General features: G+C 38.7%; 6 protein-coding genes across 6 annotated transcripts in view; all 6 read right to left on the bottom strand.

Annotated features, from left to right (window-relative positions):
* LOC138225462 (trace amine-associated receptor 13c-like) overlaps window positions 1-4,571 on the bottom strand; it is a 6,681-nt gene extending 2,110 nt beyond the window's left edge. The window contains exons 1-2 of the mRNA XM_069185620.1: window positions 3,550-4,571; window positions 2,614-2,641 (exon numbers count right to left, since the gene is read on the bottom strand). Of these exons, the coding sequence (XP_069041721.1) occupies window positions 2,614-2,641; window positions 3,550-4,571 (1,050 nt within the window). The remainder of the gene's footprint in view (window positions 1-2,613; window positions 2,642-3,549) is intronic.
* Window positions 4,572-9,364: 4,793 nt separating this feature from the next.
* LOC138225460 (trace amine-associated receptor 4-like) lies at window positions 9,365-10,345 on the bottom strand. The gene has a single exon (XM_069185610.1). It carries the CDS (start codon window positions 10,343-10,345, stop codon window positions 9,365-9,367), a length of 981 nt encoding a protein of 326 aa, XP_069041711.1.
* A 12,805-nt stretch (window positions 10,346-23,150) lies between these two features.
* Window positions 23,151-36,490, bottom strand: LOC102691062 (trace amine-associated receptor 4-like). The gene is made up of 3 exons (XM_069185604.1): window positions 36,239-36,490; window positions 33,201-34,137; window positions 23,151-23,326 (listed from the first exon to the last, which is right to left on the bottom strand). The coding sequence occupies exons 1-3, from the start codon at window positions 36,488-36,490 to the stop codon at window positions 23,151-23,153; spliced, it is 1,365 nt and encodes a 454-aa protein (XP_069041705.1).
* Window positions 36,491-44,482: 7,992 nt separating this feature from the next.
* Window positions 44,483-45,481, bottom strand: LOC138225457 (trace amine-associated receptor 4-like). Its single transcript, XM_069185596.1, has one exon. The coding sequence runs from the start codon at window positions 45,479-45,481 to the stop codon at window positions 44,483-44,485; it is 999 nt and encodes a 332-aa protein (XP_069041697.1).
* Window positions 45,482-54,319: 8,838 nt separating this feature from the next.
* On the bottom strand, window positions 54,320-55,420 carry LOC138225456 (trace amine-associated receptor 4-like). The gene has a single exon (XM_069185594.1). The coding sequence runs from the start codon at window positions 55,349-55,351 to the stop codon at window positions 54,320-54,322; it is 1,032 nt and encodes a 343-aa protein (XP_069041695.1). The 5' UTR covers window positions 55,352-55,420.
* Window positions 55,421-66,919: 11,499 nt separating this feature from the next.
* LOC138225455 (trace amine-associated receptor 4-like) lies at window positions 66,920-67,969 on the bottom strand. The gene has a single exon (XM_069185588.1). The coding sequence runs from the start codon at window positions 67,949-67,951 to the stop codon at window positions 66,920-66,922; it is 1,032 nt and encodes a 343-aa protein (XP_069041689.1). The 5' UTR covers window positions 67,952-67,969.
* Between the last annotated feature and the right edge of the window lie 4,120 nt (window positions 67,970-72,089).

Here is a 72,089-nt window from a genome sequence, read left to right as displayed (position 1 = left end):
GGGCACTCAGGTGTTCATACTATGAGCTAGTGCTTCTTTTAATTTATTGTTTTATTTCCCCCATTTTCTATTTCAAAATAAACATTATTAAATTGACTGTTTACAGATGCAGCCATTCAAAATGCGCGGGCGATACCGCATTATTTTCCGGTACACTGTACGCAGTCTACCGCAAGTTACCGGAAAATACCGCTAGCAAAATAAGAGTATCCGGAATTTCTGCAATGTGGAGCTAATAAAGCTCAACCTCTCATGTTTGAGCTGTCGCCATCCAAGTCTTTACGAAGATATTTCTAATAGTATTAATAATGAATGACCTTGGACGAGCTGTAAGTGTAAACTCAAAGTATTGCCCTGATCCACATTCTTTTTTTCATTGACCATCTTTGTAAAAGTAACACCACAGCATTTCGCAATCACGCATTTGTTTCCAATCATGCAAAGTACAGTAATTTTTGAGAATCGATTCACCATGTCTTTCACATGCTCATAAAAGAGATTGATTTAGGAACATAAACATATTACCGTATGCAAACTGTACTGCATACAGTATGTATATGTATATTTAATGTCTTAAGTGTGCCCATTTAAGTATTGAATATTTATATGGAATTTTACCACTGAAGGGAAATCTTAGTGTCTGAGCATAAAAAGAATAGGAGCATACAGCAATGTGTGTGAAGGCCATAAACGATATTAATTTTGGAACATAAACATACAGTATATGGCTGGTCTCGGTACTTTAAATAAAACATACATGAAACATGGTTTCATTATGACCAGAATCGGTCTTGAATAATTTTCATAGTAGGGCTTGTACAGATTCTAAGTGCATTTTTGCAATTGACGTTGCATTGTCCAATGTGCTGCTGTAATACAGTTTAGAATACAGTCTAAACTGCATCAGCTTTATACATGGGTTGCAATTTAGAAAAAGTCAAAAACCGCACTCAAAATGCAATTTAGAGCTTTCTGGCAAGAGGAGACACCCAAATTATAATGTAACATGCCACTGTTTGTGCATGAACAAAGTTACACTGCAATTTTCCTTAGATACGCGATTAAAATCCCCGGCGGAACACATTCCATGAGAATCAGCGCTTTTATACAGTATATCGCCTTTAAACACATATTTAAACACGCGTTTACGATTTAAATCAAAACGCGATTCAAATCAGTATAAATGTTTATTTTGTAACGCATAGGTGACTATTCATTGTTATTAAAAAGACTTAAATTCGATCCTGTTGTGATATTTAGAAATATAAATTTGTTTGGTGCGAGTGAGGTTTTATTTAATCTCTGACCAAGGGAAACATTTCATTTTTTCAAAGAAATGTTTGTTAAAAAAAAGTCACGGCTCCAGCGGGATTCCATCACAGACCATGTGATATGGGAGTCAGGAACCTCACCCACAGCACCACCGGCGCGGTCACATGCTGAGGGCTGAAAAAGCACTACAGAAACATTATCAACAGACAATGTACAGATTTGATAAAGCTATAAAATAATGTAATTAGGCACAGAACAAGTTTACAGCACAGTACAATAATAAATGCTGACCATGACTTTAGAAGCATAAATTACCTTACACTCAATTTAAACACAAGCTGTCTTTAGCCCTCTAAGCTGGTTCATACAGAAATGTAGAGAACCAGGCTCAGAACACACAGCTTCATTAGCGAATACATATGCAGGACAACTGGAGAAGACGTTTTACAGAGGATGGATTTTTAGAAACATCCCATCAGTGACATCACTGATCAACTCCTAGGTAACTGTCGTGTGGATAGTTTCACAAGAATCAGACAAAGGTTTAAGCATCGCTTGTTCTAGATAAAACTGCAAAAAAAAAACAACAACCCATAATGTCCTTCTTTGCGGCTCTGTTTGCCCAAATCATATATTCACATTTTTACAAGACGAACTACAACATTTAAAAAATGACTTGTATGTACTTGATATCTCTAATCAATCCACTGCACTGCATTAAAACAAAAAGAAAACTAAAACACCCTGGGTATACCGTTTCGCGCTTCTTATCAGTTGCTCAAAAGTAATTTGACCATATGAAATGCATAATATAAACCTAGAAACATATACGTGAGCAGTATTTACGTAGTATCGGTGTCAAGACATACCTCTCAAATACTGTAAATCAAGTTAAAAATATCTCAAGACCGATTCTGGTCATAATGAAATCATGTTTCGTGTATGTTTTCTTTAATGTACCGAGACCAGCCATATACTGTATGTTTATGTTCCAAAATTAATATCGTTTATGGCCTTCACACGCGTTGCAGTATGCTCCTATTCTTTTTATGCTCAGCTACTAAGATTTCCCTTCAGTGGTAAAATTCCATATGAATATTCAATACTACAACGGGCACAGTAAAGATGTTTACTGTAAATCTTTCTACGACAGACCAACGGACCACGAGTGCCCCTGTCGGTCAACCAATCACGTACCGCGGTACCCCGTATGTGTCTGTACCGCGCACTTTGAATGGCTGCATCTGTATCTCCAGGTGTGTCTGTGTGCCAGACCTCTATATCAGTGCCCATCTCATGTCCTTGATGTCCATCTTTTCAATAGAAATGTAAGATTTATACATATTTTAAATGACTTGTACTTTGAATGCTCAAAGTTTATACTTTTATGGGTAAGAAAGGAATGACATGCTGTGCATCTACAGAAAGCTGTTCTGAAGAGGCATTAAAAAGAGTAGAAGGTGTGAGAAACTAAAGATTGTTTATACTCATATTGTTCTATTTTATGTTGCCAACCATATGGATATGTTTACATTAGATATCTATGATACAATATTTGTGAACACAGCACTCTGCATCAATAATTTATTTTCTATAAAAATATTACTCTGTGAACCCTCTCCCATTTAGTTTAAATATTTTATACTGCTCTGAACATAAACTCAGATCCGGACAAACGCAAACCCTTTTCTTTGATTTTCACCACATATTAATTTTTTTCCACCTGTTTTGAAGGGAATTGCACAAGACACTGGCAGTGAAGACTTTTATTCTCGTCAATGTGTAAGACATCAGAAATAAAGTTTTTTTCAATTAATATTGATCATAGTTTTCATATAATATTGACATTTTCTCACAGTATAATAAATGTACCTGTACTCTAGAGGTCAATGTGGACTTGCCTGATTTTTGTTTACCGATTGTAGCTTCACAATGAATTATTCCTTTCTTACAACCAACCGCAAGTTACTGTATTTCTCTCTTTTATTCAAATACTGTTCATCTTGTCAAATTATATTTGAGTATCTCAATAAATTTTTAATCAGACATTTCTGTTTTCAGATTTTTAGTGTTTGAAATTTACCAGTTCTTCCATGGACAGTAAAGGCTTATAAAGATTTAACATCACAATAAAAAAACACATACTGTAAATAATGAAAGCAGATGCAGATGTTTTAAACATTTTATTTAAATAAACAAAAACACATTTATAATGATGAATTGAAATTGTTCAATGTGTATTATCCCAGCTATACATTTTGACAACTTCATTCAGACAAAAGTTTAATTCTAGATGAATTACGGTGAAATATTTTACATGTAACAATAAGTTTCAGTGCTTTTCGAAACCATGGATAGAACAAAGCATATATTAATGGATTAAAAGTCGAATTTAAATAGCCCAACCATATTAAGCTATCAAACACGACCGAAGGAGTTGCAAAATTGAGATAGACGTCTATCGTTTCATCAGTGAAGTAAGGGACCCAGCAGATTAGAAAGACACCCATAACTATACCTAGTGTCTTAGCAGCTTTATGTTCCCTGTTCTGTTGAGTTCTTTTTTTACTGTTGTCCACTGAAAATATTCTATTTTCCATAATTTGTATCATTCTTGCTTGGTTTCTAGCTACACTGAAAATGTGCGCATATATTCCAATCATGGCAAAACAGGGAACAAAAAAAGTAACTGCATCCAGTAATGCCCATAACTTATTAAAAACAAGTAAACAACCACCCTCACATGACAGTATGGCAACCATATCTTCTAGGCCTTGGTCGTTAGATTTGGTGTAAATCATTCCAAAACTGTATATCACTGGCAATATCCAACCGATAATAATAAACACACAAGACACTCTGATGCTGATTTTGTTTGCATAGTGAAGAGGCTCACATACTGCATAATACCGATCAATAGCGATAAAACATAAATGGAAAATGGAGGCAGTGCACAGTAAATTATCAAAAGATGTATGAAGTCTGCAAAAGAATGATCCCAAATACCAACAAGTTTCAACCATTCTGACCATGCTAAATGGGAGAACAATTAAACCTAAGAGAAAATCAATGGTTGCCAGTGAAAGAACAAGAAAGTTATTTGGTGAGTGAAGCTGCTTGAAGTGAGAGATGGAAATAATCACAACAAGATTTCCACCAATTGTAATAAGGACTGTAAGACCAAACACAAAATACATAGCTACCTTCATACCAACAGTTCTGTGCTCTTTTATACAGGATTTGTTCATGTCCTCAAAGCAGTATTCTACTGTGTCAATCTCCGATAATGTTGAATTCATAATGCTGAGATTCACAAAATGAGGCTGATAGAAACAGAAGCCACGTGTTTCAATGAAACCTATTTTAAATTACTTCTGTAAGGAAGAAAGAGAATCATATTAAACATTTGCCATATATTTGGATGTTTACTTGAAATCATATGGGATTATTAAAAATATATTTCCTTTTGCTTGCATGTATTGTTGAAACAAAACAAATCTTAATATAGTGAAAAATGCTCTATTGGGTGTCTTAAATTCCCTAAACAATGTGAAATACGAGAGTGCCGGAGAAGTTTTATTGGGATAAATGATAAATCTTATTGTACACACTTTTTAAAACGTTTCAAAGGAATATATTGTGTTTCACATCTTTTAGTGATGTTAAAATTCAAAATTCTGAAGTATAATCTACATTATTACGTAACGTTGTCTTTCATGAAATGTTTAAAATGTGTTTGTTTAAATGATTTAAGCTAGGAATCTATAACTCTCATTCATCATACTCTAAATACTATAAACTATAAATCATTTGTTTGAAACAGAATCCCATTTGAAGTACAATATCAATAAATTGCTTTTGAAATGCACTGCATGTTTACAGAGGGAACTCAAATGACCATTTCAATACTGCCTTCATCAGAAATCAGGTTAACATTCAGGATTTCACATTTATTGACTGAAAGCTTTATATGAATAACAAAATACTCCTCTTGCCTGATAGGCTAACAGTACAGAAGATTCAGAGTAAAAACAGCCCATTGATATTTACCTATTAACCTATGTTTATTATTGAATGTGTATATATAATTAATTGAGGTAACAATTACACATTAATATATTATAAAATCAAACACAATGATTTGTGAAATCATAAAACAATACTTACTATTTAACAGGCTCCTCATAAAGACATCTTGCAGAAAATTTGTTTTCTCTTTCTTTGTTGATTCTTGTTAGAAAACAGGCTTTTATATAGCACTGGGACTTTGTTATGTTTAACACTGTGTGGATGTCAAGGGGAATATCAAAAAGCTATTGGTCAAAGACAATACACAATTATAATCCAGCATTGTAATCAGACAATGAGACAAAGAGATACAGTCCCTGTTTAGCAGCTGTTTGCTGTTCCATCTGTAAACAATGGATTAGACCTGTAGTTTAAAAAGACAATTAACCTTCAATTAAAAATTTTTGTTTAATTAAAATGAATCCAGACAAGTTAGAATAAAGGCTTGGGTAATACATCCGTCTCTCTGCTAATTGCAAAGTGTGGGTACAGCACAGCATATTGGGTACATCTCTAAACTAATGACTGGTGGTTTCAAGTCCTAACAGATGATATTTGAGTGAGTTATTTTACCCAGAGTATTGCAGTCCACTCAGCTACATGAATGCAATCAGAAATATAATCTCCAATGACACTTAAGATGTCAGTTTAATGATTTTCACACAATACACAATCTTTCACAAGATACTCTATGCTTCTGCATAAAATAATTAATAAAGATGTTTTAAAAAAAGACAGAAGTAGGACAGGAACACCAAAGCACAGATGCAAATGTTCTGTACACAAAGGACTAAAATGCAAAGATTTTGAAGCGCACTTTCCTGAGCTATGGAATTTTTTTTAACTGTTTAGTTGAATATCAAACTCTGGATGAGTAGTTTTTTTTCATTGTAGGACACTGGAACTTCAGTACATTCTGCTATTGAAATTCTAACCATTTATCTTTTAACACGTAATATTATAGGTAATACATCCCCCATGCAGAGGTTAAATGCTGATGTATAGATCAGCATTTGTAGAGAGGTCTTCCTTATCAACAACACCTCTTGCTTACAAGTACCCTGAAGTGACTTCTTTGCGTCATTGATGTCGAAAAGACATGCTGTGGGATGGCAGGAGAGCAAAAAAAGACCCTGTGCTTAGCGGCGGAAGAGGGGTAAGCACGGGCTCAGGGGGTCAGATGATGTCGGGTAGAAACCTATGCCCTCAGGCCGCAGCAGAGACGACCTGGTGCTAGGCAGGCCTCAAGACATCCGAACCCTCAATGCTGAGCGAGGAGGTAAGGGTGACCCAAAAATATTCAGCCCCACACAAAGACACACTGGAAGGACAAGCACAGCACAGGAAACAAGGGACAGAACAGAATAGAATAGGGCATAACACTGTGTCTACTAATTAGAGAATCCCAGTCAGGGTTGTAGTGGAATAGTGACATGACCCAGGTTCAAACTCTCGAAGCACATTGATTAGCATTGCTGCCTCAAAAATGCTAAATGGGTGTCAGAAGCGGGCAGGATGCTAGCGGACTCTATCAAGCGCCGGCTGACCCTGAAAGAGACCGAACCCAGGGGAAGCGAACACCCAGGGCCTGAGCAACTCTTGGGTGCAACAGGTGGCCACAGCCCTTACAAGGGCTATCCAGTAGTGGTCTCGCCAGTGGAACTGGGGTGACTGTCCCCTACTCCCTTCCAGCGGATGCTCCAGAGAGGAGATGCCCTCCCTGCCGGAGCCGGCCAGCTGTTCCCACGCCCGCCGGTGCTGGTACGACCCGGTCACTATGACGGGGAAGCACCTTGGGAGACATACAGTATGATTACTTAGCTTTAATCTAAGCCATAAACCAGGCTTCTACTGTATAAACTTCCAGAGATATTATTAACAGTTTGAGTGGACATAAAACCAGAGGGAAATTGACTCTTTATTCTAGAGTTAATTTTTTAAGCCCCTATTTGTAACAATACAAATTCCACATAGATCCCTGGGTTCCAAACGTGTAGCAGCTTCATTTCCAAGCCGGCATTCAGCCTCACCGGCGCAGCAGAATCAGCTCCAACATCACCCGACATGCCAGCTTTAGCTCTTTAACTGCTCTCTGCATCGCCTGACGCTGCAGTTTCATATTCTAGTCCCCTCTTATTCGTTTCACTGCTCACCGCGTCGACCCTTGTGTTTGCCAACCCACACTCCTGGCACTCCTGAGGAAATGGGCCTTCCCAAAGTTCTCTCTCAATTCTGAGAGTCCCTTTGTCATCACAGCAGCAGGGGGCAGTCCCTGTCAGAGCCTGACAACTAGGAATCCTTAAGGGGCTCTGGCTAACAGAGAGATGCTCTCAGGCATCGAAGTGGAAACAGGATGCTTGACTCCCTAAGAAAGAAACAGAAGGTTCTGCTGGAACCCTGAAAGGAGACTGGGAAAAATGATAGCAAAGAAAAGTTACCCAGACAGCTCAAAAGAAAAAGGTGAGGATAAAGAGCCCTGAGTCAGGAGAAGAAGTCACTTCAAGAATAGCTGAGAAGGCAGCAGGAACGATAACAGAAAAAAACTAAACTACTATGGCAGGACCCAAAAGAGCAAGAATGGGGCTAGGCTAGGGAGAGGACAAACAGCTGCATGGGGAGAACCCTGGGGTCCTGGACAACAGAAGTTTCCTCTTGTGGGCAGGACAGAACTGAAGGTGACCAGCGGGGAAGAGTCAAGGATTCTAGGGTGTTGTCCAGAAGCTGCTAAGCAGTCAGACAGGAGTACAGAATAAAGTTCCAGAGAAAAGGCAACCTAGAAAAGATCTGCAGTGCAGAGAGGTTTGAAGTCACAGACTACACTCAGAGCAGTTTCAGCGGCGATAAGTGAGGGTGGTTGGTATAGAGCTCAAAGATCACAACCCTTGTAAATCATCCCTTTGACGGGAACTGGGCAGCCTCAGCTTTGGAGTGGAATCCTGTGCTGAGTGTCATGGATGTCAGAAAGTACAAGCCATGGAGAGGGAGGAGAGCAGAAAAAGACCCATATGCACAGCGGAGGAATGGGGAAAAAGCCCGGGCTCAGCAGTTCAGGAGTCGAATAGAAACCAATGCCCTCAGGCAGCGGACGTGCGGCGACCTGGATGCTTAGGCGGATTTCAGGACATCTGAACACCAATGCTGAGCGAAGCAGAATAAGTGACCCGGAAATATATAGCCCCAGAGAGAGAGCCCCGGAAGGAGACCAAAGCACAAGAAACTAGGGACAGGACAGAGTAGGAGCGCCCACTGGCTGCAGAGGGTGTGACACGGAGCTCCCAAGGAAAATGAGGACGCGTATCACAGTCTTGGAGTGGAAATCCTGTTGATGAGCCCCCAGGCTGAAGAGCTATTTGACTTTGGAGCGGAATGGTGTTGAGAACCAAAGAAAGGGGTGCGAATGGGCTTAGCATTCCAGAAAAGCAGCTGAGGCATCTGCCTGACAAACAGGAGACCAGAAAGAAGTAGTACAAACTGGATGGGGTAAAAAAAACAATGATGAACCATCATTAAAGGAAAACAGGAAATTAATAATAAATTGAGTAATCTTGAAGATTTTTATTCTCATCTATGTGTAAGACATCAGAAATAAAGAGATTTTTTATTAATATTGAACACAGTTTTCATATAATAATGAAATGTTCTCGCAGTATAATAAATGCACATGTACCCTAGATTACTTGCCTGTTTATTTGATTACTGACTGTTGTGTCACAATTCTTCCTTTTTCTTACAGCCAACCACAAGTTATATCTCTGTTGTATTCAAATACTGCACATCTTTTTCCAAATATTTTGGAGTATCTCATTAAATTTCTTAATCAGACATTTCTGAAGTTTTTAGTGTTTGAAATGTACCAGTTCAGTAAAGACTTATAAAGATTTAATATCACAATAAAAAGTGACATACAGTAAATAATGAAAGCATATGCTGGTTTTCAACATTTTATTGAAATAAATAAAAACACATCTATAATGATGAATTGAAATTTTTCAGTGTACTATCCCAGCTATACATTTCGACAACTTTATTCAGACAAAAGTTTAATTCTAGATGAATTACGGTGAAATATTTTACATGTAATAATAAGTTTCAGTGCTTTTCGAAACCATGGATAGAACAAAGCATATATTAATGGATTAAAAGTCGAATTTACATAGCCCAACCATATTAGGCCATCAAAAACAACTGAAGGAGTTGCAAAATTGAGATAGACGTCTATCATTGTATCTGTGAAGTAAGGGACCCAGCAGATTAGAAAGACACCCATAACTATACCTAGTGTCTTAGCAGCTTTATGTTCCCTGTTCTGTTGAGTTTTCTTTTTACTGTCGTCCACCGAAAATATTCTATTTTCCATAATTTGTATCATTCTTGCTTGGTTTCTAGCTACACTGAAAATGTGCGCATATATTCCAATCATGGCAAAACAGGGAACAAAAAAAGTAACTGCATCCAGTAATGCCCATAACTTATTGAAAATAAGTAAACAACCACCCTCACATGATAGTATGGCAGCAACATCCTCTAGGCCTTTGTCGTTAGATTTGGTGTAAATTATTCCAAAACTGTATAACGCTGGCAATATCCAACCAATAGTAATAAACACACAGGACACTCTGATGCTGATTTTGTTTGCATAATGAAGAGGCTCACATACTGCATAATACCGATCAAGAGCGATAAAACATAAATGGAAAATGGAGGCAGTGCAAAGCAAAATGTCAATAGATGTATGAAGTCTGCAAAAGAATGATCCCAAATACCAACAAGTTTCAACTATTCTAACCATGCTAAATGGGAGAACAATTAAACCTAAGAGAAAATCAATGGTTGCCAGTGAAAGAACAAGAAAGTTATTTGGTGAGTGAAGCTGCTTGAAGTGAGAGATGGAAATAATCACTACAAGATTTCCACCAATTGTGAAAATGACTGTAAGACCAAACACAAAATACATAGCTACCTTCATACCAACAGTTCTGTGCTCTTTTATACAGGATTTGTTCATGTCCTCAAAGCAGTATTCTATTGTGTCGATCTCCAATAATGTTGAATTCATAATGCTGAGATTCACAAAATGAGGCTGATAGAAACAGAAGCCACGTGTTTCAATGAAACCTATTTTTAATTACTTCTGCAAAGAAGAAAGAGAACCAAATTAAACATTTGTCAAAGATATTTGGATTTTTACTTGAAATCATATGGGATTATTACAAATATCATATTTCCTGTTGCCTGCAAGTATGGTTGAAAGAAAAAAAAACTTAATATAGTGAAATGTTTTATTGGGATAAATGATAAATCATATTGTACACACTTTTTAAAACATTTTAAGAGAATATATTGTGTTTCGTATCTTTTAGTAAAGTTAAAATTCAAACTTATGAAGTATAACCTTAAAATGCCAGTAGAATACTGTGCTTTAATACATTGTATTAGACTGTTGATCTCTGGTTCGAAATTTAATTGCAGTTCCTCAGAGGAAGGGAAGATGATTGATTTTTTAATGTAGTCTTTCACAAAATATTTAAAATGTTTGTTTAAATTAATTAAACTAGGAAACTATAACTCTAATTCATCATACTGTAAATACTATAAACTATAAATCATTTGTTTGAAATAGAATCCTGTTTGAAGTAATGTACAATATCAATAAATTGCTTTTGAATTGCACTGCGTGTTTACAGAGGGGATACAACTTGTTATATTTATATAACAAACTCAAATTACCACTTCAATACTGCCTTTGTCAGAGATCAGGTTAACATTTGGGATACTCACAATTACTAAATTGACTCTATCCATAAAGTTTTTTTGTTCCACATTTATTGACTGAAAGCTTTAAATGAATAACAAAATACTCCTCTTTTGTACAGAAGATTCAGAGTAAAAACAGCCCATTGATATTTACCTATTAACCTATGTTTATATTGAATGTGTATATATAATTAATTGAGGTAACTCTTACACACTAATATATCATGAACTCAAACACAATGAATTGTGAAATCATAAAACAATACTTACTATTTAACAGGCTCCTCATAAAGACATCTTGCAGAAAATGTGTTTTCTCTTTCTTTGTTGATTCTTGTTAGAAAACAGGCTTTTATATAGCACTGGGACTTTGTTATGTTTAACACTGTGTTGATGTCAAGGGGAATATCAAAAAGCTATTGGTCAAGACAATTCACATAATTATGAATAACCCAGCATTGTAATCAGACAATGAGACAAAGAGATACAGTGCCTGTCTAGCAGCTGTTTGCTGTTCCATCTGTAAACAATGGATTAGACCTGTAGTTTAAAAACGAAACTTCAATTAAATATTTATTTAACTTTTTATTTATAATATTATAAACGTCAATAACCTTCAATTAAATATTTTATTTAATTAAAATGAATCCAGACAAATTAGAATAAAGGCTTGGGTAATACATCCGTCACTCTGCTAATTGCAAAGTGTAGGTACAGCACAGCATATTGGGTACATCTCTAAACTAATGACTGGTGGGTTCAGGTCCTAACAGCTGATATTTGAATGAGTTATTTCACCCAGAGTATTGCAGTCCACTCAGCTACATGAATGCAATCAGAAATATAATCCTTATATCCAGAAATATAACACTTACATACACATATAATAAATATCATAATAAACTTTATTTGATATAGCACCTTTAAAGAGGCTTCTCAAAGCGCTTTACAGAAAAAAAAAACAGGAACAACAACAATTAAAAATAAACAATAAAAAATCACCATTTCGGTGAGAGGGGTGAGCCTGTTTAGTTGAGCAAAGCAGATGTAAATTCATTTTTTGAGCCTTGACACAATTCACAACACAGTCTAACAGATTTAAAATCGTCAGGCATTTTCTTGAAGGCAAAGTCTTGTGGTGGATGTTGCAATGCGTCCATTCATTTTAGAGAGCAACCTCTCTAATTCGTGCAACTACACCGCTGTGTCGGCTTGTCATTGCTCTAGCACCGTTTGTACAAACTCCAACTCATATTTTGCCATTGATGCCATTCTCTTCATTGAATTCATCCAGAAGCTAAAATATGGGCTCTCCTGTAGTATCTGTTGGTAGCGGCTTACAGAACAGAAAGTCCTTATGGGACATACGATCAAACTCGTATCTAGCGTAAACAAACAAATTGGCCAAATCAAAGACATCTACAGACTCGTCTAATTGCAGTGAAAAGCAGCTGCTCATCTTGACGCTCTCTTTCAGCGTACTTTTGATATCATCCGCCATATCAATAATTCTATGAGTGACTGTGTCTTTCAGAGGGGGCAGCAGGTTGAGCTGTTTAGCAGCTTTTTCTCCACAGACAATAAGTATCAGCTCTTTTGCCAACGGTAATTAAGGTTCTTTAGCAATCCACAAGCTTGTATTTTCCCCCGTTTCCATTTCAGGAGTCCCGTCTCAGAATTTAAAAAAAGTTTTTATTTAATGCGCATGGGACCAAAACACAGAGATGCTCTGTGTATTTTTCTCAAATTAACCAAGAATAGTTCTTAAATATTTTTCTGTTATCAATCACGCGTTCCTGAGCTCACACAATTGCCAGCGTTCGTAGCACACATTTCTTGAACTTGAACTTTATTGCCATATGTAACCGGTACTGGTACAATGGAATTCTTACTTACAGAAAGTCTCTCGATTGTAAAACAAGTGTAAAAAACAAAACAAAGTGCAAACAGTGCATCAAGAAAATGTACAAACAAACAATAGACAATGTGCAAGTAAACATGTAGACAGTTTGAATGTAAACAATACAGACGTGTAAACAATGACTGGAGATGTGCAATAGATAAGAAATCATAAAGAGGTAGATGGTGATGGTGTAGGTGTGGTCCGAGGGGGATGGCTAAATGTGTTCGCCAGTCTCACTGCTTGTGGATAGAAGCTATTGAAGAATCTAGTGGTAAGTGTCCGTATGCTCTTATATCTCTTGTCTGAGGGCAGTGGGGTGAAGAGCTCATGCCCGGGGTGGTGACTGTCCTCTGTGATGGCCAGAATTCTACCACGGCAGCGGTCCTCATAGAGCTGTTTAATCTTGGTGAGACCGCAGCCGATGATGTTCTGGGCCATATTGACCATTCTCTGCAGTGCCTTTCTTTCTCGCGAAGAGGTGTTGCCATACCACACGGTGATCCCGTTGGTGAGGACGCTCTCGATGGTGCAGCGGTAGAAGTTCACCAACACATGTATTGGCATCCCCCATCGCTTGAGGCACCTCAAGAAATAAAGGCACTGTTGAGCCTTCTTCATGATAGAGTCAGTGTTCACAGTCCAGGTTAGATCTTTAGAGATGTGAATTCCCAAAAACCTAAAGCTGGTGACTGTTACCAGTTCCGTTCCATCAATACTGAGTGGGCTGTGAGTGTATGGCCTGTGTCTCTGAAAGTCCACTATTATCTCTTTCGTTTTCTTTATGTTCAAGTCCAGGTTATTGCTATGACACCACCTAAGCAGCTGTACAACTTCATCCCTGTAAGTGGACTCGTCATCATCACTGATTAGTCCTATTATAGTGGTGTCATCGGCAAACTTAATGATGCGGTTGTTGCTGTGTCTTGCTGTGCAGTCGTGAGTAAATAGGGAGTACAACCTTGGACTCAGACAGCAGCCTTGTGGGGTTCCAGTGCTCAGGGTGAGTGGTGTTGATGTTTTATTGCCTATCCGCACCACCTGTGGTCTCTCAATAAGAAAGTCCAACAGCCAGTTGCAGACAGAGTTGCACAGACCTAATCCCCTGAGCTTTGTCACCAGTTGACTGGGTATGATGGAATTGAATGCTGAACTGTAGTCCACAAACAGCATTCTCACATATGAGTTCTTAGTGTCCAGGTGTTCCAAGGCTGTATGCAGAGCCAGGGAGACAGCATCATTCACTGATCTGTTGTTCTGGAAGGCGAACTGCAAGGGGTCCAGGGACTCTGTGATGGAGGAGTTGATGTGTGACAACACCAGCTTCTCCAGGCATTGCATCACCACAGATGTTAATGCTACTGTGCGGTAATCATTCAGGCATGTCACTTTTGTCTTTTTGGGGGTTGGAACAATAGTGTTTTTTTTAAAGCAGGTGGGGACCATGGACTGTGAGAGGGAGGAGTTAAAGATGTCCGTAAACACTGTGGTGAGCTGGGCTGCACATGTCCTCAGGACGCGAGCTGGTATCCCATCAGGCCCTGCAGCCTTACGGATTTTCACCCTGCTCAGAGTCTTCTGCACGTCCTGCTCTGAGAGTTTCAGAACAAACTCGCCCTGCACACTTGGGGTCTTCTCAGCATTGCCCGTGTTCAGAGCATCAAGCCGGGCATAGAAGTGGTTCAGCTCGTCAGGCAGGGATGCGTTGTTCGTGTCAATCTCCTGGCTGCAGCCCTTGTAGCCTGTGATTGACTGTAATTCCTGCCACAGCCTCCAGGTGTCAGCGCACTGCCACACTCTGCCACACTCTGTAGCTCCGTTTGGCGCGTTTTATGGCTTCCTTTAATGCATACCGTGATTTCTTGTACAGCTCTTTGTCCCCCGATTTGAACGCGGTGGATCTATCTTTTATTTTATTGCAAATGTCGTTGTTGAACCACGGTTTCTGATTGGGAAATGACCTAATTTTCATTCCTGGTACACAAATGTCGGTGCAGTATTTAATATAGCTGGTGACCGTGTCCGTATACTCATTTAAATCTGTGTCGGGAGCTCTGAATGCATCCCAGTCTGTACTATCAAAGCAGTCTATTAACTTGCTTTCCGCCTCCTCAGACCAACAACGCACTGACCTGTTCGCAATGGGTGAGGTCTTCAGCTACTGTTTGTACTCAGGAAGCAACAGGAGAGCGATGTGGTCCGACTTACCGAAACTCGGTTTGGGAAGCGCTTTGTATGCTCCTTTTATTGTTGTGTAGCAGTGGTCCAAAATATTGCCTCCTCTTGTCGGTACAGTGACATACTGAATGTATTTTTGCAGTACTTTCCTCAGATTGCAGTGGTTGAAGTCCCCAACTACAATTGAGACTACAATTGAGACGGCTTCTGGGTGGGAGTTTTCGTGCTTGTTGATAATGTCATGGAGTTCGCTATGTGCTGCTTCCACGCAAGAACGGTTGTGATAATAGTGGCGGAAAACTCCCTCCCGTTGACCAGGAAGCAAACGCCTCCGCCTTTGTGTTTGCCAGTTGCTTGGTGGTTTCTGTCCATGCGGTAAACGGTGAACCCCTTTGGCTGGATGGCGGTGTCCGGGACGCATGCATTCAGCCAGGTTTCAGTGAAGGCATAAACACAGCATTCCCTCAGGTCCCTTTCCGCGTTGATCCGACAATGTAGCTCATCTATCTTATTGTCCAGTGACTGAACATTAGCTAACAAAATAGACGGCAGCGGTGGTCTGTGCGGACGCCTTCGTAGTCGCGCTAGTACGCCGCCTCGTCTCCCCCGGCGTCTGCCCACCTGTTTTTGTTGTTCGCCGCATCTTTGTCCAATCCAGCAGGTGGGGTCCGGTATGTGAAAAAAGTTGTTTGATGACATTAAGGAGTCTGTCCTCAGGTTTAAAAGTGTTTGTATATCATAAGTAATGACAGACATTGAGCGTCCAACACAAAACAAGAGTATTAACATATAAATAAACATTAAAACAGACACACAACGAGAGAGCTTTCTGTAAACCGTCGCCATCTTTCCGGCGCCGGAAGTGATTAAAATCAATTTCTATGCATTACTGTGCTTATAACACTGGCATTGTTCCAAAATAACGCACATTCTCCTACCTTCCTATTTGCAAGAGATAAGTGTTTTTAGATACAATTGGCCGCTTTCATTTATAGCACGCACTCCTATAGAATGGTATAGAATTACATTGTAGCTCTGTGTCCACTCAGGTATTACCGCACGCTGTATCATAGTACGTAGGCTGTGTATTCGACACATATTAAAATAGAAAATATGAAAACCTGTCCCGATTTTTCAGTGCACACAACAATGATCCAGGGTTATATGGCGTACCACCTGGCAGTGCTCCATAGTACCATAGTTTGAGAACCACTAAATTAGAGAATCCCAGTCAGAGTTGTAGTGGAATAGTGACATGACCAAAACTCAAGCCCTTGAAGCACATTGATTAGCATTGCTACCCTGCAGCACAGGAACCCTGGGTTCAATTCCTCAGGTGCTATCTATGTGAAATTTGTTGTGTTACAAATAGAGGGTTATAAAAAAAAAGAGAATATCAGAAATAGCTGAGAAAATTACTCACTTTCCCCCTGGTATGATGTTCACTGAAACTGTTAATAATATCTCTGGAACTTTATACAGTAGAAGCCTGGTTTATGGCTTAGATTAAAGCTAAGTAATCATAACCCCCCAACTTGCAAATATTTTGTCAAGAATGCATCCAAGTGTTTGGTATAATAGGAGGCACCTCCATTTTTTTATTGATGCAACTTTGATGAAAAGAGTAATAACTCAGGTAAGACAAACATTTATTAATAATGACAATGACACACTAAATAACACACACAACATAAACATACAATATATGAGTTATACTATTAGCAAACACTCTAGCAAGGCATTTCAGGAGCCTATATCCTAACCACCCAGGAAAGCCCCAGACTGCTACCTGTCACTACCACCAGGCAGTCAAGACCAAATCGTAAGCAAGCTAATCAGCCCCAGCAGCGGGTGATTATTAACAAACGCCGCCGCACGAGTTAAACCACCTGCGCACACTCACTGTGCGGTGCGCACTGCTATTTAAACCATCTTCACCTGCTTCCTGCTGCTCGGTATTGAGTCTACTCCTTGAGAGCTCTACCTGGCGTTTTTCCCCGTACCTCTTTTATTCTGGATTTTGCATTCCCCTTCTGCCTTTTCGACTTTGCACCACGCCTCTCGCCTCGGACTGTCTGCTACCGGAGAACTTCCTGGATTACGACTTGCCTTTCGCCTTTTGACTACGACCTTGCCTCTTGTTTTGGTTTGTTCGCCTGCCTCATCTATCACCCGTGCCTGTGTCTGCACAGGATCCGTGTATCTTCCCTCCAGGGATTCCTAACACTACCAAGTATTCAACTCCCCTATCAGCTTGCAAAGGCCAACAGAAGAGATAAAGCTGACTTCTAAATCTGACACAATACAACCTACGATTAAAAATCTCTCTGTAATCCAGGATGCTACAAAATGAAAGGAAACCTATCTACCTCTTCTAAAAAAGCACCCACTAAGCAGGGGAGGCCATTTTTAACTGAGTCAAAGCAAATCAAAGTCAGAGAATAGCTCATTTAACAAAGTTTCAAAGTTTTAAATATTTAAGTTTCAAATAGTTAACTTGAATCTGGTTTTTATGGATGATCTTGATGAGGGAGGGGAGGTCTTGCCTTCTCCCATTCGGTCTCTTCCCCTGTCTTCCTGTATCCTCTTTTTTTCTCTCCTACCTCTTTTTCTTTCTAACTGCCTGTTTCATGCTGTCTACCTGAACTGTTGATTGACAATTAATCATTTACCCCAAATGTATTAACTCCTTTGCAATCACTTTAATCACTGTATCTTGCACCCCTAGATCTCAGCAAACATCTCATTGCAGTAATAATAACATGCTCTACATTGACCTTTTCATTAAGTGCTAGATAAAAAAGCAGGGCAATGACTTTCTCTACATGCTAGCACTCACCAGAGCAGATCTGGCTGATGCACTGTGCCAGTCTGCAGCCCAGACCCGAAGGCTTGGCTGGGCATGCCCATGTGTTAATGGCTCTGACAGCCTGACTCCGGCTGCAGCCCCCGGCTACTTGAGGGCCACGAAGACAGCCTGGTCACCCTGTGGATTTCTCCACACGGAGGCTGTAGAGCCGCCTGTCTGCCTTTGCACAGCTGGTCATGTGCCTTGACTTTAACCAGGGCTGAGAGGTGTTGCGCGCTCTGCGGAGACCATCATCTGTGCCTGGTCACCTGATGGAGAGCAAAAACTCCAGCTGCGGGTCTGAGTAGAGATTTCCCATCTGTCTATCCTGGAGCATCAGAGGAACTTCGGCGCGATCAGCAGAGGCTAGCCTGAGGCTGCTGGTCACTGGATCCAAAGACCAGCGCAATATATACCTAGAACTACTGCCTCTAGAGAGCAGTAGTAATGCCTTGCAGGGCCGGGTACCGCTGCAGAGCTCAGACATGTAGGTCACCCCAGTCTTTGCTCACGGAGCGGACTGGGGTCACGGGCTCGGAGTGTTTTCAGTACTGCATTCTGAAACATCACTGCATAGCAAGGTGGCAAAGGAAATCCGCACTGCCTTATAAGCAACTTTGTTCTTTCTTTGGATTTGAGGTTGGTAGAAAGCTGGTTATGATTCGCTATGATGCGTTTTGATTCAGAAACCCACTGTCCTCTCCCAGGACCTGACAGCAATCAGGTGGGACTGAGTAAAAATGTTATTTCTGTTAACAGAGTGATGTTATTTTAAACAAGAGGGATTTTTCTATATACGATTATCTGTGCTTATGAGGTAAAAATGGAAGAATCTCTGATGCTTTTTTATTTATTTTTTCCCTTGGCTTCATTTATAAGCCTTCTAAGGGTATTTAAATATTATTTGAGTTCTCTTTTTTCTTTCTCTTCTGCATCAGTGAATGTCTTTTTTCCTCTATTTATATGTATATTTGTGTCTTTGTTATTTTCTTGTCATTAAAACAAATAAATACAAAATAATTATTAATTTCTTTAGTTATGTGATTCCATGTTATTATTTCCTATTAAGTGGATTCTAAAAAGTACACGTTTTTTACCACAATATTGACAGCAAGTCAATACAGTCAATAAGACATTCATAAAAAAGATGAAAGCATTATAGTTTTTTTATAAAGTATACAAACTTTATATAGTTAGAATGAGCATGTCAAAACATTTCCATATAACCACAGTAAGTAAGTTAAAGACATTGATGTATAAAATGTTTATGAAATAAGTGGAGTACGTTTTTTAGCTTCCACTACCAGTCATATACAGTACAGTATGTATGATATACTGTATTTATATTCCTAAATTAAAATTTTAAATGATGTTCAGAGACATTATAGCCCTTATATTGTTATGTTCAGCTACCAAAATTACACGTTAGTTATAAAATTCCATAGTAATATGCCATATGAAGCAGACACACCACAAGTTCCACCTATCGATCATCTTTGGCCAGTGAAATACATACTGATACGCAGCACACGACTTTCCGACGTTGGAAGAAATACTGCATGTTCTGAGTGGATACATCTGTACTTTGGTAAATGACAGAAGCTCAGTTCAGTATTTTTTTCTGTGAATCAGGGACAGAGCAGCTCTAATTTGTTCAATCAGACTTGTTTCAGCACTTTGGCTATGTCATTATGTCAGAGTAATTTCAGTAATAACCAGTAATACAGTAATTAGTTCAAGTAAAATGCTGATTCAAATGAAAATATCCTTTGAACATACAGTATACACTGTATAAATCATACTACCTAACTCTACTTCCATGGCTGACTTAAACTTATTCTTTTAAATTTGAGCACTGCATTATATAGCTCCCAAGTGGCATCACACCTCTAGCCAGTTCCATGTGAATAGTCTTCACTCACAAGCCTACACTCTTACTTTCTTTCAGTGCTGCCTGGGCATTGTGCTCCTCTGGGAGGTACTGTTAATGTCATTACTTTCTGGTCACTACTGGAACTCCATGGGTCCAGCCTTTACAAAATGAAGCATTAAATCCCTAATCTCCAATAAGTGTTAAAGCTACACTGAGTGCTTCCTTAATGTCTCCCAAAAGACTTTTCTAATTTCTGTTTTAAAGAAAATGAGGCAGAAAAGATCTGTGCCTCTGTGCTGTGCTGAAAGGTGTGGCAGGCTGTATTTGTTTAGATTCTAACACGTAATTATTACTAACAGCGGAATCTTTACTGATACATCTTTTAAAATTAAAATGTAGCTTAAGCCTTTTTTCCTGTCTGGAAAAAATAGTTTAGGAGCTTAAATTGCTTTTGCCAAGTTTCTTGGAAGAAACAAGAGATTCAATAATATATTTTTTTATATTTTTCACATACATTTTAATAGAGCTATAAGTTTGCAAGAAATCCAAAACTACACTGAATATTCACACTTCCTGAAGGTTGAATTGATGATGTAAAGAAATGTGTAGATTTTAAAAAACTATGCATACAGTATGTTTTGTAGTGTGCAGGAACCATGGTATAACTGATACATTTTGAAGAGATTCATCATGCGATGGATGATTAAAAAGTTATGGATATAATTAGAGCAATTTATAATAGTTTAAGAATAATACATTACATAACTAATAAAATATATCAGTTAATTAGAAAAAAATAAAAAGACAGTGGGCATCTGTCACTGGAAAAGGTGCCTTTCTTCTCTTTTCAGCATGGAATAAACCTATGACTTGTTCCTTTGCGCCTATGCATGCTGACGCAGCTACCCACCTGAACTACTGACAGCTTAGTCATGTTTAGTTCAAGCTAACAGAGAACCCTCAACAGATAGGAAGTTTATAGTACAGATTGTACCCAATTGGTAAGATGTACATGAGTAGCTGATATGATGTTTTTAATAATTAATCCATTAGATCTATTACATTAATCCATTTACTGCAATTTCCCTCACGGGATCAATAAAGTATCTATCTATCTACGTTTTTCGCTCAAATATCAAACAGTCTTGATCAGATCTTCCTCCTCATTAACATAATCGGTTCTTATATTTACATCTATAGTTCTATAAGGCCACCATTTGTTCTGCAAAATCTTTCCAGTTGATGATTTTTGTCCTCCATAATGAAAGAAAGACATGAGTGAAAAGAGTAGAAACATTTCTGCACAACTGTGTATATACTGTACATCCAGCCATTTTATATCCCCTTCATCCCAATAAGGGGCTTAGAGGAAGCCAGAGCCTATCTAAGCAAGTAATGGGTACACCCTCGATAGGATTCCAGTCGTACACAGACCAGCACTCACATTAGAACCAGTTTTCCCAGAAATCAATTCACCTACCAGTATGTTTTGGGACTTTTTGATGAAACCAAAATTTTGAGGAAACTCACATGAGCACAGGGAGAACATACAAGCTCCATGCAGATAACACGCAGGCCCATAATAAAACTCTGGCCCCAGTAGTGTGAAGCAGCCATACAAACCACTACCCCACTGTGCCACCGAATTATATATGATACCAATAACTAGTTACAATTAAATGCAGCATTTTTTCCTATATAACATGTATGGCTTTTGAGACTCAATATAGGATTTTGCTAATTATTTGTGTTAAATTCATTAAGATAATCTTAAAAATATGTTTTCATTGCATTAAAAATACTTAATTTTTAGCAGTTTTAAATAAACAAACATACAATATTAATACTTTACACATTTATTGTATGCGGTCATTCATAACAAAGGTTAGCTAATACAATTTCTGTGACTGTCAAACATAAAAATATATCATACACCACATATTACCAATTTTGATAATCTGCAATAAAACATATTATTATCTTACAGATCATGTAAATAGTGAAATGATCAGAAAGATACTCTGCTGAGAAAATATTATAGAGAAACTGCTTAACAAAAACTTGAAAGTGTCTTTCTGGTCCTTTCAACATGACTAAAACTATTAATGAGTTTCTGGTGATTCATTTCCATTTTCTTTTTTCTTGTAAGAGTACTAAGACAAAGCTCATTTGTCATATATAAATATAAATGCATGAAATTATGTTCACATATTGCAAAATTTGTTGTAATAAAACAATTCATACCTAAAAAGCGTATAATCCCTAATTATAAAGGCAAATATAAAACAAAATGTAGATATATGTATAATATCTCTTGGATGCTTAATGTTTCTGCAGACTTTGTCTGTAACCTATATTCTTTAAAAATCTCCTCATAATTATTGTGGAGGTAATCAAGGCAGATCTAACCCTAGTTACCAGCACTACAAAACAGTGAGCTGTTCTTGTAAGACTTAAATGCTTGCTTTTGTCTTCTTGAACCACTTAGCTGCAACTCTTTTTTTTTCTTGGAGTAATCACGGCGTTCTGCCAGACCAGTCAAATAATGAATGGCTCGCACAAGCTGTCATGTTGCTATTTGATACTCGCTAGAAGAACGTGGTTTGTGTGACATTAAGAAAGCAAAGAAGAAACAATAAATTGACTGGGATTTAATATTTTTTAATAGCTTTTCCTGTCATGATTGTGGGACTATAGAGAAACACTGGGAACTCACATGTTGCATTAATGTTTGTCTGTGAAGAGATTTAGTGATGAAGAACCAACATGGAAAATCTTCCCTATTATGATTATTTTAAAGGATTTCTGAAACCAGGGATAAAAAAGCCATAACTCATGGGATTGCAGGCAGAATTAAAGTAGCCTAACCACATGAGGGTATCCAGTACAATAAAAGGTGTAGAAAAATTAGTGAAAGGATCAATAATAACAGTGACAAAAAACGGCAAACAACAGAGCAGGAAAACTGCCATTACGATACCTAATGTCTTTGCAGCCTTTTTTTCCCTTTTATCAGCTACAGTATGACATGTGGAATCATATTGATTAATTTGTTGTGAAAAAAAATAGCTCTCAACAAATTATTTCTAAAATAAACCTATGAAACCTATGTTCCTATGAAAGGGTATTCTTAAGTGTTTGTTAAGGTTAAAAAGTAGTGTTGAATAATGAAACAATTTGTAGTTCATGGAAAGTTTGAAACTGTGCCTACGTTTTCTAGAATTATGGGATCATGTTAGCAACTTTAGAATTATCTATTAATATTTATCTGAAAAGAGATTTATGGATGAAGAACCAAAATGAAAGACATTCCCTGTTATAATTATTTTGAATGCCTTCTGAAACCAAGGGTAAAAAAATGCATAAATTATGGGATTGCATGTAGAATTGAAGTAGCCCAACCATATAAGGATATCAAATATAACCACAGGTGGAGAAAAAATCAAGAACAAATCAGTAACAGTAGTAACAGAAAATGGCACATAACAGAGCAGATATATTCCCATTACGATACTCAGAGTTTTTACAGCTTTCCTCTCCCTGTTTGCTTTTATTTTGTTTTTATTGCCATTCTGAGAAACAACTGTCCCTGATATTTCTTTTATTACTTTTGCCTGCCTACTGGCAACAATTAAAATCTTCACATAAAGAGAAATCATCACTACTGCTGGAAGAAAAAAAACTAGTAATGGTACCAGAACTGCCCAATGTTTATCAAACTGTATAAAACATGAGCCCACACAAGAGTTGGAAATGATCAGCTCATCAGTGCTTGCTAACCTTCCTTTAAAGAATACCAATCCGAAACCAAACAGCAGGGAATAAAGCCAAACAATGCCAATAAAAATGGCTACAACCAATGTAGTGATTATGTTTTGGTACCGTAAAGGATTACATATAGCAAAGTATCTATCAACAGCAATGCAATTTAGGTGTAAAATAGATGCTACTGAAATGGTCATGTCAAGACTTGAATGTATTTTACAAAACAAGTCCCCAAAGTACCAGCAGGTTTCCACAGATCTTACCATGCTGTATGGCATTACAAGAATGCCTAAAAGACAGTCAACACATCCTAAAGACAGGATGAGGAAATTAGTTGGAGAATGAAGCTGTTTGAAGTGAGCAATTGAAATAATGACCATTAAATTTCCACACACTGTAACTAAGATTGTTCCCAATACAAATGTGTATATAGCGCCTTTAATAGCTGCCAGCCGGCGTGCTTTGAGGCAGGATCCTTTGACATGCTGGAAACAGTACTCCATCTCCTCATTTGTAGAATTCATGATGAATCTCTTCAGTCCGTGATCTAATAGAAATTCCATAAACACAAAAGACAAAGATTTGATTTACCCTTGCATTTTTAAATAATGTTTACCATAGTAAATTGTATATTTAAACAACATATCTTTGTGTTTGTACAGTACACTGCAGTGCAAAGTCTCTATTCACTGCACTGGGTTATTTTTTTTTTTTATTCATAAACACAATTCTCAGTTAATCTCAGTGAAATGTTAACTATTTTAGTTCCAGACAAAAAAATAATCCAGATTTACAGTATGTCTACTGTAGGTTGCTGTAAAAAAGAGAGGAGCAAATTATGTTAGTGATAATGAATACATGACAATGAGACATTTGATTTGATTGATAAATATTTCACATTAGTATTTAAAGATTGTGTTTAAAAATATTTCTTAAAGGTGATAGTCTCATCACTCAAGCTAAACTTTACAATAACAGTGAAAACTGTTATAATAGTGGATATTCTCATGTAGAATCAGAGTACATTTTCTTTATCAATTATGCTCTAAATAAAAAATACTCTACAACCTTTAAATACATAGGGTACAAATATGTGGTCAAGAACATAAGAAATGCATGGAAATATATAAGTAATAATAGTAGTACATTGTGTACTGTAAGTTTTCAGTCTGTTCCCTGTGCTGATTAAAAACATTATTGTAGTCTGTCACAAGTGTGAAGCTTGCTTGGTCACAAATTAAATTAAGTGCTGTATCCTATACATTCGTTTGCTTTCCTTAAGTCACTCGCATTAATAGGTACAATGCATTAAGTGTAATGATCTTTTTTTCAATTCAATTTTTCAAAAACTTTTTAAAGCAAGGTAACATTTATATTCTTATTATAATTAAAGTACATATACTATACAGTATAAACATATATTCTTTCTCTGTATATTATTTCAACTATAAAGTAAAAGCACTTTGAAAGCACTTTGATTAAGAGACAACAGGGAGAAATAAATTGATCATTCTTTTTCACCACACTTCCAACACAATATGTATTCTTTTTGCTAAGAGAACACAACATATGAAAAAACATTACTTGGTATATTTCAGAGTTATTACTTTAATTTTCTTTTTTTAAAACAGACTTTTTGCTATTATTCTAAAGTACTTAAAGTATATTGTAACCTACAATTTAAGCATATTCATATTCAAATACATGAATAAAGATGTAGAAGTACTTCTATCACAATTACCGATCTGTGTCATCAAACTAGATAGCAATTTAATTTCAGAAGAGAAAGAAATGTACTCAGAGATGCAAAGAAACTAACCTAATCTATAGACTGCAGTGAAAATTGAACAATGTTTTTACTCCCTCAGCATCCCAGTACCAAGTTTTACAAGGAACTGCATTCAAACAATATCTAACAATGGCAAAATAAAGAAATACATTTACATTTATTCATTTTACAAATGTCTGCAACACACATTTACAAGCACTCATACTTATAGACAAGAACAAACTCATTTGTCGGTGTATTTTACCAGAGGCCAAACAATTGTTGAAACTGTCTTCAGTTTTTACTGTTAAAAATTAATGTTAAATCTTGTTTAAGATCTGATAACAATTTCATTTTTTTGCATTCTGAATGCAATGTTGTCTCGTTTCCTTTGCAAATAAAGCCCATACATTAATTTTCTAGCTAGTTACCTACCTTGTTTCCACAATAAACAGTAATTGTAAAAACAAAAAGTATGTAATATTATATCTGAAAGCTATCTTGAAGATTTTACACATAAACTAGATTTACATTAAATATGAATGGAAGTGGTAGTATTACACATTACTTACAATGTTTCATTATAGCTTGAATTTATTAAGAACATTTTGTTTATCAAACATTTATACTCTCACCTCCAGTAACAGCTAATACCCACAGTGGTCTGACGTGTTGACAGCCATTTGTTTGATGCCTCCCAAAAGTATATTTTTAACTCTCTTGTAAGCACAATGAGGGACTATGTTTCTTTATCTTTTGTTGTTGAACTTGACTGTAGTAGTGACATGCCAAAATCTAATTATTAATGTCAAAGTTTTACACTGAGATTTCTGATACATTTTCCTAAATGTAAAACATATCTTAACATATACAATAAAAAAGTATTTTATATGATGTCAGGCATTTATGTTGCTTTGAAACAACAAATTAATTTTCAGTAGAACCACAGCATCTATCTTCAAATTTCACTTCACTTTTGCTTTACACATTTTTTGGCTTTTATTACAACAAGTCACTGTAGGAAACTGCATATTCTGAATATTCACTTTATCACTCTGTTGCATTGTGATCATGTCAAAAATGAAGTTTCTGATTGCATAGAAGAGATTGTGCTGGGTATTTTCCAGACACCAATTTAAACTGGTTGAATAAAACCTTTTGGTCCTAATGACAGTAATATATATTTTTAAAATAACGTGGTGCACTCATCAGGCAGTGATAGGGCACTGAGCAGACCAGCAACGGGGCTTGTGATGCCTGCCCCAGGAATAAAGGGATAGATGGAACCCTGTCTGGGATATTGGGAGATATCTGGTCTGGGATATTGTTAACTCCTGGGACTTGGGGGGAAGGACAGGGATTTATGTAATGTGAAAGTGTACCTGTATGACCTGTATGAAAGTGTACCTGTAGTGTACCTTTATCCTCTTTATCATAAACAAAACCCACGTCAATTTTCAACATAAAGCATTACACAAAATCAATACCTCAACACTCCATACTCAACAACGATAATTCACAAACAGCCAGAACATGTAACTCCACATTCCCAAACAGACATCATTTCCATAGCCCCGCCCCTTATGCAAAACCAACACCCCTCCCCTGTTCTCTCTCTCCGCTGGCGGTTGTAATCATTTTTATTTTTAAATACATTTTAGCAAAGTCATGTATTTTAAAAACCTTAAGATTTCTATATTTATGTCTTTATTTAGTGGTTTCATTAGTGACAAAGGCTAAACTTTCTTGGAAAATGTCTTTTATGTAAACCATGTTTGCTATTAATTCATTTAGGGCTATAATATTTTCATTGTCTTCCAATGAAAGAAGGGTTCCTTTCGCCGTAGTCGGGTTGACATTAGAAGCTTGCCACGCCCGGACTGTTACACAAACGCATTAGCATGTTAAAGCGATTTCATTGAGGAGCCTAGCTTTCTTAACTAGTAAGTACTGTACTTCCTTGGTTTTGGATGGGGGGAGGTGTCTTTCGCTGGAAATCTCACCCCCTTCTACTTTGAAAATACCTGTGAAACCAGTTTTATTTGTCACAGCCAGCAGAGAGGGGGGTTGTACTTGCAGTGTATCGGTATACAGTAGATGGGAAAGCCAGAGCGTGTTATGCTCTTCGTTAATGTCTAAGCCGGAACACATCACTATATCTCATTTTGTATTTCTTTTTTAAAAAAATCGTTTGCCCAGCCTAACAGTATTGTTGTTATTGTTTTTATCCTGTAAAGTGCTTTGAGGAGCCACCTTTAAAGGCGCCATATACAATAAAGTTAATTATTATTACTATTGTTAATTTGCTGGACAGAGAGGTGAACATTATTACGCAGAAGTCAAAGATAGCGATTTACATTGCATTGTCCATTGTGCTGCTGTAATACAGTTTTAAATAATTAAAAGTCTAAACAGTATCGGCTTTATTTATGGGTTTTAAATAAAGGCAATTTAAACGTGATTTAAATCAATATAAATGTTTATATTGTAACGCATAGGTGACTATTCATTGTTATAAAAATGACTTAAATTCGATCCTGTTGTGATATTTAGAAATATAAATTTGTTTGGTGCGAGTAAAGTTTAATTTAATCTCTGAGCCAGGGAAACGTTTTATTTTTTCAAAGAAATGTTTGTTAAAAAAAAAAGTCAAGGTTCCAGCATGTGGAACCTTGGATTCGAACACCCAACATGTGATGTGGGTGAACACCCAACATGTGATGTGGTAGTCGGGAACCTAACCCACAGCACCACCAGCAAGGTCACATGAGCAGTGTTGAAAAAGCCCTACAAACATTATCAACAGACATCGTACAGCATGTACAATTCTTGTGTTGCTGTACATGAATATACTTATATCGTTATTAATTTCTTTAAATACGCGATTCTGTACTGTACTTTGCATGATTGGAAACAAATGTGTGATTGCAAAATGCTGTGGTGTTACTTTTACAAAGATGGTTAATGAAAAAAAGAATGTGGACCAGGGCAATACTTTCAGTTTACAGCTTGTCCAAGGTCATTCATTATTAATACTTTTAGTAATATCTTCGTTAAAGACTTTGATGGCGACAGCTCAAACATGAGAGGTTGAACTTTACTAGCTCCACCTTGCGGAAATTCCGGATACTATTATTTTACTTGCGGTACTATAGGAGAATTTACGGTAACTCGCGGTAGACTGCGTAAAGTGCACTGCAAAATAATGCGGTATCGCCCGCTTGTTTTGAATGGCTGCATCTGTAACTTTAGCAGTTTTAAATAAGAAACACACAATATTAATATTTTACACATTTATTGTCTGCAGTCATGCATAACAAAGGTTAGCCTCCCCGCCAGGGTCCTCCTCCCGGACCCGGTAGGGTGCCAGGCAGTCTAGGTGCAGGACCGCCACTCTCCCCCGTGTTCGCAACCGGACCCGGTAGCAGAAATCGCCCACCACCAAAAGGACCTCAGTGGGCACCTCCCACGACGGCGCCAGCTTAAGGCTGAGGCCTTTACGGCGGTGCGGGCTGTACCCAAACCTAGTCCCAGGGCTGGAAGGCAGGCCCCCTGCAGCGCAGGTCGTAGTGCCGTTTCTGCCAGACTCCCGCCTGAGTCAGGTGGGTTCGGGCAAAGCTGTCCACTCGCTGCATCCACTGTCGCAGGTCCCACTCGTTGTCCAGTCCAGCTGGCGGTGCCGACACGTCTCCGGCCAGGGGGCCCAAAGAACAGGTTCGCATTTCCCGGCTCAGCATGAGTGAGGCTGGGGTGCACCTGGTAGATTCCTGGACCACGGCCCCATATGCCCAGAGGGCAAGGGGGAGATGACTGTCCCAGTCCCGCTGGTGCCGGGACACCAGGGTAGCCAGCTGGGTGACGAGTGTCCGATTAAACCACTCCACCAACCCGTTGCTCTGGGGATGCAGCGGGGTGGTCCACGTCTTAGATAACCCCAGGCGCTGGCACCCTCTGGCAAAGACCTGGGACTCGAAGCTACGTCCCTGGTCACAGTGTAAATCCTCTGGCACCCCTAGCCTGGCAAACATCCCCTCCAGTAGGGAATTGGCCACTGTGGAGGCACTCTGGTCTGGGAGGGCATAGGCCTCCTGCCACTTTGTGAAATACTCCATTGCCACCAGGACGTAGTGGTTCCCAGCCTCAGTGCACGGAAATGGGCCCAAAATATCCACCCCCACATGCTCCATGGGAGCCCCCACTTGGTGTTGTTGGAGGGGGGCCTGAGAGCGCCCGGGGGGACCCTTCTGCGCCACGCACACCGCACACGTTCAGCAGTACTACTCCATGTCCGTGGGACAGACCCCAATAAAAGTGGCCTTAGAGACGCTGCAGGGTTTTCTTACAGCCGAAATGTCCCACGCCCGGCTGGCCGTGCACCCCTTGGAGCACAGCCCCCTGAGCAACTGTGGCACCATCAGCTGCCACCAGATCTTGCCGATGGAGGGTACCCACCACCCCCAGTGCAGCACCCCATCCCTTACCTCCAAGGCCTCCCACAGGGAGCAGAGGGCCATCACAGACTTTGGGTGCGGGGCGAGCTCCTCCTGCACAGGGTCAGGCGGCGCTTGACAGAGTCTGCTAGAATCTGCCACGGGTTGTCCATCCTGCCCGCTTCTGACACCAATGTAGCATTTTTGAGTTCACTCAGGACAAAGGACCAATGAATCATCAATGGCACCTGATTTTAGTAAACTGTTTGTAGCCTCTATTTCTGCATGACAGCTGTATATAGTATCTACAAATCCTGTAGAAATGTATGATAAACACAGGTAGCAGCAGTTTCATTGATGTGTATTGCAGTATTGTATCGGTAAATGAAACATGGTTGGACACCAGGATTGGATTTAAAAAGTTTATTGAGAGACTTTGTTTTATTTTGTTTAGACATTTTTTATTTGCTTTATTTGTCTGCTCTCTGTGTTCATTAATAATCCCAGGGGATCACCTCAGTGTCCTGGCCAAATTTCCCTCTGGCCTTTGCCAATCATGGTCTCCCAATAATCTATGGCTGCCACCTCATCATCCAGGTGGGGCTGCACACTGGTGGTGGTGGAGGGGAGACCCCATTTTCTGTAAAGCGCTGAGTGGTAGCGTCCAGAGAAGTGCTATATAAGTGTAAGCAATTATTATTAATTATCTTTTTAATATCAATGTTAATTAGAAATGTTCTACTAAGTATTCAATTCCTGGTTTTCTACTTAAACCCAAGCTGCTCTCCACATATCTCCGCTGAGCAAGACAGCACTTAACTCTGTGCAGAGGTTGCAGCCGAGCCTGTCTTGCAAACCCCTTTGGTCCCCCTTTTTCAAGAGGCTCGCTATTCGGTTTCACCTGAGGCTCCTTTTTTTCCACCCCAATTGTCTGCCTCAAGACAGCCCTTTAACTCCGCCTGGCTCCCTTCTTATTCGGCCCTCATGTTTCAGACCGGCTTATTGTGTTTGCAGTTTTGGCTTTAAGCCAGTTCTTCACTCTGTGCAGCAGTTTTCAGCCTCAGCATTGCCCAGCGCACCAGCCTCAGGTCCAGCGTCACCAGGCACACCAAGCCAGCCCTCGCTTTGCACAGCAGTCTCTGCAGCCTTAAGCCAGTGCTTCAGATCCATCCAGCTCCCTTTTCAGGAGACTCTCCATTCAGTTGCACCCATACCCAAGGTTCTCTGTCTCTGACTAGCGGACTGTGATTGGCAGCTATTTCGGCATTAGGATAGAGCTTCGCTCTGTGCAGCAGCCTTAGCTCTCAGCATCAAACATATAGCAGCTTCAAATCCAAGCCGGCATTCAGCCTCACCGGCGCAGCAGAATCAGCTCCAGCGTCACCCAACACGCCAGCTTTAGCTCTTTGGCTGCTCTCTGCATCTCCTGATGCTGCAGTTTCATATTCTAGTCCCCACTTATTCGTTTCACTGCTCACCGCGTCGACCCTTGTGTTTGCCAACCCACACTCCTGGCACTCCTGAGAGCTGCGTCAGGTGGGAGGCAATAGGCCTTTCAAAAGTTCTCTTTCAATTCTGAGAGTCCCTTTGTCATCACAGCAGCAGGGGGCAGTCCCTGTCAGAGCCTGACAACTAGGAATCCTTAAGGGGCTCAGGCTAACAGAGAGATGCTCTCAGGCATCGAAGTGGAAACAGGATGCTTGACTCCCTAAGAAAGAAACAGAAGGTTCTGCTGGAACGCTGAAAGGAGACTGGGAAAAATGATAGCAAAGAAAAGTTACCCAGACAGCTCAAAAGAAAAAGGTGAGGATAAAGAGCCCTGAGTCAGGAGAAGAAGTCACTTCAAGAATAGCTGAGAAGGCAGCAGGAACGATAACAGAAAAAAAACTAAACTACTATGGCAGGACCCAAAAGAGCAAGAATGGGGCTAGGCTAGGGAGAGGACAAACAGCTGCATGGGGAGAACCCTGGGGTCCTGGACAACAGAAGTTTCCTCTTGTGGGCAGGACAGAACTGAAAAGAACCAGCAGAGAAGAGTCAAGGATTCTAGGGTGTTGTCCAGAAGCTGCAAACAGTCAGGGACAGGAGTACAGAATAAAGTTCTGGAGAAGAGGCAACCTAGAAAAGAGATCTGCAGTGCAGAGAGGCTTGAAGTCACAGACTGCAGTCAGAGCAGACTGGAACAGAGCACTGCAGTGCAGGGTAACGTGAAGTCCTGGACTGGAGACAGAACAGACTGGAACAGGGCACTGCAGTGCAGGGTGACGTAGTGTCTTGGACAGGAGTCAGAGCAGCTTTAGCGGCGAGAAGTGAGGGTGTCAGTATAGAGCCCAAAGATCACAACCCTGGCAAATCAGCCCTTTGACAGGAATTGGGGAGCATCAGTTTCGGATTGGAATCCTGTGCTGAACACCCAAGAAAAATGAGGACACTCGGGTATCTCGGTTTTGGAGTGGAATCCTGTTGCTGAGCCCCCAGGCTGAAAGAGCTATTCGACTTTGGAGCGGAATGGTGTCGAGAACCAAAGAAAGGGGTGCGAATGGGCTTAGAATTCCAGAAAAGCAGCTGAGGCATCTGCCCGACGAACAGGAGATCAGAAAGCAGTAGTACAAACTGGATGGGTTAAAAGAAACAATGATGAACCATCATTAAAGGAAAACAGGAACTGAATAATAAATTGAGTAAACATGAAGATTTTTATTCTCATCTATGTGTAAGACATCAGAAATAAAGGGATTTTTTATTAATATTGAACACAGTTTTCATATAAAAATGAAATGTTCTTGCAGTATAATAAATGTACCTGTACCATAGATTACTTGCCTGTTTTTTTTATTACTGACTGTAGTGTCACAATTAATTCTTCCTTTTTCTTACAGCCAACCACGAGTTATATCTCTGTTATATTCAAATTCTGCACATCTTTTTCCAAATATATTGGAGTATCTCATTAAATTTCTTAATCAGACATTCCTGAAGTTTTTTTAGTGTTTGAAATTTACCAGTTCGATAAAGGCTTATTAAGATTTAATATCACAATAAAAAGTGACATACTTTAAGTAATGAAAGCAGATGCTGGTTTTAAACATTTTATTTAAATAAACAAAAACACATCTATAATGATGAATTGAAATTATTCAATGTGTACTATCCCAGCTATACATTTCGACAACTTTATTCAGACAAAAGTTTAATTCTAGATGAATTACGGTGAAATATTTTACATGTAAGAATAAGTTTCAGTGCTTCTCGAAACCATGGATAGAAAAAAGCATATATTAATGGATTAAAAGTTGAATTTACATAGCCTAACCATATTAGGCCATCAAACACGACTGAAGGAGTTGCAAAATTGAGATAGACATCTATCATTGTATCTGTGAAGTAAGGGACCCAGCAGACTAGAAAGACACCCATAACTATACCTAGTGTCTTAGCAGCTTTATGTTCCCTGTTCTGTTGAGTTTTCTTTTTACTGTCGTCCACCGAAAATATTCTATTTTCCATAATTTGTATCATTCTTGCTTGGTTTCTAGCTACACGGAAAATGTGCACATATATTCCAATCATGGCAAAACAGGGAGCAAAAAAAATAACTGAATCCAGTAATGCCCATAACTTATTAAAAACAAGTAAACAACCACCCTCACATGATAGTATGGCAACCACATCTTCTAGGCCTTGGTCGTTAGATTTGGTGTAAATTATTCCAAAAGTGTATAATGCTGGCAAAATCCAACCAATAATAATAAACACACAGGACACTCTGATGCTGATTTTGTTTGTATAATGAAGAGGCTCACATACTGCATAATACTGATCAATAGCAATAAAACATAAATGGAAAATGGAGGCAGTGGAAAGCAACATGTCAATAGATGTATGAAGTCTGCAAAAGAATGATCCCAAATACCAACAAGTTTCAACCATTCTGACCATGCTAAATGGGAGAACAATTAAACCTAAGAGAAAATCAATGGTTGCCAGTGAAAGAACAAGAAAGTTATTTGGTGAGTGAAGCTGCTTGAAGTGAGAGATGGAAATAATCACAATAAGATTTCCACCAATTGTAATAAGGACTGTAAGACCAAACACAAAATACATAGCTACCTTCATACCAACAGTTCTGTGCCCTTTTATACAGGATTTGTTCATCTCCTCAAAGCAGTATTCTATTGTGTCGATCTCCAATACTGTTGAATTCATAATGCTGAGATTCACAAAATGAGGCTGATGGAAACAGAAGCCACGTGTTTCAATGAAACCTATTTTTAATTTCTTCTGTAAGGAAGAAAGAGAATCATATTAAACATTTGCCAGATATTTGGATGTTTACTTGAAATCATATGGGATTATTACAAATATATTTCCTGTTGCCTGCATGTATTGTTAAAACAAAACAAATCTTAATATAGTGAAAAATGCTCTATTGGGTGTCTTAAATTCCCTAAACAATGTGAAATACGAAAATGCTGGATAAGTTTTATTGGGATAAATGATAAATCTTATTGTACATACTTTTTAAAACGTTTCAAAGGAATATATTGTGTTTCACATCTTTAAGTGATGTTAAACTTCAAATTTCTGAAGTGTAATCTTAAAATGGCAGTAGAATCCTGTGCTTTAATACACTGTATTAGACTGTTGATGCTTAATGATTTCTGGTTTGCAATTAAATTGCAGTTCCTCAGGGGACGGGAAGATGATTGAATTTTTAACGTAGTCTTTCACAAAATGTTTAAAATGTGTTTGTTTAAATAAATTAAACTAGGAATCTATAACTTTCATTCATCTTACTGTAAATACTATAAACTATAAATCATTTGTTTGAAATAGAATCCTGTTTGAAGTACAATATCAATAAATTGCCTTCGAAATGCACTGCGTGTTTACAGAGGGGATACAACTTGTTATATTTATATAACAAACTCAAATTACCACTTCAATACTGCCTTTGTCAGAGATCAGGTTAACATTTGGGATACTCACAATTACTAATTGACTCAATCCATAAAGTTTTTTTTTATTCCACATTTATTGACTGAAAGCTTTAAATGAATAACAGAATAATCCTCTTGCCTGATAGGCTAACAGTACAGAAGATTCAAAGTAAAAACAGCCCATTGATATTTACCTATTAACCTATGTTTATATTGAATGTGTATATATATAATTAGTTGAGGTAACTCTTACACAGTAATTAATTATGAACTCAAACACAATGATTTGTGAAATCATAAAACAATACTCACTATTTAACAGGCTCCTCATAAAGACATCTTGCAGAAACTTGCTTTCTCTTTCTTTGTTGATTGTTGTTAGAATACAGGCTTTTATACAGCACTGGGACTTTGTTGTGTTCAACACTGTGTGGATGTCAAGGGAAATTTCAAAAAGCTATTGGTCAAGACCATTCACATAATTATGAATAATCCAGCATTGTAATCAGACAATGAGACAAAGAGATACAGTGCCTGTCTAGCAGCTCTTTGCTGTTCCAACTGTATTATTTTAACAATGGATTAGACCTGTATTTTAAAAAGGCAGTTAACCTTCAATTAAATATTTTATTTTATTTAATAAAGACGTCTAGAAAAGAAAGAAGTAGGATAGGAACACTAAAGCACAAAAGCAACTTTCTGTACACAGATGAGTAGCTTTTCTCCATTGTAGAACATTAGCTCTACAGTACATTCCACTATTGAAATTCTAACCATTTATCTTTTAACACATAATAGGTAATACATCCCCATGTAGAGGTTAACTGCTGATGTATAGATCTGCATTAGAAGAGAGGCCTTCCTTATCAACAGCACCTCTTGCTTACAAGAACCCTGAAGTGACCCCTGTTTCTACATATTAAAGCAGTGGTTCTCAAACTTTTTGGACCAAGTACCACCCCTGAACAAACCAAAGCATCCAAGTACCACCTGAAAGTCATTTTCTCATAGGAAACCCAGAAATTCTCAATGACTAACATGAGTGTGCATGTGCACACACACTTACATACACATATAATAAATATCATAATAAACTTTATTTGATATAGCACCTTTAAAGGTGGCTTATCAAAGTGCTTTACAGAAAGAAAAAAAACAGGAACAACAACAATTAAAAATAAACAATAAAAAAGCACCATTTCAGTGAGAGGGGTGAGTCTGTTTAGTCGAGCAAAGCAGATATGAATTCATTGGTCGAGCCTTGATACAATTCACAACAGAGTCTAACAGATTTAAAATCGTCAGGCATGTTCTTGAAGGCAAAGTTCTCGTGGTGGATGTTGCAAATAGTCCATTCATTTCTGGAGCAACCTCTCTAATTCGTGCAACTACACAGCTGTGTCGGCTTGTCATTGCTCTAGCACCGTCTGTACAACTCCAACGCAATTTTTCAAGTTGATGCCATTCTCTTCGTTGAATTCATCCAGAAGCTGAAATATGGGCTCTCCTGTAGTTTCTGTTGGTAGCGGCTTACAGAACAGAAAGTCCTTATGGGACATGCTCTCAAACTCGTATCTAACGTAAACGAGCAAATTGGCCAAATCAAAGGCATCTACAGACTCGTCTAATTGCAGTGAAAAGCAGCTGCTCATCTTGACGCGCTCTATCAGCTTACTTTTGATATCATCCGCCATTTCAATAATTCTATGAGTGACTGTGTCTTTCAGGGGAAGGGGGGCAGCAAGTCGAGGTGTTTAGCAGCTTTTTCTCCACAGACAATACGTGTCAGCTCTTTTGTCAATGGTAAATAAGGTTCTTCAAAAATAGTGTGGGGCTTACCTGCTTTAGCAATCCACAAGCTTGTATTTTTCCCCGTTTCCGTTTCAGGAATCCCGTCTCAGAAGTTAAAAGAAGTTTTTATTTCATGCGCATGGGAGCTAAAACACAGAGACGCTCGGTGTATTTTTCTCAAATTAACCTAGAACAGTTCTTAAATATTTTTCTGTTATCTATCACGCATTCCTGTGCTCACACGATTGCCAGCGTCAGAGCACACATTTCTATGCATTACTGTGCTTATAACACTGGCATTGGTCCAGTGTTATAATAGCAGCTTCAGCTCCAAAACCACGCACGTTCTCTTACCTTCCTATTTGTAGGAGATATGTTTTTTAGATACAATTGGTCACTTATGTTCGTAACACGCATTTCTATGCTTTCCTCTGCTTACAAGATTGGCTGTGTGGTGGGCTGTGTATTCGACACGTATTAAAATAGAAAATAGGAAAACCTGTCCCGATTTTTCAGTGCACTTAACAAAGATCCAGGGTTATATGGCGTACCACCTGGCAGTTTGAGAACCCCTAATTTAGAGAATCCCAGTCAGGGTTCCCAGTGGAATAGTGACATGACCCAGGCTCAAACCTTTGAAGTACATTGATTAGCATTGCTCCCCTGCAGCACAGGAACCCTGGGTTCAATTCCTCAGGTGCTATCTATGTGAAATTTGTTCTGTTACGAATAGAGGGTTACAAAAAAAGAGAATATCAGAGATAGCTGAGCAAATTAACACTTTCTCGCCTCTGGAAAAAGAGTCACTTTCCCCCTGGTAGGATGTTCCCTCAAACTGTTAAAAATATCTCTGGAAGTTTATACAGTAGAAGCCAGGTTTATGGCTTAGATTAAAGCTAAGTTATCATAACCCCCCAACTTGTAAATATTTTTTCAAGAATACATCCAAGTGTTTGGTATAATCGGAGGCACCTCCATTTTTTTTATTGATGCAACTTTGATGAAAAGAGTAATAACTCAGGTTAGACAAACATTTATTAATAATGACAATGACACACTTAATAACACACACAACATAAACATACAATATATGCGTTATGCTATTAGCAAACACTCAAGCAGGGCATTTCAGGAGCCTACTGTATATCCTAACCACCCAGGAAAGCCCCAGAATACCAAGTATTCAACTCCTCTATAATGCCTGCAAAGGCCAACAGAAGAGATAAAGCTGACTTCTAAATCTGACACAATACAACCTACGATTAAAAATCTCTCTGTAATCCAGGATGCTACAAAATGAATAGAAACTTATCTACCTCTTCTAAAAATGCACTCACTAAGCAGGGGAGGCCATGTTTAACTGAGGAATTCTTTAAACAAATCAAAGTCACAGAATAGCTCTCTTAACAAAGTTTCTAAGTTTTAAATATTTAAGTTTCAAATACTTAACTTGAATCTGGTTTTTATGGATGAGGAAGGGGAGGTCTTGCCTTCTCCTTCGGTCTCTTCCCCTGTCTTCCTGTATCCTCTTTTTTTCTCTCCTACCTCTTTTTCTTCCTAAATGCCTGTTTCATGCTGTCTATCTGAACTGTTGTTTGACAATTAATAATTTACCCAAAATGTATTAACTCCTTTGCAATCGCTTTGATCACGGAATCTTGCACCCCTAGATCTCGGCAAACATCTCCTTGCAGTAATAATAACATGCTCTACATTGACCTTTTCATTAAGTGCTAGATAAAAAAGCAGGGCAATGACTTTCTCTACATGCTAGCGCTCACCACAGCAGATCTGGGTGATGCGCTGTGCCAGTCTGCAGCCCAGACCCGAAGGCTTGGCTGGGCATGCCCATGTGTTAATGGCTCTGGCAGCCTGACTCCGGCTGCAGCCCCCGGCTACTCGAGGGCCAGGAAGACAGCCTGTAGAGCCGCATGTCTGCCTTTGCACAGCTGGTCATGTATCTTGACTTTAACCAGGGAAAGCTGAGAGGTGTTGCGGGCTCTGCGGAGGCCATCATCTGTGCCTGGTCACCTGATGGAGAGCAAAAACTCCAGCTGCGGGTCTGAGTAGAGATTTCCCATCTGTCTATCCGGGAGGACCAGAGGAACTTCGGCGCGATCAGCAGAGGCTAGCCAGAGGCTGCTGGTCACTGGATCCAAAGACCAGCGCATTATACATCTAGAACTACTGCCTCTAGAGAGCAGTAGTAATGCCTTGCAGAGCCGGGTACCGCTGCAGAGCTCAGACATGTAGATCACCCCAGTCTTTGCTCACGGAGAGGACTGGGGTCATGGGCTCGGAGTGTTTTCAGTACTGGATTCGGGAACATCACTGCATAGCAAGGTGGCAAAGGAAATCCGCACTGCCTTATAAGCAACTTTGTTCTTTCCTTGGATTTGAGGTTGGTAGAAAGCTGGTTATGATTCGCTATGATGCGTTATGATTCAGAAACCTACTGTCCTGTCCCAGGTCCTGACAGCAATCAGGTGGGACTGAGTAAAAATGTTATTTCTGTTAACAGAGTGATGTTATTTTAAACAAGAAAGATTTTTCTATATACAATTATCTGTGTTTATGAGGTAAAAATGGAAGAATCTCTGATGCTTTTATTATTTATTTTTTCCCTTGGCTTCATTTATAAGCCTTCTAAGGGTATTTAAATATTATTTGAGTTCTCTTTTTTCTTTCCCTTCTGCATCAGTGAATGTCTTTTTTCCTCTATTTATATGTATATTTGTGTCTTTGTTATTTTCTTTTCATTAAAAAAATAAATACAAAATAATTATTAATTTCTTTAGTTATGTGATTCCATGTTATTATTCCCTATTAAGTGGATTCTAAAAAGTACATGTTTTTTACCACAATATTGACAGCAAGTCAATACAGTCAATAAGACATTCATAAAAAAGATGAAAGCATTATAGTTTTTTTATAAAGTATACAAACTTTATATAGTTAGAATGAGCATGTCAAAGCATTTCCTTATAACCACAGTAAGTAACCGAGTTAAAGACATTGATGTATAAAATGTTTATGAAGAAGGTGGAGTACGTTTTTTAGCTTCCACTACCAGTCATATACAGTACAGTATGTATGATATACTGTATTTATATTCCTAAATTAAAATTCTTAATGATGTTCAGAGACATTATAGCCCTTATATTATTATGTTCAGCAACCAAAATTATACGTTATAAAATTCCATAGTAATATGCCATATGAAGCAGACACACCACAAGTGCCACCTATCGATCATCTTTGGCCAGTGAAATACATACGGATACGCAGCACACGACTTTCTGACGTTGGAAGAAATAATGCATGTTCTGAGTGGATGCATCTGTATTTTGGTAAATGACAGAACCTCAGTTCAGTATTTTTTTCTGTGACAGGGACAGAGCAGCTCTAATTTGTTCAATCAGACTTGTTTCAGCACTTTGGCTATGTCATTATGTCAGAGTAATTTCAGTAATAACCAGTAATACAGTAATTAGTTCAAGTAAAATGCTGATTCAAATGAAAATATCCTTTGAACATACAGTATACACTGTATAAATCATACTACCTAACTCTACTTCCATGGCTGATTTAAACTTATTCTTTTAAATTTGAGCACTGCATTATATAGCTCCCAAGTGGCATCACACCTCTAGCCAGTTCCATGTGAATAGTCTTCACTCACAAGCCTACACTCTTACTTTCTTTCAGTGCTGCCTGGGCATTGTGCTCCTCTGGGAGGTACTGTTAATGTCATTACTTTCTGGTCACTACTGGAACTCCATGGGTCCAGCCTTTACAAAATGAAGCATTAAATCCCTTATCTCCAATAAGTGTTAAAGCTACACTGAGTGCTTCCTTAATGTCTCCCAGAAGACTTTTCTAATTTCTGTTTTAAAGAAAATGAGGCAGAAAAGATCTGTGCCTCTGTGCTGTGCTGAAAGGTGTGGCAGGCTGTATTTGTTTAGATTCTAACACGTAATTATTACTAACAGCGGAATCTTTACTGATACATCTTTTAAAATTAAAATGTAGCTTAAACCTTTTTTCTTGTCTGGAAAAAATAGTTTAGGAGCTTAGGCACTGGCTTCCGGTCAAATTCCGCGTAGACTTTAAAATCCTCATGCTCACCTACAAGGCTTTACATGGCTTGGCACCTCAATACCTGTCTGAACTTTTATCGCCCTACTCCCCACCTCGCAACCTCCGCTCTTCAAATTCTGCCCTCCTTACTGTCCCCCAAGCCCGTCTACATTGTATGGGCGACAGGGCCTTCTCCTGCTATGCCCCCAAGCTCTGGAACTCCTTGCCCAAGGATATTAGAGAGTCACCTTCTCTAAACTCCTTCAAATCCAGACTCAAAACCCTCCTTTTCAGAAAAGCCTTTACTTAACTGGTTCCATTCTTCACCCCTCTGCTCTTCTTAATACCATCTTCCACGGTCTCCTCTATTGTTATTGTTGTATTGTTGTAATTATAATTGTGTCCTGTATTGTGAAATTTTCTTATTTATTGTTGTAGTCTTCTTATTTATTGTTATTGTCATCCTGTAAAGCGCTTTGAGAAGCCACCTTTAAAGGCGCTATATAAAATAAAGTTTATTATTATTATTATTATTATTATTATTAAATTTCTTTTGCCAAGTTTTTTGGAAGAAACAAGAAATTCAATAATAGATTTTTTTTATATTTTTCACTACATTTTAATAGAGCTATAAGTTTGCAAGAAATCCAAAACTACACTGAATATTCACACTTCCTGAAGGTTGAATTGATGATGTAAAGAAATGTGTAGATTTAAAAAAACTATGCATACAGTATGTTTTGTAGTGTGCAGGAACCATGGTATAACTGATACATTTTGAAGAGATTCATCATGCGATGGATGATTAAAAAGTTACGGATATAATTAGAGCAATTTATAATAGTTTAAGAATAATACATTACATTACTAATAAAATATATCAGTTAATTAGAAAAAATTAAAAAGACAGTGGGCATCTGTCACTGGAAAAGGTGCCTTTCTTCTCTTTCAGCATGGAATAAACCTATGACTTGTTCCTTTGCGCCTATGCATGCTGACGCAGCTACCCACCTGAACTACTGACAGCTTAGCCATGTTTAGTTCAAGCTAACAGGCAGCCCTCAACAGATAGGAAGTTTATAGTACAGATTGTACCCAATTGGTAAGATGTACATGAGCAGCCGATATGATGTTTTTAATAATTAATCCATTAGATCTATTACATTAATCCATTTACTGCAATTTCCCTCACGGGATCAATAAAGTATCTATCTATCTACATTTTTCGCTCAAATATCAAACAGTCTTGATCAGATCTTCCTCCTCATTAACATAATCGGTTCTTATATTTACATCTATAGCTCTATAAGGCCACCATTTGTTCTGCAAAATCTTTCCAGTTGATGATTTTTGTCCTCCATAATGAAAGAAAGATATGAGTGAAAAGAGTAGAAACATTTCTGCAATACTGTGTATATACTGTACATCCAGCCATTTTATATCCCCTTCATCCCAATAAGGGGCTTAGAGGAAGCCAGAGCCTATCTAAGCAAGTAATGGGTACACCCTCGATAGGATTCCAGTCGTACACAGACCAGCGCTCACATTAGGACCAGTTTTCCCAGAAATCAATTCACCTACCAGTATGTTTTGGGACTTTTTGATGAAACCAAAATTTTGAGGAAACTCACATGAGCACAGGGAGAACATACAAGCTCCATGCAGATAACACGCAGGCCCATAATAAAACTCTGGCCCCCAGTAGTGTGAAGCAGCCATGCAAACCACTACCCCACTGTGCCACCAAATTATATATAATACCAATAACTAGTTAAAATTAAATGCAGCATTTTTTCCTATATAACATGTATGGCTTTTGAGACTCAATATAGGATTTTGCTAATTATTTGTGTTAAATTCATTAAGATAATCTTAAAAATATGTTTTCATTGCATTAAAAATACTTAATTTTTAGCAGTTTTAAATAAACAAACATACAATATTAATACTTTACACATTTATTGTATGCGGTCATTCATAACAAAGGTTAGCTAATACAATTTCTGTGACTGTCAAACATAAAAATATATCATACAGCACATATTACCAATTTTGATAATCTGCAATAAAACATATTATTATCTTACAGATCATGTAAACAGTGAAATGAACAGAAAGATACTCTGCTGAGAAAATATTATAGAGAAACAAGCTGCTTAACAAAAACTTGAAAGTGTCTTTCTGGTCCTTTCAACATGACTAAAACTATTAATGAGTTTCTGGTGATTCATTTCCATTTTCTTTTTTCATGTAAGAGTACTAAGACAAAGCTCATTTGTCATATATAAATATAAATGCATGAAATTATGTTCACATATTGCAAAATTTGTTGTAATAAAACAATTCATACCTAAAAAGCGTATAATCCCTAATTATAAAGGCAAATATAAAACAAAATGTAGATATATTTATAAAATCTCTTAGATATTTAATGTTTCTGCAGACTCTTTCTGTAACCTATATTCCTTAAAAATCTTCTCATAATTATTGTGGAGGTAATCAAGGCAGATCTAACCCTAGTTACCAGCACTACAAAAGAGTGAGCTGTTCTTGTAAGACTTAAATTTTTGCTTTTGTCTTCTTGAACCACTTAGCTGCAACTCACTGCGTAATCACTGCGTCCTGCCAGACCAGTCAAATAATGAATGGCTTGCACAAGCTGTCATGTTGCTATTTGATACTCGCTAGAAGAACGTGGTTTGTGTGGCATTAAGAAAGCAAAGAAGAAACAATAAATTGACTGGGATTTAATATTTTTTAATAGCTTTTCCTGTCATGATTGTGGGACTATAGAGAAACACTGGGAACTCACATGTTGCATTAATGTTTGTCTGTGAAGAGATTTAGTGATGAAGAACCAACATGGAAAATCTTCCCTATTATGATTATTTTAAAGGATTTCTGAAACCAGGGATAAAAAAGCCATAACTCATGGGATTGCAGGCAGAATTAAAGTAGCCTAACCACATGAGGGTATCCAGTACAATAAAATGTGTAGAAAAATTAGTGAAAGGATCAATAATAACAGTGACAAAAAATGGCAAACAACAGAGCAGGAAAACTGCCATTACGATACCTAATGTCTTTGCAGCCTTTTTTTCCCTTTTATCAGCTACAGTATGACATTTGGAATCATATTGATAAATTTGTTGTGAAAAAAATAGCTCTCAACAAATTATTTCTAAAATAAACCGAACTAAAATAAAAAATATTATGAATCAATGTTATGATGTTAAAATGTTTTTTCTAAAAGAAATGCAAAAACAAAATATCTATATTCATCTCATATACCTAAAGTATCCTTTTCAAATTATTTTTTAATTGAATTTAAAATAATTATAAGGCACTGAAGAGCAGACACCCAGCAATTAAAAATAATTTTTAAAAGGTAGAAATTGTATATAATGTATCATTTTGTGTGATATACTGATATACTTCTGCTTCTTTTCTACAGAGACCACTTTAATCTGTTTTTCACCATGCCTAACCTATCAAATGAATGATGAACAGTAAATCTATTTAATAATTTATCATTTCAACATTTCTATCATTCCATTATTTTCAACATGTTCTCATTCTGCATGTCATGTGTTGTCTATTTTAACTATGATCACATTTTCATGTAATTTTATGTTTATTTGAATTATTAAGAAAAAAATGCTGTTCCTATGAAAGGGTATTCTTAAGTGTTTCTTAATGTTAAAAAGTAGTGTTGAATAATGAAACAATTTGTTGTTCATGGAAAGTTTGAAACTGTGCCTACGTTTTCTAGAATTATGGGATCATGTTAGCAACTTTAGAATTATCTATTAATATTAATCTGAAAAGAGATTTATGGATGAAGAACCAAAATGAAAGACATTCCCTGTTATAATTATTTTGAATGCCTTCTGAAACCAAGGGTAAAAAAATGCATAAATTATGGGATTGCATGTAGAATTGAAGTAGCCCAACCATATAAGGGTATCAAATATAACCACAGGCGGAGAAAAAATCAAGAACAAATCAGTAACAGTAGTAACAGAAAATGGCACATAACAGAGCAGATATATTCCTATTACAATACTCAGAGTTTTTACAGCTTTCCTCTCCCTGTTTGCTTTTATTTTGTTTTTATTGCCATTCTGAGAAACAACTGTCCCTGATATTTCTTTTATTACTTTTGCCTGCCTACTGGCAACAATTAAAATCTTCACATAAAGAGAAATCATCAATACAGCTGGAAGAAAAAATACTAGTAATAGTCCCAGAACTGCCCAATGTTTATCAAACTGTATAAAACATGAGCCCACACAAGAGTTGGAAATGATCAGCTCATCAGTGCTTGCTAAACTTCCTTTAAAGAATACCAATCCGAAACCAAACAGCAGGGAATAAAGCCAAACAATGCCAATAAAAATGGCTACAACCAATGTAGTGATTATGTTTTGGTACCGTAAAGGATTACATATAGCAAAGTATCTATCAACAGCAATGCAATTTAGGTGTAAAATAGATGCTACTGAAATGGTCATGTCAAGACTTGAATGTATTTTACAAAACAAGTCCCCAAAGTACCAGCAGGTTTCCACAGATCTTACCATGCTGTATGGCATTACAAGAACGCCTAAAAGACAGTCAACACATCCTAAAGACAGGATGAGGAAATTAGTTGGAGAATGAAGCTGTTTGAAGTGAGCAATTGAAATAATGACCATTAAATTTCCACACACTGTAACTAAGATTGTTCCCAATACAAATGTGTATATAGCGCCTTTAATAGCTGCCAGCCGGCGTGCTTTGAGGCGTGCCATCTCCTCATTTGTAGAATTCATGATGAATCTCTTCAGTCCGTGATCTACTAGAAATTCCATAAACACAAAAGACAAAGATTTGATTTACCTTTGCATAATTACACTTTTAAATTATGTTTACCATAGTAAATTCTATATTTAAATAACATATCTTTGTGTTTGTACAGTACACTGCAGTGCAAAGTCTCTATTCTCTGCACTGGGTTATTTATTTATTTTTATTCATAAACACAATTCTATGGTTAATCTCAGTGAAATGTTAACTATTTTAGTTCCAGACAATAAAATAATCCAGATATACAGTATGTCTACTGTAGGTTGCTGTAAAAAAGAGAGGAGCAAATTATGTTAGTGATAATGAATACATGACAATGAGACATTTGATTTGATTGATAAATATTTTACATTAGTATTTAAAGATTGTGTTTAAAAAGATTTCTTAAAGGTGATAGTCTCATCACTCAAGCTAAACTTTACAATAACAGTGAAAACTGTTATAATAGTGGATATTCTCATGTAGAATCAGAGTACATTTTCTTAATCAATTATGCTCTAAATAAAAATACTCTACAACCTTTAAATACACAGGGTACAAATATGTGGTCAAGAACATAAGAAATGCATGGAAAATATATAAGTAGTAATAGTAGTACATTGTGTACTGTAAGTTTTCAGTCTGTTCCCTGTGCTGATTAAAAACATTATTGTAGTCTGTCACAAGTGTGAAGCTTGCTTGGTCACAAATTAAATTAAGTGCTGTATCCTATACATTCATTTGCTTTCCTTAAGTCACTCGCATTAATAGGTACAATGCATTAAGTGTAATAATCTTTTTTTCAATTCAATTTTTCAAAAACCTATTAAAGCAAGGTAACATTTATATTCTTACTATAATTAAAGTACATATACTATACAGTATGAACATATATTCTTTCTCTGTATATAATTTCAACTATAAAGTAAAAGAACTTTGAAAGCACTTTGATTAAGAGACAACAGGGAGAAATAAATTGATCATTCTTTTTCACAACACTTCCAACACAATACTTATTATTTTTGCTAAGAGAACACAACATATGAAAAGACATTACTTATTTCAGAGTTACTACTTTAATTTTCTTTTTTTTTAAGACAAACGGACTTTTTGCTATTATTCTAAAGTACTTAAAGTATATTGTAACCTACAATTTAAGCATATTCATATTCAAATACATGAATAAAGATGTAGAAGTACTTCTATCACAATTACCGATCTGTGTCATCAAACTAGATAGCAATTTAATTTCAGAAGAGAAAGAAATGTACTCAGAGATGCAAAGAAACTAACCTAATCTATAGACTGCAGTAAAAATTGAACAATGTTTTTTCTCCCTCAGCATCCCAGTACCAAGTTTTACAAGGAACTGCATTCAAACAATATCTAACAATGGCAAAATAAAGAAATACATTTACATTTATTCATTTTACAAATGTATGCAACACACATTTACAAGCACTCATACTTATAGACAAGAACATACTCATTTGTCGGTGTATTTTACCAGAGGCCAAACAATTGTTGAAATTGTCTCCAGTTTTTACTGTTAAAAATTAATGTTAAATCTTGTTTAAGATCTGATAACAATTTCATTTTTTTGCATTCTAAATGCAATGTTGTCTCGTTTCCTTTGCAAATAAAGCCCATACATTAATTTTCTAGCTAGTTACCTACCTTGTTTCCACAATAAACAGTAATTGTAAAAACAAAAAGTATGTAATATTATATCTGAAAGCTATCTTGAAGATTTTACACATAAACTAGATTTACATTAAATATGAATGGAAGTGGTAGTATTACACATTGCTTACAATGTTTCATTATAGCTTGAATTTATTAAGAACAGTTTGTTTATCAAACATTTATACTCTCACCTCCAGTAACAGCTAATACCCACAGTGGTCTGACGTGTTGACAGCCATTTGTTTGATGCCTCCCAAAAGTATATTTTTAACTCTCTTGTAAGCACAATGAGGGACTATGTTTCTTTATCTTTTGTTGTTGAACTTGACTGTAGTAGTGACATGCCAAAATCTAATTATTAATGTCAAAGTTTTACACTGAGATTTCTGATACATTTTCCTAAATGTAAAACATATCTTAACATATACAATAAAAAAGTATTTTATATGATGTCAGGCATTTATGTTGCTTTGAAACAACAAATTAATTTTCAGTAGAACCACAGCATCTATCTTCAAATTTCACTTCATTTTTGCTTTACACATTTTTTGGCTTTTATTACAACAAGTCACTGTAGGAAACTGCATATTCTGAATATTCACTTTATCACTCTGTTGCATTGTGATCATGTCAAAAATGAAGTTTCTGATTGCATAGAAGAGATTGTGCTGGGTATTTTCCAGACACCAATTTAAACTGGTTGAATAAAACCTTTTGGTCCTAATGACAGTAATATATATTTTTAAAATAACGTGGTGCACTCATCAGGCAGTGATAGGGCACTGAGCAGACCAGCAACGGGGCTTGTGATGCCTGCCCCAGGAATAAAGGGATAGATGGGACCCTGTCTGGGATAGTGGGAGATATCTGGTCTGGGATATTGTTAACTCCTGGGACTTGGGGGGAAGGACAGGGATTTATGTAATGTGAAAGTGGACCTGTATGACCTGTACGAAAGTGTACCTGTAGTGTACCTTTATCCTCTTTATCATAAACAAAACCCACCTCAATTTTCAACATAAAGCATTATACAAAATCAATACCTCAACACTCCATACTCAACAACGATAATTCACAAACAGCCAGAACATGTAACTCCACATTCCCAAACAGACATCATTTCCATAGCCCCGCCCCTTATGCAAAACCAACATCCCTCCCCTGTTCTCTCTCTCCGTTGGCGGTTGTAATCATTTTTATTTTTAAATACATTTTAGCAAAGTCATGTATTTTAAAAACCTTAAGATTTCTATATTTATGTCTTTATTTAGTGGTTTCATTAGTGACAAAGGCTAAACTTTCTTGGAAAATGTCTTTTATGTAAACCGTTTGCTATTTATTCATTTAGGGCTATAATATTTTCATTGTCTTCCAATGAAAGAAGGGTTCCTTTCGCCGTAGTCGGGTTGACATTAGAAGCTTGCCACGCCCGGACTGTTACACAAACGCATTAGCATGTTAAAGCGATTTCATTGAGGAGCCTAGCTTTCTTAACTAGTAAGTACTGTACTTCCTTGGTTTTGGATGGGGGGAGGTGTCTTTCGCTGGAAATCTCACCCCCTTCTACTTTGAAAATACCTGTGAAACCAGTTTTATTTGTCACAGCCAGCAGAGAGGGGGGTTGTACTTGCAGTGTATCGGTATACAGTAGATGGGAAAGCCAGAGCGTGTTATGCTCTTCGTTAATGTCTAAGCCGGAACACATCACTATATCTCATTTTGTATTTCTTTTTTAAAAAAATCGTTTGCCCAGCCTAACAGTATTGTTGTTATTGTTTTTATCCTGTAAAGTGCTTTGAGGAGCCACCTTTAAAGGCGCCATATACAATAAAGTTAATTATTATTACTATTGTTAATTTGCTGGACAGAGAGGTGAACATTATTACGCAGAAGACAAAGATAGTGATTTACATTGCATTGTCCATTGTGCTGCTGTAATACAGTTTTAAATAATTAAAAGTCTAAACAGTATCGGCTTTATTTATGGGTTTTAAATAAAGGCAATTTAAACGTGATTTAAATCAATATAAATGTTTATATTGTAACGCATAGGTGACTATTCATTGTTATAAAAATGACTTAAATTCGATCCTGTTGTGATATTTAGAAATATAAATTTGTTTGGTGCGAGTAAAGTTTTATTTAATCTCTGAGCCAGGGAAACGTTTTATTTTTTCAAAGAAATGTTTGTTAAAAAAAAAAGTCAAGGTTCCAGCGGGATTCGAACACCCAACATGTGATGTGGTAGTCGGGAACCTAACCCACAGCACCACCAGCAAGGTCACATGAGCAGTGTTGAAAAAGCCCTACAAACATTATCAACAGACATCGTACAGCATGTACAATTCTTGTGTTGCGGTACATGAATATACTTATATCGTTATTAATTTCTTTAAATACGCGATTCTGTACTGTACTTTGCATGATTGGAAACAAATGTGTGATTGCGAAATGCTGTGGTGTTACTTCTACAAAGATGGTTAATGAAAAAAAGAATGTGGACCAGGGCAATACTTTCAGTTTACAGCTTGTCCAAGGTCATTCATTATAAATACTTTTAGTAATATCTTCGTTAAAGACTTTGATGGCGACAGCTCAAACATGAGAGGTTGAACTTTACTAGCTCCACCTTGCGGAAATTCCGGATACTATTATTTTACTTGCGGTACTATAGGAGAATTTACGGTAACTCGCGGTAGACTGCGTAAAGTGCACTGCAAAATAATGCGGTATCGCCCGCTTGTTTTGAATGGCTGCATCTGTAACTTTAGCAGTTTTAAATAAGAAACACACAATATTAATATTTTACACATTTATTGTCTGCAGTCATGCATAACAAAGGTTAGCCTCCCCGCCAGGGTCCTCCTCCCGGACCCGGTAGGGTGCCAGGCAGTCTAGGTGCAGGACCGCCACTCTCCCCCGTGTTCGCAACCGGACCCGGTAGCAGAAATCGCCCACCACCAAAAGGACCTCAGTGGGCACCTCCCACGACGGCGCCAGCTTAAGGCTGAGGCCTTTACGGCGGTGCGGGCTGTACCCAAACCTTGTCCCAGGGCTGGAAGGCAGGCCCCCTGCAGCGCAGGTTGTAGTGCCATTGCTGCCGGACTCCCACCTGAGTCAGGTGGGTTCGGGCAAAGCTGTGCACTCGCTGCATCCACTGTCGCAGGTCCCACTCGTTGTCCAGTCCAGCTGGCGGTGCCGACACGTCTCCGGCCAGGGGGCCCAAAGAACAGGTTCGCATTTCCCGGCTCAGCATGAGTGAGGCTGGGGTGCACCTGGTAGATTCCTGGACCACGGTCCCATATGCCCAGAGGGCAAGGGGGAGATGACTGTCCCAGTCCCGCTGGTGCCGGGAAACCAGGGTAGCCAGCTGGGTGACGAGTGTCCGATTAAACCGCTCCACCAACCAATCACTCTGGGGATGGAGCATGGTGGTCCGCGTCTTAGATAACCCCAGGCGCTGGCACCCTCTGGCGAAGACCTGGGACTCGAAGTTACGTCCCTGGTCAACGTGTAAATCCTCTGGCACCCCTAGCCTGGCAAACATCCCCTCCAGTAGGGCATTGGCCACTGTGGAGGCACTCTGGTCTGGGAGGGCATAGGCCTCCGGCCACTTTGTGAAATACTCCATTGCCACCAGGACGTAGTGGTTCCCAGCCTCAGTGCACGGAAATGGGCCCAAAACATCCACCCCCACACGCTCCATGGGAGCCCCCACTTGGTGTTGTTGGAGGGGGGCCTGAGAGCGCCCGGGGGGACCCTTCTGCGCCACGCACACCGCACACGTTCAGCAGCACTACTCCATGTCCCAGTGGGACAGACCCCAATAAAAGTGGCCTTAGAAACGCTGCAGGGTTTTCTTACAGCCGAAATGTCCCACGCCCGGCTGGCCCTGCACCGCTTGGAGCACAGCCCCCTGAGCAACTGTGGCACCATCAGCTGCCACCAGATCTTGCCGATGGAGGGTACCCACCACCCCCAGTGCAGCACCCCACCCCTTACCTCCAAGGCCTCCCACAGGGAGCAGAGGGCCATCACAGACTTTGGGTGCGGGGCGAGCTCCTCCTGCACAGGGTCAGGCGGCGCTTGACAGAGTCTGCTAGAATCTGCCACGGGTTGTCCATCCTGCCCGCTCTGACACCAATGTAGCATTTTTGAGTTCACTCAGGACAAAGGACCAATGAATCATCAATGGCACCTGATTTTAGTAAACTGTTTGTAGCCTCTATTTCTGCTTGACAGCTGTATATAGTATCTACAAATCCTGTAGAAATGTATGATAAACACAGGTAGCAGCAGTTTCATTGATGTGTATTGCAGTATTGTATCGGTAAATGAAACATGGTTGGACACCAGGATTGGATTTAAAAAGTTTATTGAGAGACTTTGTTTTATTTTGTTTAGACATTTTTTATTTGCTTTATTTGTCTGCTCTCTGTGTTCATTAATAATCCCAGGGGATCACCTCAGTGTCCTGGCCAAATTTCCCTCTGGCCTTTGCCAATCATGGTCTCCCAATAATCTATGGCTGCCACCTCATCATCCAGGTGGGGCTGCACACTGGTGGTGGTGGAGGGGAGACCCCATTTTCTGTAAAGCGCTGAGTGGTAGCGTCCAGAGAAGTGCTATATAAGTGTAAGCAATTATTATTAATTATCTTTTTAATATCAATGTTAATTAGAAATGTTCTACTAAGTATTCAATTCCTGGTTTTCTACTTAAACCCAAGCTGCTCTCCACATATCTCCGCTGAGCAAGACAGCACTTAACTCTGTGCAGAGGTTGCAGCCGAGCCTGTCTTGCAAACCCCTTTGGTCCCCCTTTTTCAAGAGGCTCGCTATTCGGTTTCACCTGAGGCTCCTTTTTTTCCACCCCACGGGCTGTGCAGCAATTGTCTGCCTCAAGACAGCCCTTTAACTCCGCCTGGCTCCCTTCTTATTCGGCCCTCATGTTTCAGACCGGCTTATTGTGTTTGCAGTTTTGGCTTTAAGCCAGTTCTTCACTCTGTGCAGCAGTTTTCAGCCTCAGCATTGCCCAGCGCACCAGCCTCAGGTCCAGCGTCACCAGGCACACCAAGCCAGCCCTCGCTTTGCACAGCAGTCTCTGCAGCCTTAAGCCAGTGCTTCAGATCCATCCAGCTCCCTTTTCAGGAGACTCTCCATTCAGTTGCACCCATACCCAAGGTTCTCTGTCTCTGACTAGCGGACTGTGATTGGCAGCTATTTCGGCATTAGGATAGAGCTTCGCTCTGTGCAGCAGCCTTAGCTCTCAGCATCAAACATATAGCAGCTTCAAATCCAAGCCGGCATTCAGCCTCACCGGCGCAGCAGAATCAGCTCCAACATCACCCAACACGCCAGCTTTAGCTCTTTGGCTGCTCTCTGCATCTCCTGATGCTGCAGTTTCATATTCTAGTCCCCACTTATTCGTTTCACTGCTCACCGCGTCGACCCTTGTGTTTGCCAACCCACACCCCTGGCACTCCTGAGATCTGCGTCAGGTGGGAGGCAATAGGCCTTTCAAAAGTTCTCTTTCAATTCTGAGAGTCCCTTTGTCATCACAGCAGCAGGGGGCAGTCCCTGTCAGAGCCTGACAACTAGGAATCCTTAAGGGGCCCAGGCTAACAGAGAGATGCTCTCAGGCATCGAAGTGGAAACAGGATGCTTGACTCCCTAAGAAAGATACAGAAGGTTCTGCTGGAACGCTAAAAGGAGACTGGGAAAAATGATAGCAAAGAAAAGTTACCCAGATAGCTCAAAAGAAAAAGGTGAGGATAAAGAGCCCTGAGTCAGGAGAAGAAGTCACTTCAAGAATAGCTGAGAAGGCAGCAGGAACGATAACAGAAAAAAAACTAAACTTACTATGGCAGGACCCAAAAGAGCAAGAATGGGGCTAGGCTAGGGAGAGGACAAACAGCTGCATGGGGAGAACCCTGGGGTCCTGGACAACAGAAGTTTCCTCTTGTGGGCAGGACAGAACTGAAAGTGACCAGCAGAGAAGAGTCAAGGATTCTAGGGTGTTGTCCAGAAGCTGCAAACAGTCAGGGACAGGAGTACAGAATAAAGTTCTGGAGAAGAGGCAACCTAGAAAAGAGATCTGCAGTGCAGAGAGGCTTGAAGTCACAGACTGCAGTCAGAGCAGACTGGAACAGAGCACTGCAGTGCAGGGTAACGTGAAGTCCTGGACTGGAAACAGAACAGACTGGAACAGGGCACTGCAGTGCAGGGTGACGTAGTGTCTTGGACAGGAGTCAGAGCAGCTTTAGCGGCGAGAAGTGAGGGTGTCAGTATAGAGCCCAAAGATCACAACCCTGGCAAATCAGCCCTTTGACAGGAATTGGGGAGCATCAGTTTCGGATTGGAATCCTGTGCTGAACACCCAAGAAAAATGAGGACACTAGGGTATCTCGGTTTTGGAGTGGAATCCTGTTGCTGAGCCCCCAGGCTGAAAGAGCTATTCGACTTTGGAGCGGAATGGTGTCGAGAACCAAAGAAAGGGGTGCGAATGGGCTTAGAATTCCAGAAAAGCAGCTGAGGCATCTGCCCGACGAACAGGAGATCAGAAAGCAGTAGTACAAACTGGATGGGTTAAAAGAAACAATGATGAACCATGATTAAAGGAAAACAGGAACTGAATAATAAATTGAGTAAACATGAAGATTTTTATTCTCATCTATGTGTAAGACATCAGAAATAAAGGGATTTTGTATTAATATTGAACACAGTTTTCATATAATAATGAAATGTTCTTGCAATATAATAAATGTACCTGTACCCTAGATTACTTGCCTGTTTTTTTTATTACTGACTGTAGTGTCACAATTAATTCTTCCTTTTTCTTACAGCCAACCACGAGTTATATCTCTGTTATATTCAAATACTGCACATCTTTTTCCAAATATATTGGAGTATCTCATTAAATTTCTTAATCAGACATTCCTGAAGTTTTTTTAGTGTTTGAAATTTACCAGTTCGATAAAGGCTTATTAAGATTTAATATCACAATAAAAAGTGACATACTTTAAGTAATGAAAGCAGATGCTGGTTTTAAACATTTTATTTAAATAAACAAAAACACATCTATAACGATGAATTTAAATTATTCAATGTGTACTATCCCAGCTATACATTTCGACAACTTTATTCAGACAAAAGTTTAATTCTAGATGAATTACGGTGAAATATTTTACATGTAACAATAAGTTTCAGTGCTTCTCGAAACCATGGATAGAAAAAAGCATATATTAATGGATTAAAAGTTGAATTTACATAGCCTAACCATATTAGGCCATCAAACACGACTGAAGGAGTTGCAAAATTGAGATAGACATCTATCATTGTATCTGTGAAGTAAGGGACCCAGCAGACTAGAAAGACACCCATAACTATACCTAGTGTCTTAGCAGCTTTATGTTCCCTGTTCTGTTGAGTTTTCTTTTTACTGTCGTCCACCGAAAATATTCTATTTTCCATAATTTGTATCATTCTTGCTTGGTTTCTAGCTACACGGAAAATGTGCACATATATTCCAATCATGGCAAAACAGGGAGCAAAAAAAACAGCTGAATCCAGTAATGCCCATAACTTATTAAAAACAAGTAAACAACCACCCTCACATGATAGTATGGCAACCACATCTTCTAGGCCTTGGTCGTTAGATTTGGTGTAAATTATTCCAAAAGTGTATAATGCTGGCAATATCCAACCAATAATAATAAACACACAGGACACTCTGATGCTGATTTTGTTTGCATAATGAAGAGGCTCACATACTGCATAATACCGATCAATAGCAATAAAACATAAATGGAAAATGGAGGCAGTGGAAAGCAACATGTCAATAGATGTATGAAGTCTGCAAAAGAATGATCCCAAATACCAACAAGTTTCAACCATTCTGACCATGCTAAATGGGAGAACAATTAAACCTAAGAGAAAATCAATGGTTGCCAGTGAAAGAACAAGAAAGTTATTTGGTGAGTGAAGCTGCTTGAAGTGAGAGATGGAAATAATCACAATAAGATTTCCACCAATTGTAATAAGGACTGTAAGACCAAACACAAAATACATAGCTACCTTCATACCAACAGTTCTGTGCTCTTTTATACAGGATTTGTTCATCTCCTCAAAGCAGTATTCTATTGTGTCGATCTCCAATACTGTTGAATTCATAATGCTGAGATTCACAAAATGAGGCTGATGGAAACAGAAGCCACGTGTTTCAATGAAACCTATTTTTAATTTCTTCTGTAAGGAAGAAAGAGAATCATATTAAACATTTGCCAGATATTTGGATGTTAACTTGAAATCATATGGGATTATTACAAATATATTTCCTGTTGCCTGCATGTATTGTTAAAACAAAACAAATCTTAATATAGTGAAAAATGCTCTATTGGGTGTCTTAAATTCCCTAAACAATGTGAAATACGAAAATGCTGGAGAAGTTTTATTGGGATAAATGATAAATCTTATTGTACATACTTTTTAAAACGTTTCAAAGGAATATATTGTGTTTCACATCTTTAAGTGATGTTAAACTTCAAATTTCTGAAGTGTAATCTTAAAATGGCAGTAGAATCCTGTGCTTTAATACACTGTATTAGACTGTTGATGCTTAATGATTTCTGGTTTGCAATTAAATTGCAGTTCCTCAGGGGACGGGAAGATGATTGAATTTTTAACGTAGTCTTTCACAAAATGTTTAAAATGTGTTTGTTTAAATAAATTAAACTAGGAATCTATAACTTTCATTCATCTTACTGTAAATACTATAAACTATAAATCATTTGTTTGAAATAGAATCCTGTTTGAAGTACAATATCAATAAATTGCCTTCGAAATGCACTGCGTGTTTACAGAGGGGATACAACTTGTTATATTTATATAACAAACTCAAATTACCACTTCAATACTGCCTTTGTCAGAGATCAGGTTAACATTTGGGATACTCACAATTACTAATTGACTCAATCCATAAAGTTTTTTTTTATTCCACATTTATTGACTGAAAGCTTTAAATGAATAACAGAATAATCCTCTTGCCTGATAGGCTAACAGTACAGAAGATTCAAAGTAAAAACAGCCCATTGATATTTACCTATGTTTATATTGAATGTGTATATATATAATTAGTTGAGGTAACTCTTACACAGTAATTAATTATGAACTCAAACACAATGAATTGTGAAATCATAAAACAATACTCACTATTTAACAGGCTCCTCATAAAGACATCTTGCAGAAACTTGCTTTCTCTTTCTTTGTTGATTGTTGTTAGAATACAGGCTTTTATATAGCACTGGGACTTTGTTGTGTTCAACACTGTGTGGATGTCAAGGGAAATTTCAAAAAGCTATTGGTCAAGACAATTCACATAATTATGAATAATCCAGCATTGTAATCAGACAATGAGACAAAGAGATACAGTGCCTGTCTAGCAGCTCTTTGCTGTTCCAACTGTATTATTTTAACAATGGATTAGACCTGTATTTTAAAAAGGCAATTAACCTTCAATTAAATATTTTATTTTATTTAATAAAGACGTCTAGAAAAGAAAGAAGTAGGATAGGAACACTAAAGCACAAAAGCAACTTTCTGTACACAGATGAGTAGCTTTTCTCCATTGTAGAACATTAGCTCTACAGTACATTCCACTATTGAAATTCTAACCATTTATATTTTAACACATAATAGGTAATACATCCCCATGTAGAGGTTAACTGCTGATGTATAGATCTGCATTAGAAGAGAGGCCTTCCTTGTCAACAGCACCTCTTGCTTACAAGAACCCTGAAGTGACCCGTTTCTACATATTAAAGCAGTGGTTCTCAAACTTTTTGGACCAAGTACCACCCCTGAACAAACCAAAGCATCCAAGTACCACCTGAAAGTCATTTTCTCATAGGAAACCCAGAAATTCTCAATGACTAACATGAGTGTGCATGTGCACACACACTTACATACACATATAATAAATATCATAATAAACTTTATTTGATATAGCACCTTTAAAGGTGGCTTATCAAAGTGCTTTACAGAAAGAAAAAAAACAGGAACAACAACAATTAAAAATAAACAATAAAAAAGCACCATTTCAGTGAGAGGGGTGAGTCTGTTTAGTCGAGCAAAGCAGATATGAATTCATTGGTCGAGCCTTGATACAATTCACAACAGAGTCTAACAGATTTAAAATCGTCAGGCATGTTCTTGAAGGGCAAAGTTCTCGTGGTGGATGTTGCAAATAGTCCATTCATTTCTGGAGCAACCTCTCTAATTCGTGCAACTACACTGCTGTGTCGGCTTGTCATTGCTCTAGCACCGTCTGTACAACTCCAACGCAATTTTTCAAGTTGATGCCATTCTCTTCGTTGAATTCATCCAGAAGCTGAAATATGGGCTCTCCTGTAGTTTCTGTTGGTAGCGGCTTACAGAACAAAAAGTCCTTATGGGACATACTCTCAAACTCGTATCTAACGTTAACGAGCAAATTGGCCAAATCAAAGGCATCTACAGACTCGTCTAATTGCAGTGAAAAGCAGCTGCTCATCTTGACGCGTTCTATCAGGGTACTTTTGATATCATCCGCCATATCAATAATTCTATGAGTGACTGTGTCTTTCAGGGGAAGGGGGGCAGCAAGTCGAGGTGTTTAGCAGCTTTTTCTCCACAGACAATACGTGTCAGCTCTTTTGTCAATGGTAAATAAGGTTCTTCAAAAATAGTGTGGGGCTTACCTGCTTTAGCAATCCACAAGCTTGTATTTTTCCCCGTTTCCGTTTCAGGAATCCCGTCTCAGAAGTTAAAAGAAGTATTTATTTCATGCGCATGGAAGCTAAAACACAGAGACGCTCGGTGTATTTTTCTCAAATTAACCTAGAACAGTTCTTAAATATTTTTCTGTTATCTATCACGCATTCCTGTGCTCACACGATTGCCAGCGTCAGAGCACACATTTCTATGCATTACTGTGCTTATAACACTGGCATTGGTCCAAAACCACGCACGTTCTCTTACCTTCCTATTTGTAGGAGATATGTTTTTTTAGATACAATTGGTCACTTATGTTCGTAACACGCATTTCTATGCTTTCCTCTGCTTACAAGATTGGCTGTGTGGTGGGCTGTGTATTCGACACGTATTAAAATAGAAAATAGGAAAACCTGTCCCGATTTTTCAGTGCACTTAACAAAGATCCAGGGTTATATGGCGTACCACCTGGCAGTTTGAGAACCCCTAATTTAGAGAATCCCAGTCAGGGTTCCCAGTGGAATAGTGACATGACCCAGGCTCAAACCTTTGAAGTACATTGATTAGCATTGCTACCCTGCAGCACAGGAACCCTGGGTTCAATTCCTCAGGTGCTATCTATGTGAAATTTGTTGTGTTACGAATAGAGGGTTACAAAAAAAGAGAATATCAGAGATAGCTGAGCAAATTAACACTTTCTTGCCTCTGGAAAAAGAGTCACTTTCCCCCTGGTATGATGTTCCCTCAAACTGTTAAAAATATCTCTGGAAGTTTATACAGTAGAAGCCTGGTTTATGGCTTAGATTAAAGCTAAGTAATCATAACCCCCCAACTTGCAAATATTTTTTCAAGAATACATCCAAGTGTTTGGTATAATCGGAGGCACCTCCATTTTTTTATTGATGCAACTTTGATGAAAAGAGTAATAACTCAGGTTAGACAAACATTTATTAATAATGACAATGACACACTTAATAACACACACAACATAAACATACAATATATGCGTTATGCTATTAGCAAACACTCAAGCAGGGCATTTCAGGAGCCTACTGTATATCCTAACCACCCAGGAAAGCCCCAGACTGCTACCAAGTATTCAACTCCTCTATAATGCCTGCAAAGGCCAACAGAAGAGATAAAGCTGACTTCTAAATCTGACACAATACAACCTACGATTAAAAATCTCTCTGTAATCCAGGATGCTACAAAATGAATAGAAACTTATCTACCTCTTCTAAAAATGCACTCACTAAGCAGGGGAGGCCATGTTTAACTGAGGAATTCTTTAAACAAATCAAAGTCACAGAATAGCTCTCTTAACAAAGTTTCTAAGTTTTAAATATTTAAGTTTCAAATAGTTAACTTGAATCTGGTTTTTATGGATGATCTTTATGAGGGAGGGGAGGTCTTGCCTTCTCCCATTCGGTCTCTTCCCCTGTCTTCCTGTATCCTCTTTTTTTCTCTCCTACCTCTTTTTCTTCCTAACTGCCTGTTTCATGCTGTCTACCTGAACTGTTGTTTGACAATTAATAATTTACCCCAAATGTATTAACTCCTTTGCAATTGCTTTGATCACGGAATCTTGCACCCCTAGATCTCGGCAAACATCTCCTTGCAGTAATAATAACATGCTCTACATTGACCTTTTCATTAAGTGCTAGATAAAAAAGCAGGGCAATGACTTTCTCTACATGCTAGCGCTCACCACAGCAGATCTGGGTGATGCGCTGTGCCAGTCTGCAGCCCAGACCCGAAGGCTTGGCTGGGCATGCCCATGTGTTAATGGCTCTGGCAGCCTGACTCCGGCTGCAGCCCCCGGCTACTCGAGGGCCAGGAAGACAGCCTGTAGAGCCGCATGTCTGCCTTTGCACAGCTGGTCATGTACCTTGACTTTAACCAGGGGAAGCTGAGAGGTGTTGCGGGCTCTGCGGAGGCCATCATCTGTGCCTGGTCACCTGATGGAGAGCAAAAACTCCAGCTGCGGGTCTGAGTAGAGATTTCCCATCTGTCTATCCGGGAGGACCAGAGGAACTTTGCTTCGGCGCGATCAGCAGAGGCTAGCCTGAGGCTGCTGGTCACTGGATCCAAAGACCAGCGCAATATACACCTAGAACTACTGCCTCTAGAGAGCAGTAGTAATGCCTTGCAGGGCCGGGTACCGCTGCAGAGCTCAGACATGTAGATCACCCCAGTCTTTGCTCACGGAGAGGACTGGGGTCACGGGCTCGGAGTATTTTCAGTACTGGATTCTGAAACATCACTGCATAGCAAGGTGGCAAAGGAAATCCGCACTGCCTTATAAGCAACTTTGTTCTTTCTTTGGATTTGAGGTTGGTAGAAAGCTGGTTATGATTCGCTATGATGCGTTATGATTCAGAAACCCACTGTCCTGTCCCAGGTCCTGACAGCAATCAGGTGGGACTGAGTAAAAATGTTATTTCTGTTAACAGAGTGATGTTATTTTAAACAAGAAACATAAGCATAGATAAGCATAGATGATTATCTATGCTTATGAGGTAAAAATGGAAGAATCTTTGATGGTTTTATTATTTATATTTTCCCTTGGCTTCATTTATAAGCCTTCTAAAGGTATTTAAATATTAATATTTGAGTTCTCTTTTTTCTTTTTTCTTTGTCTTCTGCATCAGTGGATGTCTTTTTTCCTTTATTTATATGTATATTTGTGTCTTTGTTTTTTTCTTGTCATTTAAAAAAAATAAAAAATAATTATTAATTTCTTTAGTTATGTGATTCCTTATTATTATTCCCTTTTAAGTGGATTCTAAAAAGTACACATTTATTTACCACAATATTGAAAGGAAGTCAATAAATTCATTTAGACATTCATAAAAAAGATGAAAGCATTATAGTTTTTTATAAAGTATACAAACTTTATATAGTTAGAACTAGCATGTCAAACCATTTCCATATAACCACAGTAAGTAACCGAGTTAAAGACATTGATGTATAAAATGTTTATGAAATAGGTGGAGTACGTTTTTTAGCTTCCACTACCAGTCATATACAGTACAGTATGTATGATATACTGTATTTATATTCCTAAATTAAAATTCTAAATGATGTTCAGAGACATTATAGCCCTTATATTGTTATGTTCAGCTACCAAAATTATACGTTAGTTATAAAATTCCATAGTAATATGCCATATAAAGCAGACACACCACAAGTGCCACCTATCGATCATCTTTGGCCAGTGAAATACATACCGATACGCAGCACACGACTTTCCGACGTTGGAAGAAATACCGCATGTTCTGAGTGGATACATCTGTACTTTGGTAAATGACAGAAGCTCATTTCAGTATTTTTTTCTGTGAATCAGAGACAGAGCAGCGCCAATTTGTTCAGTCAGACTTGTTTCAGCACTTTGGCTATGTCATTATGTCAGAGTAATTTCAGTAACAATCAGTAATACAGTAATTAGTTCAAGTAAAATGCTGATTCAAATGAAAATATCCTTTGAACATACAGCATACACTGTATGAATCATACTACCTAACTCTACTTCCATGGCTGATTTAAACTTATTCTTTCAAATTTGAGCACTGCATTATATAGCTCCCAAGTGGCATCACACCTCTAGGCAATTCCATGTGAATAGTCTTCACTTACAGTAAGCCTACATTCTTTTAATTAAGTAATTAATCCATTAGATCCATTACATTAATCCCTTACATTTTTCGCTCATACTGTATATCAAACACTCTTGATCAGATCTTCCTCCTCATTAACATAATTGGTTCTTCTCTTTACATCTATAGCTCTATAAGGCCACCCTTTGTTTTGCAAAATCTTTGCTTAAAGCAAAACAAAATTTCCAGTTGATGATTTGTGTCCTCCATAATGAAAGAAAGACATGAGTGAAAAGAGTAGAAACATTTCTGCACAACTGTGTATATACATCCATCCACTTTATATCCCCTTCATCCCAATAAGGGCCTTAGAGGAAGCCAGAGCCTATCTAAGCAAGTAATGGGTACACCCTTGATAGGATTCCAATCGTACACAAACCAGCACTCACATTAGAATCAGTTTTCCCAGAAATCAATTCACCTACCAGTATGTTTTGGGACTTTTGGATGAAACCGGAGAATTTTGAGGAAATTCACATGAACACAGGGAGAACATACAAACTCCATGCAGATAACACGCAGGCCCGTAATAAAACTCAAGGCAAAAGTACTGCGAAGCAGCCATGCAAACCAGAACCCCACTGTGCCAGCAAATTGTATATGATACCAATAACTAGTTAAAATTATATGCAGCATGTTTTCCTATATAACATTTATGGCTACTGAGACTAATTATTTGTGTTAAATTCATTAAGAACAACTTAAAAATCTGTTTTCATTGTATTAAAAATATGTAACTTTAGCAGTTTTAAATAAGAAACACACAATATTAATACTTTATACATTTATTGTATGCAGTCATGCATAACAAAGGTTACCCTCCCCGCCAGGGTCCTCCTCCCGGACCTGGTAGGGTGCCAGGCAGTCTAGGTGCAGGACCGCCACTCTCCCCCGTGTTCGCAACCGGACCCGGTAGCAGAAATCGCCCACCACCAAGAGGAACTCAGTGGGCCACTCCCACGACGGTGCCAGCTTAGGGCTGAGGCCTTTACGGCGGTACAGGCTGTACCCCCAAACCTAGTCCCCAGGCTGGAAGGCAGGCTCCCTGCAGCCCAGCATGAGTGAGGCCGGGGTGCACCTGGTAGATTCCTGGACCACGGTCCGATATGCCCAGAGTGCAAGGGGGAGGTGGTGGTCCCAGTCCCGCTAGTGCCGGGAAACCAGGGTAGCCAGCTGGGTGACGAGTGTCCGATTAAACCACTCCACCAACCCGTTGCTCTGGGGATGCAGCGGGGTGGTCCACGTCTTAGATAACCCCAGGCGCTGGCACCCTCTGGCGAAGACCTGGGAATCGAAGTTACGTCCCTGGTCACAGTGTAAATCCTCTGGCACCCCTAGCCTGGCAAACATCCCCTCCAGTAGGGCATTGGCCACTGTGGAGGCACTCTGGTCTGGGAGGGCATAGGCCTCCTGCCACTTTGTGAAATACTCCATTGCCACCAGGACGTAGCGGTTCCCAGCCTCAGTGCACGGAAATGGGCCCAAAACACCCACCCCCACATGCTCCATGGGAGCCCCCACTTGGTGTTGTTGGAGGGGGGCCTGAGAGCGCCCGGGGGGACCCTTCTGCGCCACGCACACCGCACACGTTCAGCAGTACTACTCCATGTCCCAGTGGGACAGACCCCAATAAAAGTGGCCTTAGAGACGCTGCAGGGTTTTCTTACAGCCGAAATGTCCCACGCCCGGCTGGCCGTGCACTGCTTGGAGCACAGCCCCCTGAGCGACTGTGGCACCATCAGCTGCCACCAGATCTTGCCGATGGAGGGTACCCACCACCCCCAGTGCAGCACCCCATCCCTTACCTCCAAGGCCTCCCACAGGGAGCAGAGGGCCATCACAGACTTTGGGTGCGGGGCGAGCTCCTCCCGCACAGGGTCAGGCGGCGCTTGACAGAGTCTGCTAGAATCTGCCACGGGTTGTCCATCCTGCCCGCTTCTGACACCAATGTAGCATTTTTGAGTTCACTCAGGACAAAGGACCAATGAATCATCAATGGCACCTGATTTTAGTAAACTGTTTGTAGCCTCTATTTCTGCATGACAGCTGTATATAGTATCTACAAATCCTGTTGTAATGTATGATAAACACAGGTAGCAGCAGTTTCATTGATGTGTAAATGTATAAATGTTGGGGTCTGTAACCCACATTGAAACAGTCCCTTTGAGTAGCAAAGAGGCACAGTCTTTGCATTTGCTTTTTAAGGTTATTACGGCTAATTTCAAACGTCTGCGGTGTGTCACTAAATGTTCTGAAAACTCAGGTGTTCTAAAATGTTTTATTTCTTTTCTTTTCAAGCAATATTACATATTTTCTTTGGGCTGTCCTTACCACATTTTCCATGATGATGTTATCTCACAACATCTATTAAAAGTTAACTACCGAACTGGATAGATAGACAGAATGACCTTATCTTATTTGTAACTGTTCTTGTGTTTTTATGTTTCAGAAATCTAGAAACTTTATTCTTTCTTTATATTTCTCCCAGAAATAATTTGTATTGCACCGTTTTCGGGGTCTGCAGTATTGTATCGGTAAATGAAACATGGTTAGACACCAGGATTGGATTTAAAAAATTTGTTGAGAGACTTTGTTTTATTTTGTTTAGACATTTTTTATTTGCTTTATTTGTCTGCTCTCTGTGTTCATTAATAATCCCAGGGGATCACCTCAGTGTCCTGGCCAATTCCCTCTGGCCTTTGCCAATCATGGTCTCCTAATAATCTATGGCTGCCACCTCATCATGCAGGTGGGGCTGCACACTGGTGGTGGTGGAGGGGAGACCCCATTTTCTGTAAAGCGCTGAGTGGTAGCGTCCAGAAAAGTTCTATATAAGTGTAAGCAATTATTATTAATTATCTTTTTAATATCAATGTTAATTAGAAATGTTCTACTAAGTATTCAATTCCTGGTTTTCTACTTAAACCCAAGCTGCTCTCCACATATCTCCGCTGAGCAAGACAGCACTTAACTCTGTGCAGAGGTTGCAGCCGAGCCTGTCTTGCAAACCCCTTTGGTCCCCCTTTTTCAAGAGGCTCGCTATTCGGTTTCACCTGAGGCTCCTTTTTTTCCACCCCACGGGCTGTGCAGCAATTGTCTGCCTCAAGACAGCCCTTTAACTCCGCCTGGCTCCCTTCTTATTCGGCCCTCATGTTTCAGACCGGCTTATTGTGTTTGCAGTTTTGGCTTTAAGCCAGTTCTTCACTCTGTGCAGCAGTTTTCAGCCTCAGCATTGCCCAGCGCACCAGCCTCAGGTCCAGCGTCACCAGGCACACCAAGCCAGCCCTCGCTTTGCACAGCAGTCTCTGCAGCCTTAAGCCAGTGCTTCAGATCCATCCAGCTCCCTTTTCAGGAGACTCTCCATTCAGTTGCACCCATACCCAAGGTTCTCTGTCTCTGACTAGCGGACTGTGATTGGCAGCTATTTCGGCATTAGGATAGAGCTTCGCTCTGTGCAGCAGCCTTAGCTCTCAGCATCAAACATATAGCAGCTTCAAATCCAAGCCGGCATTCAGCCTCACCGGCGCAGCAGAATCAGCTCCAACATCACCCAACACGCCAGCTTTAGCTCTTTGGCTGCTCTCTGCATCTCCTGATGCTGCAGTTTCATATTCTAGTCCCCACTTATTCGTTTCACTGCTCACCGCGTCGACCCTTGTGTTTGCCAACCCACACCCCTGGCACTCCTGAGATCTGCGTCAGGTGGGAGGCAATAGGCCTTTCAAAAGTACTCTTTCAATTCTGAGAGTCCCTTTGTCATCACAGCAGCAGGGGGCAGTCCCTGTCAGAGCCTGACAACTAGGAATCCTTAAGGGGCTCAGGCTAACAGAGAGATGCTCTCAGGCATCGAAGTGGAAACAGGATGCTTCACTCCCTAAGAAAGATACAGAAGGTTCTGCTGGAATGCTGAAAGGAGACTGGGAAAAATGATAGCAAAGAAAAGTTACCCAGATAGCTCAAAAGAAAAAGGTGAGGATAAAGAGCCCTGAGTCAGGAGAAGAAGTCACTTCAAGAATAGCTGAGAAGGCAGCAGGAACGATAACAGAAAAAAACTAAACTACTATGGCAGGACCCAAAAGAGCAAGAATGGGGCTAGGCTAGGGAGAGGACAAACAGCTGCATGGGGATAACCCTGGGGTCCTGGACAACAGAAGTTTCCTCTTGTGGGCAGGACAGAACTGCAGGTGACCAGCGGGGAAAAGTCAAGGATTCTGGGGTGGAGTCCAGGAGCTGCAAACAGTCAGGGACAGGAGTACAGAATAAAGTTCTGGAGAAGAGGCAACCTAGAAAAGAGATCTGCAGTGCAGAGAGGCTTGAAGTCATAGACTGCAGTCAGAGCACACTGGAACAGAGCACTGCAGTGCAGGGTAACGTGAAGTCCTGGACTGGAGACAGAACAGACTGGAACAGGGCACTGCAGTGCAGGGTGACGTAGTGTCTTGGACTGGAGTCAGAGCAGCTTCAGCGGCGAGAAGTGAGGGTGTCAGTATAGAGCCCAAAGATCACAACCCTGGCAAATCAGCCCTTTGACAGGAATTGGGGAGCATCAGTTTCGGATTGGAATCCTGTGCTGAACACCCAAGAAAAATGAGGACACTAGGGTATCTCGGTTTTGGAGTGGAATCCTGTTGCTGTGCCCCCAGGCTGAAGAGCTATTCGACTTTGGAGCGGAATGGTGTCGAGAACCAAAGAAAGGGGTGCGAATGGGCTTAGAATTCCAGAAAAGCAGCTGAGGCATCTGCCCGACGAACAGGAGATCAGAAAGCAGTAGTACAAACTGGATGGGTTAAAAGAAACAATGATGAACCATGATTAAAGGAAAAGAGGAACTGAATAATAAATTGAGTAAACATGAAGATTTTTATTCTCATCTATGTGTAATACATCAGAAATAAAGGGATTTTTTATTAATATTGAACACAGTTTTCATATAATAATGAAATGTTCTTGCAATATAATAAATGTACCTGTACCCTAGATTACTTGCCTGTTTTTTTTATTACTGACTGTAGTGTCACAATTAATTCTTCCTTTTTCTTACAGCCAACCACAAGTTATATCTCTGTTGTATTCAAATACTGCACATCTTTTTCCAAACATATTGGAGTATCTCATTAAATTTCTTAATCAGACATTTCTGAAGTTTTTAGTGTTTGAAATTTACAGTTCGATAAAGGCTTATTAAGATTTATTATCACAATAAAAAGTCACATACTGTAAGTAATGAAAGCAGATGCTGGTCTTAAACATTTTATTTAAATAAACACAAACACATCTATAATGATGAATTGAAATTGTTCAAAGTGTACTATCCCAGCTATACATTTCGACAACTTTATTCAGACAAAAGTTTAATTCTAGATGAATTACGGTGAAATATTTTACATGTAACAATAAGTTTCAGTGCTTCTCGAAACCATGGATAGAAAAAAGCATATATTAATGGATTAAAAGTTGAATTTACATAGCCCAACCATATTAGGCCATCAAACACGAACAAAGGAGTTGCAAAATTGAGATAGGCGTCTATCATTGTATCTATGAAGAAAGGGACCCAGCAGACTATAAAGACACCCATAACTATACCTAGTGTTTTAGCAGCTTTATGTTCCCTGTTCTGTTGAGTTTTCTTTTTACTGCCATCCACCGAAAATATTCTATTTTCCATAATTTGTATCATTCTTGCTTGGTTTCTAGCTACACTGAAAATGTGCGCATATATTCCAATCATGGCAAAACAGGGAGCAAAAAAAACAGCTGAATCCAGTAATGCCCATAACTTATTAAAAACAAGTAAACAACCACCCTCACATGATAGTATGGCAACCACATCTTCTAGGCCTTGGTCGTTAGATTTGGTGTAAAGTATTCCAAAAGTGTATAATGCTGGCAATATCCAACCAATAATAATAAACACACAGGACACTCTGATGCTGATTTTGTTTGCATAATGAAGAGGCTCACATACTGCATAATACCGATCAATAGCGATAAAACATAAATGGAAAATGGAGGCAAAGGAAAGCAACATGTCAAAAGATGTATGAAGTCTGCAAAAGAATGATCCCAAATACCAGCAAGTTTCAACCATTCTGACCATGCTAAATGGGAGAACAATTAAACCTAAGAGAAAATCAATGGTTGCCAGTGAAAGAACAAGAAAGTTATTTGGTGAGTGAAGCTGCTTGAAGTGAGAGATGGAAATAATCACTACAAGATTTCCACCAATTGTAATAAGGACTGTAAGACCAAACACAAAATACATAGCTACCTTCATACCAACAGTTCTGTGCTCTTTTATACAGGATTTGTTCATGTCTTCAAAGCAGTATTCTATTGTGTCCATCTCCAATAATGTTGAATTCATAATGCTGAGATTCACAAAATGAGGCTGAAAGAAACAGAAGCCACGTGTTTCAATGAAACCTATTTTAAATTACTTCTGTAAGGAAGAAAGAGAATCAAATTAAACATTTGTCAAAGATATTTGGATGTTTACTTGAAATCATAAGGGATTATTACAAATATCATATTTCCTGTTGCCTGCATGTATTGTTGAAACAAAGAAAATCTTAATATAGTGAAAAATGCTCTATTGGGTGTCTTAAATTCCCTAAACAATGTGAAATACTAGAGTGCCGGGGAAGTTTTATTGGGATAAATGATAAATCATATTGTACACACTTTTTTAAATGTTTCAAAATAATATATTGTGTTTTGTATCTTTTAGTGATTCAAATTTCTGAAGTGTAATCTTAAAATGCCAGTAGAATCCTGTGCTTTAATACACTGTATTAGACTGTTGATGCTTAATGATTTCTGGTTCGCAATTAAGTTGCAGTTCCTCAAGGGACGGGAAGATTATTAAATTTTTAACGTAGTCTTTCGCAAAATATTTAAAATGTTTGTTTAAATTAATTAAACTAGGAAACTATAACTCTCGTTCATCATACTGTAAATACTATAAACTATAAATCATTTGTTTGAAATAGAATCCTGTTTGAAGTAATGTACAATATCAATAAATTGCGTTTGAATTGCACTGCGTGTTTACAGAGGGGATACAACTTATTATATTTATATAACAAACTCAAATTACCACTTCAATACTGCCTTTGTCAGAGATCAGGTTAACATTCGGGATACTCACAATTTCTAATTGATTCAATCCATAAAGTTTTTTTTATTCCACATTTATTGACTGAAAGCTTTAAATGAATAACAAAATACTCCTCTTGCCTGATAGGCTAAAAGTACAGAAGATTCAGAGTAAAAACAGCCCATTGATATTTATCTATTAACCTATGTTTATATTGAATGTGTATATATAATTAACTGAGGTAACTCTTACACACTAATATATTATGAACTCAAACACAATGAATTGTGAAATCATAAAACAATACTTACTATTTAACAGGCTCCTCATAAAGACATCTTGCAGAAACTTGCTTTCTCTTTCTTTGTTGATTCTTGTTAGAAAACAGGCTTTTATATAGCACTGGGACTTTGTTATGTTCAACACTGTGTGGATGTCAAGGGGAATATCAAAAAGCTATTGGTCAAAGACAATACACATAATTATGAATAATCCAGCATTGTAAACAGACAATGAGAGAAAGAGATACAGTGCCTGACTAGCAGCTGTTTGCTGTTCCACCTGTAAACAATGGATTAGACCTGTAGTTTAAAAAGGCAATTAACCTTCAATTAAATATTTTATCATCATTTTATATATTATTGTTCCTTTGCAGCCTATGCATGCTGACGCAGCTACCCACCTGAATTACTGGCAGCTTAGCCATGTTTAGTTCAAGCTAACAGGCAGCCCTCAACAGATAGGAAGTTTATAGTACAGATTGTAGCCAATCTTCATAAAATCTGAATGATTTGTGTCCTCCATAATGAAAGAAAGATATGAGTGAAAAGAGTAGAAACATTTCTGCACAACTGTGTATATACATCAATCCATTTTATATCCCCTTCATCCCAATTAGGGTCATAGAGGAATCCAGAGCCTATCTAAGCATCGATAGGATACCAGTCTGACACAGATCCGCACTCACATTAGGACCAGTTTTCCCAAAAATCAATTCACCTACCAGTATGTTTTTGGACTTTTTGATGAAACCAAAATTTTGAGGAAACTCACATGAGCACAGGGAGAACATACAAGCTCCAAGCAGATAACACGCAGGCCCATAATAAAACTCTGGCCCCAAGTAGTGTGAAGCAGCCATGCAAACCACTACCCCACTGTGCAACAGAATTATATATGATACCAATAACTAGTTACAATTATATGCAGCATTTTTTCCTAGATAACATTTATGACTATTGAGACTTAATATAGGATTTCACTAATTATTTGTGTTAAATTCGTTAAGATTAACTTAAAAATCTGTTTTCATTGCATTACAAATATGTAATTTTTAGCAGTTTCAAATAAGCAAACACACAATAGTAATACTTTACACATTTATTGTATGCAGTCATGCATAACAAAGGTTAGCTAATACAATTTCTGTGACTGTCAAACATAAAAATACATCATACAGCACATATTACCAATTTTGATCAGCTGCAATAATACATAATGTTATCTTACAGATCATGTAAATAGTGAAATGATCAGAAAGATACTCTGCTGAGAAAATATTATAGAGAAACAAGCTGCTTAACAAAAACTTGAAAGTGTCTTTCTGGTCCTTTCAACATGACTAATACTATTAATGAGTTTCTGGTGATTCATTTCCATTTTCTTTTTTCATGTAAGAGTACTAAGACAAAGCTCATTTGTCATAATATCTGTAAAAAAATGTTTTGTTTCACATCTTGTATTAAAAGGAGCCACAAATTCTGAAATATGTTTTAAAAAAACACAAATACCAATTTAATTGATTTATAAAATATAAATGCATGAAATTATGTTCACATACATATTGCAAAATTTGTTGTAATAAAACAATACCTAAAAAGCGTAAAATCCTTAATTATAAAGGCAAATATAAAACAAAATGTAGATATGCGTTTTGGCTGTGGAGCCTTCTTCAGGTGTGAGAGAGACAGGGCAGTAGGCAAAGGTAAAGTAGCGGGAGAACAAAGGTTGGGAGGGAGGAGGAGTGAGAGGCGGGAGCAGGGGACAGAAAGAGAGGCCAATCAAGAGGTGTGAAGTCAGAATGGGTGCAGAGAGGTGTGAAATGAAACTTCCAATGAATGGAGAAAATTTAAAAGAACAGTAGTCTGTCGTTAAGGAAGGGAGAATGTGTGATCCTAGCTGCAGAATAATTTTAGTTTCGGTGGTCTTTCTGATGTATGAGTTCGGAAAACCATCTTTGAGAACACAGACGGAGAGATTAGAGTGGTCGTGGCCGTCAGAGGTGAAATGAGAAACAATGGGCTTGGAGAGATCTTTAATCTTCACAGCCCTGATCTGTTCTCTGAAGTGGTCTCCGAGTCTCCTTCCTGTTTCCTCCTTCCTGTGAAATGTAGATATATTTATAATATCTCTTGGATGCTTAATGTTTCTGCAGACTTTGTCTGTAACCTATATTCTTTAAAAATCTCCTCATAATTATTTTGGAGGTAATCAAGGTAGGTCTCACCCTGGTTACCAGCACTGCAAAAGAGTGAGCTGTTCTTGTAAGACTTAAATTCTTTTGTCTTCTTGAACCACTTAGCTGCAACTCCTTTTTTTTCCCTGAAGTGATCGATGCATCCTGCCAGACCAGTCAAATAATGAATGGCTCATACAAGTCAAACCGCCAAAACTGACAAGCTAGAAACATTTTTTTTGTCAGCACTGCACAATCTGTCTTTTTTGATCAAGCTGTCATGCTGATATTTGATACTCGCTAGAAGAACGGGTTTTGTGTGACATTAAGAAAGCAAAGAAGAAACAATAAATTGACTGGGAGTTAATATTTTGTTATAGCATTTCCTGTCATGATTCTGGGACTATAGAGAAACACTGGGAACTCACATGTTGCATTAATGTTTTTTTCTGTGAAGAGATAGAAATACCACTTAATACCGCAAGTAAGATAATAGTATCCGGAATTACCGCCAGGTGGAGCTAATAAAGCTCAACCTCTCATGTACAACGCTTGAGCTGTTGCCATCAAAGTCTTTACCAAAGATATTACTAATAGTATTGTAACGCATACGGCCACCATTGAGTGTGTAAGAGCCGGCTAACCAGAGCGGTGACATCACCGCCCTTCCCTCTGATAGCAGGGGCTGCAGCCGCTGGGCTGAGGGGAGATCTCTCTTTAGCTCAACAGGCAGGGTCCCTGTTGAGTGACGCCGGAGACCCGGGTTCGAGTCCCCAACGGTGGGGGGGCCGACCTGATGTGGCAGCGGCAAGGGCGCCCATGTGAACCCCCGAGCGTTACAATGGTGTCAGAAGCCGGGTGGGATAGCCCTCCGCCGAGGACGGCGAGTTAAGCGGGGGAGAGTATAACGCACATGAGCCCCCGAGCGTTACAATATTAATAATGAATGAC

Source organism: Lepisosteus oculatus, chromosome 2, assembly GCF_040954835.1.
Source record: "Lepisosteus oculatus isolate fLepOcu1 chromosome 2, fLepOcu1.hap2, whole genome shotgun sequence".
NCBI classification, from domain to species: Eukaryota; Metazoa; Chordata; class Actinopteri; order Semionotiformes; family Lepisosteidae; genus Lepisosteus; species Lepisosteus oculatus.
This window is presented reverse-complemented; position numbering and strand designations above follow the sequence as displayed.

Bases quoted from the DNA above. Each gene is read 5' to 3' on its own strand.
- LOC138225460 (XM_069185610.1), bottom strand. From the start codon at position 10,345: ATGAACAAATCCTGTATAAAAGAGCACAGAACTGTTGGTATGAAGGTA.
- LOC102691062 (XM_069185604.1), bottom strand. From the start codon at position 36,490: ATGGCGGATGATATCAAAAGTAAGCTGATAGAGCGCGTCAAGATGAGC. The intron at 34,138-36,238 runs GTTGGAGTTGTA...TCTTCCTTACAG, and splicing joins GCATCAACTTGAAAAATTGC to AAGAAATTAAAAATAGGTTT. The intron at 23,327-33,200 runs CTCCTTCAGTCG...TGATTTTTTCTC, and splicing joins TGTCTATCTCAATTTTGCAA to CACCTGTGGTTATATTTGAT.
- LOC138225457 (XM_069185596.1), bottom strand. From the start codon at position 45,481: ATGAATTCTACAAATGAGGAGATGGCACGCCTCAAAGCACGCCGGCTG.
- LOC138225456 (XM_069185594.1), bottom strand. From the start codon at position 55,351: ATGAATTCAACAGTATTGGAGATCGACACAATAGAATACTGCTTTGAG.
- LOC138225455 (XM_069185588.1), bottom strand. From the start codon at position 67,951: ATGAATTCAACATTATTGGAGATGGACACAATAGAATACTGCTTTGAA.